At 34.0% G+C, this 69579-nt stretch overlaps 1 protein-coding gene across 5 annotated transcripts; it reads right to left on the bottom strand.

Annotated features, from left to right (window-relative positions):
- Positions 1–39986: 39986 nt before the first annotated feature.
- Positions 39987–68902, bottom strand: LOC149798983 (patatin-like phospholipase domain-containing protein 4). Of its 5 annotated transcripts, none has more exons than XM_089957901.1 (6): positions 68819–68890; positions 66488–66596; positions 65251–65479; positions 54866–55102; positions 49736–49801; positions 39987–48959 (listed from the first exon to the last, which is right to left on the bottom strand). In XM_089957901.1, the coding sequence occupies exons 3-6, from the start codon at positions 65413–65415 to the stop codon at positions 48669–48671; spliced, it is 759 nt and encodes a 252-aa protein (XP_089814027.1). In that variant the 5' UTR covers positions 65416–65479; positions 66488–66596; positions 68819–68890; the 3' UTR covers positions 39987–48668. The 5 variants fall into 5 exon arrangements, with proteins under 5 accessions (XP_089814027.1, XP_089814026.1, XP_089814025.1 ...); XM_089957900.1 differs by lacking the exon at positions 68819–68890 and adding an exon at positions 68550–68806; XM_089957899.1 differs by lacking the exon at positions 66488–66596 and having other exon boundaries at positions 68819–68902.
- Between the last annotated feature and the right edge of the window lie 677 nt (positions 68903–69579).

The following is a 69579-nucleotide window of genomic DNA, read 5'->3' as shown; positions in this document are numbered from 1 at the left end:
AAATATGAAGTCTTTCAATTGCAATTATCAAAAAGACGCTATGGAATTTAATGCTTATTTCATTTTGAGTGCAGTAAGGAGGATGTAATTGCACTTATATTCGAAATTACAATACAATTTCGAAATGTGTAATCAAGGTCGAGAACCTATGACATGGCTCATGTAATTCGGATTTGCAGAACTAAGAAAGTACATTTTGAGGAAATTCAGGATGTAAAACTGTAAGTATATTTTTTTGCCATTCTTATTACCAGCTAAATAAGAAAGCTTATTCTTTGTCACTTCCATGTTTTTTTTTTGTTTTTTTTTTTTTGTATGGACCCTTTCTGGCGTCTACTGTATAGCTAGCCTAAATCCGAAACATTGTATCAAACAAGTTAGCGCGGAATGTGCCAAAGCAGCTGGTATGTGGCAGTCCACGAAACATCTGCTTTACTTCATTCAGAAACAAATTTAATCAACCAAAACGTAAAGCGCCAACTATGCGAGTGTACATGATTTGTTTACAAATCAAAAGTGCCAGCGTCTGCGTCCATTGTTTGTTTACAAAGAAAGTAGTTCCTTTATGAGTGCAATATGAAGTTTCCCGCGAGTTCAGTATCGTAAAATATTAAAGATTCTGACAATGCAAAGTTAACGGAGAAGAAAATGAGCATATAATAATGGCCATTATTTACAAACGACGTTTGTTCTAAAATGCAAGGATGTTTCAGTTGGAGTATAACAGAATATAATTACTTTTTATCAATGATGCAACGTTGTGAAGCTGCTAACCAATCACCGCATTTCGGCGGGGGAGAGTTTCCAAATTAGCCGTTATGTATATAACGTCACTGCTATGTGAATGACGTCATTGAATCACCAATATGAAGACAAAACTTTGACTAGTTACCGAAATATCCTATTTGGCTTGCCAATTTAGGTTAGGTAAAAGTGAAACAGGACTCTATGAAAATCGTGGATTGCGCGTATTGATCAAACTTGAAGTGTTGGTCTACATTTATATGTCTTTTGATTTCAGAGGACACGATTTCAGTTCTTTTAAAGAAAAGAATGTGCGAAATGCAATTTTTTCATAGTAAAAGTCATACAGGTTATGTACGCGCATTCACTCGTCTTAAATTAAATAAAAATTGTTGTTTTGAAATATAATACTACTGTTGTTTAACCAAAGTCTGTACAATCCTGATTATTGAATGTACCTTAAATGTCGCCAAGTAACTTCCAGAAAAAAGTATCGATCGCCATGGACTTTTACAGTGGTGGCCAGGTACTAAACATGGTCAAGAAAAGAGAACGTACAATCCAATCGTCACAATATAGGCTATTATTATATGTTTCTTTTTGTATCCGTTAACTTTATAGTATGACAATTGGGCAGTATTCTCCGATGCTGAGCACCTTGCTATTGCACGCACGTGCACGAAAAGTGTGCTTAAAATAGTATAGTGTATTAGGAACTACTTTGTAAACAAACCATGTACACTCGTGTAGTAGACGATTTAGGTGTTGGTTGATTAGATTTATTTGTGAATGAACTAAACCAAACGGTTTCGTCCATTTGAATGTATAGATTATAAAGTTAACGATGTGGACGAGTTTACCGAGTCAGGAACGAAACTTTCAAACAAGCACACGAATGAATGTGATAGTCGCAATGTCAACAACAGACATGAGAGACGCAATAATTGGAAATACCGTTCTGATTATTGAAGCAGTTATTTAGGAGAAATATTCATATCTTTTCGTAAATAGAGTGGTTCAGTATATGACCAGTGTTCTTTAGTGTCTATAAAAACATAGCATAGAAAGTCAAATTGAAGCCAAGTACTATCGCATAACTTTCAGAGACGTATCATTTTACAAGTCCGCCAGAATACTAGACTCGAGAAATATGCAACTGAAGGTTTAGGTAGGACACTAAGAGCATCTAAGCCAATAAGCAAAGGCGAAGATAAAGTATTAATTTCACTGGCTAAATAGACTGTCACACAACAGTGCTTTGAATTTTTCCCCGTGTAATTATTTTGACACAATGTTATGATAGTGATAGAAGACGCACACTCTAGACTACATGTTGAAGCTGGGGTCCTTCCAACAGCGAGATGAAAGTGACTGGGCATAAACGTGTCTTATTTGACTGGTAATAAGAATAGTAATAAATATACTTACACTTATGCATCTTGATTTTCCTCAGTGTGTACTTTCTTAGTTCTGTAAATCCAAATGACATGTCTTGAAAAACCTGATCCACACTGAAACTGTACTGGAATTTGCGAGTACATTTCCAGCTGTAATCACATTCTCCTTATTGCACTGAATTGACCCAATAATCCAGTCCAACAGAATCAGAAAAGCAGAATTGAGTTGGATCAACATACAAACAAAAATCCATCGATTCCAGACCAAATGGAAAATTTTCTGCTGCAATATGCATTCATTTATAATCAGACTCTAAATTTCATTTTTAAAAGTAGACCAAATTAACAAATATTTTTCAAACTAACTTCGAGCGCGTGAGAGAGTTCAAAGGTCGTTGGTCGGTGCTATGTGCGCATTAATATTGTTATTATGTATTGATGAATATACGGTTCTCATAAAGTATAGTGTTCCAAATAATTTCCAGTCCTGAAAGTGCTGATATGCCAATATCCTGGAATGTGCCGATGTGCTAACTGTAATGATGTATGACAATGGTATCATCCAGATTGTCTTTAAATAAAATCACAATATTCACGAAATAGTGGTTTAGTCAAATAAATTCGATGAGCACTTTGTAATTCTTGTGAATAAATATATAAATAAACCCTTCTCAAATTATATCTAAATACAAGTAAAATACGGATTCCAGTAGACATATGTCAAAGTAGCAATGAGTAATTCTGATGCAAGCATGTTTATTTTCCATCCCACTTAACCATTTTCTAAAAATACGTTGTCACTGTCATCTTATGGAACGTCACCCCAAACTGTAAACAAAGTTCTGTCTCTTTACATAAACTTTAGCAAATCAACCTGACAAATATCAGGTGGAACATCTCCTCAACTTAAATATTAGTAAACATGTTTCCAAAAATTATCTTAAATTTAGTGTACACTCATGGACAAAACAATTATGTAATATGTTGTTCACAGAATGAAAATTATAATCTGCAATCATGCACAAAATGATTAAACACACAATAAAGATAAACATAACAATGGAATGAATATAATTGTGCATTTTTTATATTCTTAATGCTGTTCGTTTAGAAAATCACAGTAGGGGAGTACAATCTAATGGGGGCTGTGGGCCAATATTATAGGAGGTAAATGTTTGTATGTGTCATCCAAAAATCTTTAGTTTAGCGCGATTGTACAACACACAAAAACATAACGATAAGCGACATAGTCAGAGCGAAAGGGCTGAAGTCATTGACAACGCCAAATAAGCGACACAGTCAGTGCGAAAGAGCTGAAGTCATTGACAACGCCAAATCAGTGCGAAAGAGCTGAAGTCATTGACAACGCCAAATCAGTGCGAAAGAGCTGAAGTCATTGACAACGCCAAATAAGCGACATAGTCAGTGCGAAAGAGCCGAAGTCACTGCCAACACCAAATCCTGTGTTTGCAGAAGACGTTATGTCAGTGGTTCTTAACCCATGGATCCCGACCAATCTTATTCGCCATGCTGTTTTGGGTGGATCGCCTTAATACTTTTAAATTCCGACTCAGATGGTTCTATTGCATTTTATTGGTGGCGCGTCTGACACCATACACCTAATTTGGGTCGCCGCCCAAAAAGAAACCTCTGCTTATGTATTATGACATCCGTACATCAAATCTTTTATTAGAGGGTTACCTCCCCTAACTAGCTGGATAATGTCCATTCCATCACAAATTGACATTTTTAAGAAACTTGATGGAAAACTTTTTCTCCATTTAACCTTGCCTTCCAATTTAACCTTGCATCCGATTTTACCTTGCATTCGATTTAAATTTGCATACCAAAGTAACGGATAAAACATAACATTTCATGCCTACGCTATCAGGTCTAGGTCTGTCACATAACAGATGTGGCGTTTCAAAACAAGGGTGACCGCGGGGTCAGTCTGTTTGTGCAGACAGTGTCCTCGTTTACTGGGTCATCCGGGAACAATTTGAGTCACTCATTTTAATCAGATTGCAGTTTTAGTACAAGCATGCATAAACCGAATTGGATCAACTGTTAATGCGAGTGCGACCTGACTTCACACTATGAATTCTTGACATGTATAAAGATAACGTCATTAAACTCATTCCATATTTAAAGCATCTCCCTACAGAACGTACCTAGCTGTGGCAGATATTATTTGACCAACAATTCACGAGTGAATTATTTTCATTAATTTCAGTCATTATTTATCATTAATTCACTGAGGGAAATTACATGAACTAAGAGAGGAATTTTCCAGCAAACTGGCCTCAGGTATATCAAAAGTGAACAAATACTATCTATAAGCTCAAGCTTTCATTTTATTTGGATTCTCACAAAATTATCTTTCTCTATGACTAGTTTGCATTACGACAACGCGCTTTCAAGTGTGGAATAAAACTAAGAAAATATGCATGGGGACGTCAGACACGTACAGTCAAACATGTCCTAACGTCACATACATTAAGCAATCACCTGAGGTAAACAGCACTTTTTGATATCACTTAACGAAAGCTGTTAGACATCAATTTTTATTTAGAGGATATAAAACAAAATAAAGAAACCAAACAAAAACAGAAAGGTACTGAGTCATATTTTTAGATATGTGATATTGGTACATAAACTAATAAAGGATGTCCGATTTTGTCTGCATTCGTGATCCGTCTTCTGTACAACTTGAACAAAGCATTGGGGAAATTGGCGACCGTGCATTTATTTCATGCTGACTACCTTAAATATGCAAATAGATGTTTTGCAAATATGTTTTTATTGGTCATCTGTCTCAGAGTGAACCGAATTAAGTTATGGCCAAAACGTCATGGCAAGTACTATTTCTGAAACACTTAACATCTGAATAGCGAACAAGCTTTTACAAAACAAGCCTACACTAGGTACTAAACCCGATGTTTCACATGAATGGTTTATGCAGGCTTAGATTTCAACTGAACAAGTTCTTTGTATGATATTTAAACTTTCGACAAAACACTGGGTTGTTCTTTACCTTAATTAAGGGTATTTATACGGTTTGACTGGTTCAAAGGTGTCATGTAACGTGAGGATACTTTTGGAAATAGACCATTTAGAATATACTTCTTGAAGAATTACACAAAATATATTGAGAAAAAATATAACAACAAAAACAATCAAACACACACTCTGTATAAGCACAGAGTGCATACAACGGTAAAAGAAATCAAGTTAGTACCATCTTGTTTGACGGCAATTTGTACATTTGACGGTAAACTGTACACTTGACGGTAAACTGTACACTTGACGGTAAAATATCCTAATGACGGTAAAGAAAGGGTAGTATGTAACATTTTATTTACTTATGTCAAGTAAAATATTAAACTACGGGGATTTATTCACCCATTTACTTGACGCCATATTTAAATCTAGCATAATAATAAAAAAACACCTCACCCCCCCACCCCCTAACAAAACAACAACAAACCAACCACTTGAAGAGTGCAATTTAACGGACAATAACCATTCATGCTAGACCGTTCTGGTGGCCTAGTGGTTAGAGCGTCCGCCTCGGATGCGGTAGTTCGAGGGTTCGAACCCGGGCCCAGTCATACCAAAGACTTATGAAAATGGCACTAAGAGCTGCCTCGCCAGGCGCTCAGCATTAAGAGGTTATTGTTAAGACTGTTTGGCTTGCTGTCAGGGTAATGTCACTGGGCGAGACATGTCTGCGTAGGCCCGGCTCTAGGGCAAGGCGAACGAGGTAACCGCTTTGGGCCCCGCACTTTCAGGCAGTGCAATTTTTTTAGCTTGTAGCCCCGCGTTCGTCGCTTGCTGAGTTGGGTCCCACATGCTGCCTTGGGTCACGCACATCGTAGGGTCTGGCCTGTGTCTGTGGCATGATGCCCCAGTGTTAGACATCACTATAAACTGCCACACTGCAGACATCGTAGCGATGTGACTACAAATTTTTTAAAAACCTCATTAATAAATCCAAATAACACACACACACACACACACACACACACACACACACACACGTAATGCTTTCAAGTTAGGTCCGGTGAAGCCATTTTCCGCGAAGATAATTCAAACGAATGAATAGCCTTACCAACTGCCCATAATCAAAGTCGAGAACCTGGGTTATACTAATAAATTAAACAACCAGGAAATAACACATCATCTAAGAAAATGGTTGCACAATTTACGTCTTTCATCAATTAACCAATATAAAATCGGTTTTTGTTCATTAGGAAAGACGTTTTGCCTTGTTCAGCTACGAGGATGAATATATACTTTAACCATTACACAAATAACTTAGTTAGACACAATCTTCATCGCAAGGTTAAGTAGAGGCAATTTTCCAGACAAATACGTTAGATAGATGCTACCTTCCCGACAAATAATTTAGGTAGATGCTACTTTTCTGATAAGATAATTTAGGTAGTTTATTTTCCTAACAAATAATATACGTAGAGGCTAACTTCCTGAAAAGCGTAAAAAGATGTATGTTCGTGCTTTCTAGCACTTTTTTTGTTCTAAAAAGAAATTCTGTAGTTACAAACGTTAAGACTTTTGCATGTTCCTAAGAATAATTCCCGAGTAAACCAAATTTATTCACACACCTAAATCAGGGCTACAAAGTACATCTAACGGGAACTGCAAGCCATATAAATCTCATTTTATTCTCATTGATACAATTGTATGCAAATTATCATACTACATCACAAGAGAATGCCCGCCTTGATCAGGAAAAATGTTCTATCGCTGCCTACAACTCAGATTCTATAAAAATTAATAATAATAATAATAATAATAATAATAATAATAAATGCAGAAGAATAATGATGGTAATGATGATGAAGTTGATGATGTTAATAATGATAGACGAAGAAGGCTACTACAACGATAAAAATTACAACCGTGACGAGAACGATCGTAGAAACCTCAGTAATAATAATAATAATAATAATAATTTTATTATTATTATTATTAGTAGTAGTAGTAATAGTAGTAGTAGTAGTAGTAGTAGTAGAAGTGGTAGTAGTAGCAAAGAGGCACACATTTTCTGTTTTATCTCTATTGTCTAGTTTAAAGGCCACTGGCTTGTTTGAAAATGCAAAGATTAATATCATTTCCTAGTAATGGGTCATCTTTGAAGTTGTTATCGCCATAATCAATGTCGTTATTACTTTATATTTAATCATCTAAACAAGAAGGTATGCTTTATCTGGAAACTGTATCAATCTTGCAAGAAAGCAAACCAGTCCAACTTAACTGTTTAAAAAAGCAAGCCAAACCAACTTCAATGTTTACAAAAAGCAAACCAGTCCAACTTCAGTGTTTGAAAAAGTAAGCCAATTCAACTTCAATGTTTGCAAAAAGCAAACCAGTCCAACTTCATTGTTTGAAATAAAATTGTAACTTTTATCACATATTATTACTCATATTACTTTTATGAAAATACATTTTGTATCCGATTCATGTTCTTTTACAGTCACCAACAATTAACAGTAAGATATCGCCACTACACCTTATTTAACCATATATTTGGCGCATTTAGCTATAAACATAGGAAGACGCAGATCTGTTCTCGAATAATACATAGGGAGTTTAGATTCTACCTTGTTCACTCTGCTGATATTTTAAAATGAACAGTGTACACCCTGATCTGCCCGTGGATTGTTTAACGTTATATCTGGGTGATCATGATGTTCGCAGTAGGGAGCGCACTATTATAAGGTTGTTAAATATATTATTCACTAACAAAGGGACTTGTTGATTGTAGCTGGATGTGGAAATCCGAGCGAACGCTTTACAAGATGAGGTTATTAGAAACATTATTTGTGTAAATAAAATGTCTAAATGTACAACAGAAATAATGTTGAACTTTAATCGGTTTTTAATGTTACTGGCGACATGGCCCAGTGTTTAGTATTTCTTAATTACTCATACCGTTGAAGTTTGAGAACCCGACACACCTAGACAGAATTAAAGTCGCGCTTAAACAAATGGATATTTTTATAAACCGCTTATTACATCTTAATAGAAAAAGCAGCCCTTGTCTGCATTATTATCCTGTCTAATTTCACAGTTTTATGTCTGTTGGTCCGCTAGGCACACCTTGGAACGGAACAATTTTTGTATCATAATAAGAAATTAGCTATTTGTGAGGAATTTGTTCGATCGCCCCTAATATGCCGTCCTCTTGTTTTATCCGTCCTAATCGAGGCGCCGCAGTTTTAGGAGACACCCGCCCTAACACCTTGATAGACACCCTTGTCGTCATACGATTTTATTTCAGAAAGCAAACTAATAATTCACTTTACATTTACGTAAACTGTTTGTTTTCAAATCACTGATAATTGCACATTCAAGGAGATAGTAAACAAGAAGGTTCAAATGTTATTTGAGCTCTAGACTTAACGGGTTCGTTCTTAGCAAAAAGTCGCCAACCTGCATAAATCTTTATCATTCTTAGACATAAATTTATGACGGATATCGCCTCGATGAAATAGTCAGAGTACCCGGATGCACAAAACAATTTCTTTTTGGTGGTATATATGAGTATTCAGTGAAACACTATTCGATGAATTCACTATTCTAAATTTGTTTTATTTATTTTTTTTCAGTGCTGTAGTTGGTAGGGTGTCTATTAGAAATTATTTTCGAAAATAATGACGTCGTCGTTGAGTAGACGCAACCTAACCACCCACACATTGATAACTGATACACAGAGGAATTTATAGCAAACCGTTCAACTTTTTCAACTATTCATTCTCGCCAAGTTTCCCTCGGTACCCGTGGGTCAATATTCTACTTTATTCTAGGGTTTCTATGATCTTTTTATCTTATTCCATGGTTTGAATTCTCAATTTCGAACGTTAGATAGTACGTAACTTCCAGCTCTGCAAGACGGTTCAAAACTGGCTGCACAGAATATGTTAGTCATTATGAAAATATATATACATTGAAGAAGACACGAATAACACGCTACATTTAATTAGATACTGATTATGTTGACACAGTAAATGACCCAATTTCAAATGAAATGGCTTACAACGTGTTACATGTTAATGTTACATTTATAAAATTTAGTTTCTAAACAAAATGTTTATCAGTTATATGTATCACAATCAACTTTGCGTGAGTATTTACGAATAAGGCTATGAAAGTAAAGGTGTCAAATTAAATTTAATAAATGAATAACTTCACAGTTGATGTCACAAACAAAGACACAGCCTGCACAGAACGTTGAACTCCGGGTCAGCCTCATTCTGATTTGTTTTTGCAGTAATTTTAGGTTGCACACAACAGCTTTTGTAGTTATAATAATAATAATAATAATAATGAGGACTTTGTATAGCTCCTAATCTTTAGAAGCTCTAAGCGCTTTACAACATTAGACAACACCTATAACATAAAAAGACATACATAATGATATTATTACGAAAACCAAACACCATGAAATTAGAAAACATAAAAACATGCTGGAAATATTTAAGGTAGGAAACATTATTAGGTCTTTCAGTTTGTTCTTGCAGTCGAAATAAGTGAGTTTTAAGAGCACTATTGAATGAGATCACTGTGTCTTTGTGTCTACGTTCAATGGGCAATTCATTCCACGTTGCTGGACCCTGGTATGGAAAAGAACGTTGTCCATATGACTTCGTTTTCATAGTGGGAATACTGAATATACGACTGTCAGAAGAGGAGGGTAAGTATCTTGCTGGTGTGTACACATGGGTGAGGTCGGATAGGTATGTTGGACTGGAGTCCGTCAGTGAAACGTAGCACAGAGAACAAATTTTGTATTTGATTCTGGATCGAATGGATAGCCAGTGTAGGGCACAGATCAGCGGAGAGGTGTGCTCTGATCGCGGTACTCTAAGGATGATCCGAGCAGCCGTGTTTTGAACTTTTTGAAGTTTCTGGAGTAACTATTGAGATGAACCAGACAGAACTGAGTTACAATAGTCCAGTCTTGAAAGTACTAATGAACACACAAGTGTTTTAGTGGCATCAACTGAAAGATATTTGCGAATGGAGCTGATGCATCTCAGCTCAAGATATGCAGCCTTGCGTATGTTTATGACATGTTGGTGCAATGTGAGAAAACTGTCCAGAATAACACATATGTTTTGTACTGACTGTGTGGATTTAATGTTGGTGTTGCTGGTATTTATTGTTTGAGGTAAAGGATGTGAATGAGAAAGTCTTTGTGTTGTGATCAGAATGGCCTCAGTTTTATCATCATTCATCTGCAGCTTGTTACATGTCATCCATGATTTCACATCAGAAATGCATCTCTCTACACCTTGGATAGTAGCATCAACTTCAGCTGGGTGGCTAGATTTGTATATTTGGGTGTCGTCAGCATACAATTGGTGAGACACTGGATGATGATCTGTGACACTTGAGAGCGGCTGAGTGTATAGAATAAAGATAACAGGTCCAAGAACAGACCCCTGTGGAACACCACAACATAGATTAACTTGGTTGGAGTGTATTCCCTTTGCAGATACAATTTGTGTCCTGTTGCCCAATTAGGACTTGAACCACAGTAAGACTGTATCATGAATGCCAAATACATGCTGGAGACGGTGAAGTAATATATCATGGTCTATTGTGTCAAATATGCCCATATTGACATGTATACAATGAAAATGTTAACAATGTTAAAACTGCAGCTGCTCTAGATTGATATGTATGAAATTACTCATCAGTTTTTAAGTTATTCTCTTTCAGATTTATTCCGTTTGGCATCGAGGGTCAGTTGTTTCTATTCAAGCATTTCAGAAAGCAAATGCAAATGTACACGCCCAACTTTAAAGCCTGGTGAGTATTTTCTAACATAAACTCCCGATCTGGATCAACAGAAAATGTAGGAAGCAATGAACAATGGGAACTTAATATGTGTCATCTATCCCGATTTTGTACAATCTTACACAGTACAAAGGTACGTATGCACGTCCAAACTGAAGTGACTTTTTATTTCAGCCGCAGTGTGGTATTTACATTAGTTTGCATAATCCAGTTCTGCAAGAAACCCTCAATAAACTATATCACTTTAGAGAATATATTAACCTCACCAACTGTTTTCCACATTTATATATCTCTATCTTGATTTTCAACACTGCTAAATGTGTTCTAATTTGAGTTTCTTGCAAGATCAGATGGTGTAAAGCTTACAATTTATATATTTTCCGTTTACCTTTGTAAAGTTCTTGAGTAAAAAAGATGAAAGAAATTCATGCATTTCTGCAATTAAGTTGCAAATATAAACCTGCGGTGGCAGTTATATTCTGAGAGAATCGAGAGCGCCATCTGGGAAGTATAAGACTGGGATCACTCAACGACCTTCATAAATTTCATTTGAAATAAAAATTCATGTCATATCTTATTTATTACATATATGGAAAAAAACTTCTTCAATTAAACCGCAAAAGGGTGTACAGAAACGTCTCGGCGGGATATTCGGATGCCTGGGACATTATGCCCTTGTCCCATATGACGCAATCATGCCTTTTATAACATCGTGAAATATCGTTATCTCAGACTTTACGACATTTTTACCGTCCATCCGTCATATTGTATGGGATTCATTATATACTGAAATCTGGTTAAATGCTTTCTTCATTTCGTACCAAGCTACCATATACACACTAATAACGTATTTTGCCGTCATTTATGACATCATTGTATTTTACAACGTCCAGTAACTGGAACTTTGACTGGATCATCCCACACAATGTCCTTATTTGGGAAATCACAGGACAGCTATATCATAATGGAAACAAAAAGGTATATAATACTAAATGACACAACGTTTTGCGTCATGGGTCTGGCAAATGTTACTCATAACTCGTTTGCCTATCCCAAACACGTGTGTGAAAATTGTCAGTTAAATATCATAAATATCATAAATATCTGCATGACCATTTCTGCATATCAATGTCTCATTTTAGCGCATAACTACAGAGTTATATAGGTCAATATACTTATATTCCAATTTTTCTATATCTCGTACATTTAATAACACATTCTCACGTCAGATATAACATAATATCTCCACAACAGGCAAATGTGTAATGACATAGTCATCCGAATTTTTCAGAAACTATTTCTTATGTGGTTTCGCCCAATAAATTTAGGAGGTTTGTGAGTGTGGTGGGGGTTTATATGACGAATAGAGTCCTACGTTCTGTGCCCAATGCAAATTCAATTTATGAAACTCGTAAAATAATTTCAACCTTTTGCTCGCCAATCCTCACAAAGAGAGAAATGATTTTATTCTTTTTTATTAACACAGTTTGAAACGTACAGTTATATATGAGCCTTTACTTATCATGGCACATAACAACATGTTCAGAACTCATTGCTATCGAATATATTTATAAGTACATGTTAATAAATATATTCGAAGACTGCTAGATTTTGAGACAAAGAATGATTAAAGTGTCGGTTAACCTGTCTGACTGTCAGTGATGAGAATTTTGTTCCCATCTTAAGTACAAATATAGACATAAAATACTTTTTTTATTAACTCTGGTTGCAAGTGGACTGGGTTCACAAAGTATTTATTTTTTTATTAACTCTGGTTGCAAGTGGACTGGGTTCACAAAGTATTTATTTTTTTATTAACTCTGGTAGCAAGTGGACTGGGTTCACAAAGTATTTTTTTTAATTAACTCTGGTGGCAAGTGGACTGGGTTTAAACAAGAACCAATTCTAACATTCGGCTAATAAAAATCTCGCATTCCATTGGAAATATCTTAATTAAAATCGTTATAAAAAATATCTAAAATATCTATCGGTCAAGGGTATATCTATAAAATAATGAATTATCCTTATTTCCAATTCCTGGTGTAATGTTCAAATTCTGGTCTCCTTGTTAATAACGAGTCAATTTCAGTTAAATTTATAGCATACTTATAATTTGTGTAGACATTTTCCTATTTTGGACTAAAATACAGTCAAAAAAGAAAACATGACAGCAATGACAATTATTTATCGTCATAATCATTAATTTATGTAAATGTATGTAAACTATTCATCAGATAAGTATATACGTTGGTATAACGGCATTTCAATATACAATGTTTCTTGACATCTGTTAATTCAAATATACAGTACACGTTTTCTTTTTAGGGTAGGCATAGAATCATTTCCTTTCATTAGATTCTGATCATTTTTCAGCCATTAGTTTAATAATGTTCGTATTTCTCAAGATGATCACGAAGAAAGAAATTAACCAGTGGAAACAAATAAACATCTAAATGACATGAAAATTGTATAAATTTTGTATGACATATGAATTGAAGAAAAAAAAATGTAAACAAACATACTCGTCAGATCAATAATAATAATAATAATAATAATAGTAATAATAATAATAATAATAATAATAATAATAATAATAATAATAATAATAATAATAATAACAAAATAATAATAATAATAATAATAATAATAATAATAATAATAATAATAATAATGATAATAATATATAAATATCCAACAATTAATAATATTTAACCTTAACACTGGTTTCAAAATACCTCTAAAATAGAAAAAAGAAATAATAATAATAATAATAATAGGTGTAATAGGTGTAGTAGAAGCAGTAGTGGTAGTAGTAGCAGTAGTGGTAGTAGTAGGAATTAGTAATAGTAGCAGTAGTTGCAGTAGTATTGGCAATAGTAGTAGTTTTAGTAGTAGCAGTTGTAATACCAGCAGTGGTGATAATGAGCGTAGTAGCGGTAGTAGTAGTAGCAATAGTTGTAGCAGTAGTGGTAGCAACAGTAACAATAGTTGATTGTAGCAGTATCGGTAGTAGTAATAACAGTAGCAATAGTTGTAGCAGTAGCGGCAGTAATAGTAGCAGTAGTTGTAGCAGTAGCGGTGGTAATTGTAGCAATAGTTGTAGCAGTAGCGGTAGTAGTAGTAGTGGTAGTATTATTGGTAGTAGTAATAGCAGCAGTACTAATAGTGATCGTAGTAGTAGTAATAGTAGTAGTAGTGACAGTAGGTATAGTGAAAGTGGTGGTGCTAGTAGTAGTAGTACTAGTAGTAGTAGTTGTTGTGGTAGTAGTAGTAGTTGTTGTTATAATAATAGTAGTTGTAGTAGTAAAAGCAGTAATAGTAGTGGAAGTAGTAACAGTAATAGCGTTAGTGGTGGTGGTGGTAGTAGTACAATTAATAGTGTTGCTAGTAGAAATAATATTATCGTATTTTCTACTTGCAATTTTTCCTTTCGAAAGGATAGATAGCGATTCGAAACACCAGAGACCGAATTAAATAAGTGTTGATTCATAAGGCTGTGCACATACGGTACCTTGAAATTCCTTTGGCGGTAAATCCCCCTATTACCTTCTTGACGAGAGTGTGTGTTATACAATGACTATCTCAAATAGAAATAAAATATATGTTTATATTTCACAGACATCCAATACCTATAATTTAAGTATCGTCACAGATTGTACTACGTTCGGGGGGTAGGTTCTATTAAGAGATAATGTTCCCACACACTGAGTAATCACGCTTTAATCAACCGCACGAGAAATTCAACACTCTCTAATTTAATTTTTGAGAAACAATTGAACTTGCTTTATCTCCCAGAAACAATTACCGTTATCATTAGTCATGTGCTCTTCACTTCAAACGACTGGCAAAATATTCTCCTTGCAGAGAATGACTTTGCAAAACGACCGTTGACGAGAACGTAAAGATTATGCTGTCTATTCTCAGATTATCTGACCCATCTGTACACTTTTATCAGCACGCCAAGTTTACTATAAGAGGCATGAAGGAATGTAGAGAAACAAACATAGCTTTATTTTATATGCTTTTTCAATTATATTCCAGAATATCTTGGCCACAAACAAATTTCAAAGATTTGACTATAGTGCGGGAGCGTCTCTAAAATTGCTTGGTAATTGCGACCATGTAGCATTGTAAAGAAGACTTTCAACAAATGGACCTGGTTAACAAATCTGCACCTAGGTAGTTATATCTTACTGTATGTAGGCTTGTGTTACTAGGTAGGTGTATCGTACAGTTTGTGGGAAAATGTAAGTTACAAAAATGAAGAAAAACAACCTCAAAGAAAACAAACAAATCGACAGCGTGGCAATTGTCTGAGTTTTTCAAAAGGGATCGTAATTTTGTAAATTTAAGACATACATTTACAAAAAGGTACAGTGTTTCAATTCATTATTTCACGAGTAAGTATTATTATTATTCAAAATATTACGAGACAATTACAATAATTTGAACATTAATATTAATGTATTCTCACTAGTTCTTTGGCGATTCTACCTCTCGAAAACGTCGGCTCCATATTTAAGTTGTCGTCTTCTTAGAAACTTTGCTATTAGCCTGTACAAATTCCGTTAATGACTATTCTAATAACAACACGTTAATGACTATTCTAATAACAACAACATTCACACGTGGGAATTTGAGAGGGAATGAAGAGAGCCAGGCCCACTTTTTTAAGTGGAGATGAGAAGAAAAAACACGCATTAGATAAAAATAAGACTCGGGTGAATATTAGTGATCAGCCGGTGCGCTGGATGCTTTGAAGGGCGAACTTGGGCTAAAGACAATCCGAACACAATGTGGTGTTAACTTCTTAGATTTATAACGGTGACGTTATCAAAAATGTTGTGTTCCAGCTTTCGACTGTAATCGGTTCGGTTCACACACGTAACGGCGGCATTGTGGCTTTAAGTTCTGACAAGAGTTTAAACAAACCTCTAAAATTTCTTCATCAAATCGAGATTTCTGAATATCTTTTTTATTAACTGGTTGTAAAAAATTACGCCGTCACCAACCATTTAGCAGTCATCAAGAATTAATATATATTTACAATATTTCAAATTTGTTTAACCCATAAGGTGGCGCTCAACAGTTTCGTATTTTGCATATTGAGCTAGATTTTTAAAGAAAAATAATTCCCATGGTTTTAATCACTGGGTTTACTGGAAACTTAAAACTATCTTTGCATATCTTAGGTATTGTTAAAATTATTTTTAATTTCATTAATTTTGCTGCATGAAAATGGGCGTAATATGGGATATAAAGTATACAGCTTCTTCAGATCTATGCCTATCAAAATAGTGCTAGCTCCGCTTTTCACTTCCTGGACTTCATAGGCAAATTGTAAAAGAGACCGCTAACGTTTTAAAAAATTATATATATATATATATATATATATATATATATATATATATATATATATATATATATATATATATATATATATATATATATATATATATATAATCAATTAATTAACTAATTAATTAATTAACTGCACTTTTAGAGCTGGTTCTGTCGAGTCTGACAGAATTCGTTTCCCTTATTTTAATTACTTCTGAGACTAGTGTACTTAAAATTAATTTAGGCTGATTTATTTTAGCACATGAGATCAGTCATTTTGGTTAGCTGCATGCTTAGATCATGTATAATTTCCACAAGTGCAATATAAAAATCAATCAGCTACAATACATGAAAGTAACATAGAAGTGTGCCAAATTTTGGAGTTAATTTCACAATACATTGTATCATGCTCAGCGTGACACGTAGCCATTAAGATTGTCGTATGGACAAATTCGCAATAAATTTATGCCTGCGAAGGATGGGATACGCTATTTGGAACACCACTGGCTTTTAATTGGGACCCGCTGGGAAAACGGTCTGATATATATATATATATATATATATATATATATATATATATATATATATATATATATATATATATATATATATGTTAACGTAGGGTCAAATAGCTGACAATGACAGAGTTGAGAGAAACAAGAGCAAATATTCTGAGAAATCTTGGGCCATTTGAAATAGGTGTCATAGAATTATATGTTCCAGAATGGATATTTGTAAAGGCGGTATAGATAGAATTATTCTGACTTCGATGAGACTTTAAAACATTATTTTTGTGTCGGTTAGGGAAAGTAATCCTGATTGTCTAAGCTGAACGAGTGGTTGTATTTCCCCGCCGAAATTTCATGGGTTAAGTATCATACAACGAATTTTAGGCAGTCCATGTTTTTTTCTGCCGTAGCAAGAACTTCTTGACTTTGGAGGAGTAGGAAGTGTTCTCCCGTTATAAACTGTCCAAGGGACATGGGGTCTGGAAAACTGAGAGACCCGGAACCAGAGAATAGACAGGGAATTCTCTTATGATACGCGAGCGCGCGCGCGTGAGTGTATGTGCGCGTGTCAAAGAAATACGGCAACGCCGACCTATCACCAGCATTGATTTGGCAAAGAATAGAAGCAACCAGGTGATGCTGACATGCACGCAATTCGAGTTCAATCAGTCACTCGATTATATGATGAAATTTATTTTGTCGGTGTAACAGAACGGCTAATTGCATTTTGCATAAATTATGTAATTCTATTTCTAAGAGAAAGAGTATAATTTGAATGTCATATTCAATATCCTTTTGTTTATGCACTTGATTAAATTGTGATATTTTACATACTAGTGTGGTTCTATTCTATATCTCTACTTAAACCTGTTATTCCATCCATTAACTGCGTACGTTATGTTATTAATAATAATAACAACACTATGTTCGATTATCTCCTAGATAGTGATAACCAAAGCACAACAAGGAGTGGGGAGATCGCACATTCCACCTTTGACACTTGACACCTATCACAATCTCACAAATTCAAAATATCTGTAGATCGCTCCCCTAAGGAAATGTTGATGATTTCCTCCATTATTTTCTCGTTGAAGAATCTAAAGAATGAAAAGTGAACAATTTCAAAACTTATTTATTTCAACATTCTTAATGTTTGACAAAATACTGTTTGATGTATCTTAAGCAAGATGAAATAATAAAGAAAGAAGGAAAGATAACAACAGAGGGACAAAAATGTAGTGAAACCAGGTCGAGAACGCACTTGCAGTATATATACTAAACTGATTCAAACTATTCCTCAGATTAATGTTGTCGTTGTTATTAGCATCTTGCCAAAAGTGTGCATATAATGAAATATGGAGAAACTTAACCATAAAGGTAGATAAAATGGCGTAGTGTTTTAAAATTGTAATTATTGAAACCATGGATATAAAGTTCAAGAAGAAGATGATTGAGAAGACGAAGATGATAATGAGGAGGAAGAGGAGCTGCCTTGGTAGTTAATTTTACTCCCTCATACTCTTTTCTAATCTATGTATTTTTAAAAATCACTGGAGCGGTTTTCTAAAGGTCTTGCCTTTAAATGAGCAAAATCCCAAGAGTATTCTGTGCTAAGGGACGTAACTGCGATGAACTTATTCATGAATGGGTGCGTATAGGACACACGGTACTTCTTGTTGTTTAACGCCATGGGTTTAACGCCATTTTTCAGCACACGATAGGCTATGCATGGCGGCCAGTATTAATGGTGGAGGAAGAATCCGGGAAGAACCATCGACCCACGAGAAGCTACTGGCAAGCTTTCTCACATACCCACATTGGCTGAATCCTAGACTCGAACACACGCAGACAGGGGTGAGATGGCAGTGATCCGTAACGGAGAGCGCTTTAGACCACTCGGCCACTCGGCCACTCGGGGCCCCCCACACGGTACTAATGGTATGGAAAAATGGGAACCAGCCTGGAAATGGGTCAACTGAAAATAGAGTATATATGGGTTAGGCTGATTGGTTACTAATGTAAGGTATGTTGTAGGAGAAAGAATCTTTTGAGAGCTTATCCTAGTTGTAAGTGAAAAAAATAGAGACATTGTTTTATTGATGGAATTTCAGTCCTTTAACAGTCTTGAGTTTGGAACACTCATTACTAAAATTAGCAGAGTCTGGTGCTAATTTAAGTAATGACTGTTCCAAACTCAAGACTGTTAAAGGACTGAAATTCCACCAATAAAACAATGTCTCTATGGTTTTTTTTACATACAACTAGGACAAGCTCTCAAAAGTTTCTTTTTCCTAAAACATAACTTACATTATTAACCAAAATCCTGGTCAGCCAAACCCACATATACTATATTTTATGTTGACCCATTTCCAGGCTGGTTCCCATTTTTCCATATCATTAGTACCTTGAGTCCTGAAAAGCTCATTTTGGTGGCATTATGTAACCAATGAATAAAATGGGTGACATTATGACTGTGTATAATGTTTATGACAGCATCCATGCATATGATATGAACAAATTGCTTATTTTAGATAACGTGACGTTCAAATACTTATGTTAATTAAAAACAAGAGTATAGCACTTCAATTCAAAGAACATAAACTTTGTATAGGAACCATAATTTCCCTTCATAACATTTGAGAAGAATGGTACATTTCGATTAATTTCTGCTGGGTACCGGACAAACTTTTACTAAAGCTGGAGTCTCAAACTCAAATTATCACGAGGGTCACATGAAAACTAGTTCACTGGCCCGAGCGTCGTATCACTGAAACCTTTTCATACAGCGAAAGCGGTTCATATACAAGGAAGCCAGTTGAAATTTATGAAACAAGAAGTAAACAATGTAACACTTTTAATTTTTATGCAAAATAACTAGCTAGCTGTGAAGAAAAAAAATTGCATTATTAATTATTTTACAAATTTCTTGTGTCGTTGCGGGCCGCAGGAAATAACTTCACGGGCCGTGCGCTTGATACTCCTGTACTAAAGGTTCTTTATTCGTGTCATGTACCAAAATTAAACCTTTCATTTGGTATATGGCCAGTTTCGTACTGTCCAACAATGAACACTTAGATTTGTATCAAATAACATTGTAGCTTTATAAATATTATTAGGATTTGAGATACAGCACAGACAATAACCGATATGCTATAAATAGGTTTAAGCACTGATACAGTTTTCAAAGTCCTTCTATATACAACAATTAATTTTATAAACACATTTCTCATAAAACACGTTTTGTATATTGTCTTTTCTAAAAGACTAAATTTTGTCATTTGCATATAATTTCTGCATTTGTTAAAATTCACTAATTACATCCTCTAATTTTCAATTTTACACAAGTTTTCTTAATTTTCTTTGTTCATATTCTAAAATTTATTGATTGCCGAAAACTTACCTGGATTAGTTTTCAGTTTATATGCGAAAAATCTGTAACTTGATAAATACGAAAACCCCTAAAAGATATATATATATATATATATATATATATATATATATATATATATATATATATATATATATATATATATATATATATATATAATCACTTCAATAACTTTGATTTCCAGTATGAAATACGGTATCATTTATTTATGAAAAATGATTCTAATACAATGGAGCAATAAAACTATTTTGGGCACAGACAAACTTCTCGATGGACAAAATACTGAAAGCACAATGTAAGATAGGACATAATACCCTCACCCAGTGTATATTTAGCCCTTTTTAAGCCACTGGAACCTTTAAAGTTTTGTGGCGACTTTAGTAGATAAAATACGCATATATTGATGCCAGATGTTAACAGACCAAGAAGATTAAGATGCCTAATGATCGTTTTGATCTAAACATTAATTGCACGTGCATGTGCGATGTCATCCCATCTCATAAGTACTGAGTTTACTGTATTTGACCATTATTGTTACATGTTGGGGAAGTTCTTAAAAGCTAAGCCATAATTTTATTGGATAATCTTGAAGTTCTATAATTAAATTAAATATGAGGAAGATTGATGATGGCCAATTTCTTCTGTTCTACCCCTGTCCCGTTTCAAAATAGGACTTGTGATAGTTTATAAAGTTTAATAACTTCGACCTGAGGAGGGGATTATATCCTATTTTTGATTTTGCTGGAGGAGTTTGGCCTAGTGAGATTTTACCGTTTGAGGATTTTGTCCTGAGGGGATTTTATCCTACAACCCAAATATTTCATGAATAACTCTTTGCACACACACACACGCGCGCGCGCGCGCACACACACACACACAGAACGAAACGGTGAGTTTATTGTGTTTCTTTAACGAAAGAAAGAAAACTGAAGAACGGGTGGAAGGATATTTTTAAATAAAATTGAAAGGAGTGAAAATTTAATCAGTGTAGTTGCAGATTCTGACCAAAGCCTGCTAAATCTCATCTTGTATTGAAACAAGTCTGCTTCGTTGAGCAAAGACGCTAACACAAGAAGGACGAAATTACGCATAGACGGACATACGAACAGGCCGAAGGAGACCAAAAAAGCCAACATGATTTAACGTTATGCACATTAAAGTGACGATACTCCTACATTGCGGTATGGGTGGTACAACTAAAAAGAATGTATTGATGTAGAGATAGACAAAGAAATGAGAAAATATGCTTCCTTTCATTGACTGTGCCCACATACAAAATATGACATTATATTAAGCTCCATCATTTGGTTATGGGTGGTACACCTAATAATGACCCTTAACTGCCGACAGGGGTAGTGGCCTGGTGGTGGGAATATGATAAATTAACTCAATAATATTTCAGATCGGCGGGGCGCCTATGTCTCGCCACCATAATCGAGCCCGACCAATCAAACATTTTGCAATGTACCAAATGACGACCAGAAATGATCAGAGGTCAGGGTCGGTTAGTACGCGTATCGTATAGATAAATATACTCAAATTGTATGCAATATAAAATATTACTGACGTTTATCAATATTTATAGCTTAATACTGGAAAAATATCGAGGAAGGGGACATGCAATTAGATGTATCGAATGTTGTTTAAATTTATAATGATGGATCCAATTATATTTGGATGTGTTTTTTTGTGTGTGTTAAGCGTCAATAAGCGAATGAAATCAGCAGATTTTAGGTCCCATATAAACACAAAAATCTAATTTGATATCTTAGTCTCTATGGCACCTCTACATCAGTAAAAACTACATAATTAATTAAAACCCAATTGTTTGTACAGTTGACCTGGTGCAATGTTTTGGCGAGTAAACATTCGTATATATCAAGAAAACAAGTAACCCTGAGGTGGTTAAAAAAAACCCGAATCAATTTACTGAGGAAAGAAAACATTACCACTGTATATTACAATATACATTTACACCAGAACATAGTTTTTGGCTTTTCCTTTGCATTTTCGTTTCGGATAAAACGTTAAGTTAGTTGTTTACTTATAAATTTAATATGAAAGCTAGGGTATTTTTATACTTTATTGCTTACTCATCACAACAATACAATTAAAGCTACTAGTTTTCGTTTAGTGTAGATACAATGATACGAGATACAAGTTATATTGCGTGTAATACGGTTATAAAGGTATTCAGGTGAACTGGGAATTGAAAATTATGTATATCGTCTTTATGAAATTTTGATCGCTAGTCACTTGAACTGAAAATTATATTATTTAATTATTTAAGAATATTTACTTAAAATAGATCATGCAGACATAATGCCTATTTTTTATGTCCTTTATACACACGAAAATGAGAAGAAAATAAAAGCAAACGTTCCTTTCCAGAGCATTCTTGTTCTAAAAATGAATATAAAATAAATATAACAAGAAGATCGAATGTTGTTGTGTTTTAGACATCCTATATTCAAAATAAACTGAAATGCTCCATATCTAGACACTGTGCACTCAGTAATACTTTGGAATCTCAAAGTACTTGAAACGTAAATAAGCATGAGAAGTCTGTAAATTCCTCCATTATCTTTCGTTAGTGTGACAAATCAAATCCTAGTATTAACCCTTATTTATCGTACCATCTGTTAGTAATAACCCGTAATTATCGTACCATCTTTGTTAATAAAAACCTTTATTTATCATACCGTCATTCTCAGTAATAACTTTTATTATTCGTACCATCTTTATTAATAATAACCCTTATTTATCATACAGTCATTGTCAGTAATAACCCTTATTTATCATACAGTCATTGTCAGTAATAACCCTTATTTATCGTACCATCTTTATTAGTAATAACCCTTATCATACAGTCATTGTCAGTAATAACCCTTATTTATCGTACCATCTTTATTAGTAATAACCATTATTTATCATAGTCATTGTCAGTAATAACCCTTATTTATCGTACCATCTTTTTAGTAATAACCCTTATTTATCCTACATTCATTGTCAGTAATAACACTTATTTATCGTACCATCTTTTTAGTAATAACCCTTATTTATCATACAGTCATTGTCAGTTATAACCCGTATTTATCGTACCGTCTTTGTTAGTAATAACCCTAATTTATCATACAGTCATTGTCAGTAATAACCCTTATTTATCGTACCATCTATGATGCTAAGCAGACCTTTAAGAACTACGGCTCTTGCTATTTCGATAACGATTCGATTACTGAAACGTCGCTGTGCTGAGAAAAAAAAAGGTAGATTTGTCGATTTTCCCATTTTACCAAGACGGTAACAGAAGAGTGGTATACCAACAAGGACGCACTATTTTATATTCGAGAGAAGACGGTATCAACTACGCTGCATTCAGGGGACTTTTACTCCATGATTAGATTAAAGCCACGAGTGGTAAGCCACAACACGGAAACACTGCGTTGCCGGGGCTCTATCACGCAAACTTTAAAGAGCAGCCATGCGATCTCCGGAATAATGTGCAGTCATGCACTCCATCACGTGAAATCAAAGCTAACATTTCGCATAGTCAAATTACTTGGCAAGCAGTTAAGTGCATAACCTGAAAACATTTCGCTTTCTCGAAACTAGAATGCGCGTATTCGAAAATCAAATAAGCGATCTCGACAAACCAAATTGTACTGTTTCCTGAATCACATTATTATGTAGTTAAGACGGCCAATCATACAAGAAAATTGCATTAAACCAATAAAAGAAGAAAAAAAAGATGCCTCTCTCACGATGACGTATTCATGCTTCGAGAACGTGCATTTCTTGTTGGCACGAACGCGTGATCATGTAATTAAAACTTTTGTTCCAGAACTTCAGATACGTACATTTGAGCTTCGAGAACGCGAAATTTCACTTTATCACATAGTCGGTAGGCTTTGCCTGTAGTGTGTGCAGTTTCACATTTTTTATATTACAACATGTGAAGATATCACTTTATGTGATTCTGATTGGTCCAAATAAGCCGATGAAATTATTGTGCAGTATTCTCTTTACTGATAGGCTGCGATCGTTGGAAACTTCTTAGCCCGACTTCTTGAATTTTTTGTTTTCAATAAACATTTTGTGCCACCATTTTTCGACTCGACTCGCGAAAGGGAATTGGTGCAAAATGGTCTCGTCTGTTTAAATATGTCTAATTTACCCCCCACAGGGGTTTGTTATATCATGTATAATTTATCATAACATGAAAACTGGCTAAAATCACGAGAGGAAAAACAATAACAACAACAAGCAAAACTACAGGTATTGCTTGTGTGGGGTGGGGGTTTAATGAGGCGGTATATCTGTAGTGTGTGTGATTTGGATTTTTAACGTAGCTTTAACAATTTTTTAGTCATATCGCTACGATGTCTGCAGTGTGGCAGTTTATAGTGATGTCTAGCACTGGGGCATCATGCCGCAGACATGTAGCATGATGTCCCACCCAGTCACATTATCTTGAAACCAGGCCGACCAATCCTACATTAACCTCTTAACGCTGAGCGCCAAGCGAGGCAGCTGTTAGTAAGGTTTTTGTAAGTGTTTCGTATGACTCGACAGGGGATCAAACCCACGACCTCCCGCATCCAAGGCGGACGCTCTAACCACTTGGCCACCGGAGCGGTCAGGTATAACTGTAGTATGGAATCCACGCTATATACAAGAGTGATTTAAATGTTAACTTAGAGAAGTAAAAAAAAAAAAATCACCTCTGTTCACAGAAGAACGTGGACATAAACAACCGGTCTCCAAACTGACAGAAATGTATCCAACCACTGCATACTTACTCGGTAAACCGACTCAAAATGAATTTTGTTTACGTACTCAGTCGCCTGCTGTTCCACATCAAATACTGCAAATATCTGGTCACAAATACATTACAGTAAATATGGGAATTTAAGCATCGATAAAACATTCTTTCACATGAATATTGCAACAATGTCATGTTTAGTTGTGCAAGTGACATGTTAGGTAATGTAAACATGGACAGTCTACTGCAGTCTATAATGGGGTACTGCATCAAACAATGTGACATCACGCGTACGGGACGTTCTGTGTTGCAAAATGATTTTGTCGTGCAAAACGTTATCTTTATTAGGAAGGACGCTTGTTCTTTGTAAGAAAAGTATACTCTACTTTTAAACGTTAATACTAGTTCAACTTTGGGACTTTTTTACGCACAACAAATGAAAGGTACAGCGTCAGTCAAAATGAACGAAATTATTCGTTCTTCTTTTCATCTGAATAATTTCCACTGAAATAAATACTATGTGATAAAAAGAATCAAATGGGCAATGATTTATTATTAAATTTATAAAACTCGTTGAATAATGTCCAGCTTTCGATTTCATGCAGGTATATTTCGACGAACGGTCGTTTTAGTTTGCTAGGCCGGCTAGTAAGTGGCTACCCTATGCCGACACCAAATGGTGTCGGCGAATTCCAACTTTTCGATAATGAATTGACTCTTACCCTACACCGTAGCATAAATTTCCAAATATAAAAAAAGGGGGTGGGGGGGGCGAGGGTTAGAGGAAACTCGGACTACTGCACGTAGTGGAAAGCTAGATTACTGAAGTTACAGTGATCATGCGATTGTTTTTGACTGTCTCTCTGTCGAGTTCACATAACTGAGCCCCGAGATTACTAAGTATTATGGTCTAGGTGGCTTGCCAAAGCGTGTACCGTCATCGTTCGAATATCATTTTTATGAGAATACAAAAGTCGCAATATTTTGTACCCCGTAAATCATAAATTTGTATTTACTCCGTGATAAGGCTATCACAAATATACACCTCTAGGAATGCAGGAAATCGTAAAACGGAGGTTAAGCATCTACCTCCGAATCCAGCATCTAAAACAGTTACGAGTTCGAGTCTAAACCGAGCCAATGTTCATTGTATTCCGGGCAGTAAACTGAATTTATTTGACAACCTGCATGGGGTAAATACCAACTCGCAATGTTTGCATTAAGCCCAGACAGTAACAGTAAAATGACATTCAGTGGATGACGGTAGGCGCCGTATCGCATTCGCATTTGACCTATTTAATGATTTCTATCAGTGTTAACTGCATAATAATAGTTTTGGCATTGAAATCATGGAAAGATCTTCCTACCCGTAGCTTGTTATGTGAAAATTAAATTCAGCTTTCAAACACTGCTAAATTTTTATTAGATAAGTGGACTTTAATACAGCAAGAAATCCACGCCAAAAAACCCAGCTGAAGTATTCGACAGTAAGGAAAAGTTTGCATACATCTATAAGAACAAGATGCATGCTGTTGTCCAAGAAAAAAAGTCACAATGTACATACCGGATCTTGATTAAATATAATAACTGATATGAAAATGTTAACAGGCATTTGATAATTAGGTTATTCATTTGAATCAAAATAGTGATAATAGACTGAGATTACGGCCCCTATTTCATATAGGATATTCTGCTCGTTCAACATTTCTGCAATAATAAAGAGCTAAGGGTAATAACTTGAGCAAATCTGAAAGAAAATACATAAATAATAATAATAATGATAATAATAATAATAATAATATTCTGCAAAAAGTAGTAATTCTACTGAAAAGTAAACTGGAGATGGCCGTAAAAGAAATTGATATCAGTATAGCCCATCAACTTGGCTAATTTGACAATAATTCCAGTAAAGCAGTGTTTTGCAAACATATTTCAAGGATGAAGAAATCTATGTTCAGAGGAAAAGAAAAATGTTCAAGGGATCATGAATAGTCACAAAGGAAGATCTCACAAAGCAAAAGTGATTTCTTTTGATAAATTAAAGAAATTGGGTTGTATTGAAGAAGCATGGATATTTACTTGTAACTTGAAAAAAACCCACCTCATTATTGGTCAAAAATGCAGAGTTTGTCTAAACTTTTGATCTTAATCAAATACGTTTGTCGGTTTTGGAGTGGTCAGTGTTTAAGACCATTTGATTTGAGCTGTAATGGCATTTATGGTATTCTTTTTTCCCCCAACTATACTATATATAAATGATACTATATATAAATGCTTTATTTTGTAATTCGTTTGTTTTGTTGTTTAGAATTAAGTACAATAAAAGGGGAATAACCTCTAGATGCTGCTGTGATAAGGGACTTAACTATTTTATAATTATCATCAAACTGAATCCTAAACTAATGGTAGAAATACCTATTTTTTCTTCTCAAAAATCCCTTAGAAATACACTGTTGTTATTGTTGGCTTAACACCACTTTTCAGAACTGCCACATAATATTTTGTCTCACTGGTTTACTCTTATCATTAGTTTGTTCCAATTTGTTTTGTGCAATGGTCTCTGCACACTAAAAATAAAATTGAATATAGCTTCCTTACATCTAAGTCAATTATTATTGCAATTCTGAATTGTAAGGGGTCGGGGGTGTCTGTGATTTGGATTTTTAACGTAGCTTTAAAAATTTTCAGTCATATCGCTATGATGTCTGCAGTATGACAGTGTATAGTGATGTCTAGCACTGGGGCATCATGCCGCAGACCCAGTCACTTTATCCTGACACCAGGCCGACCAGTCCTAACACTAACCTCTTAATGCTAAGCACCAAGTAAGGCTGCTGCTAGTACCATTTTAAAAATCTTTGGTAAGACATGAAATGGGTTCGAACCAGCGTCCTCCCGCATAGGACGTTCTAACCACTAGAACACTGGAGCGGTCAAAGTCAGGGGTTGGGGAATTTCATGTTGAATTTTGTAAAGAATACAAAATATTCAGTAAACTTTCTTAAAGATACACACTTCATTGAAAATTGGGAACATTTCATATGGATTACCTAGGGACAGGAATGTTTGAAGTTCATACTCTACTAATTCAAGAGATGTCGCCATATTACTGAACAATAACTTCACCTGGCACAGAAAGAAAAAAAATATACAGGCAATAAACTTAGCATGAACGTAACCATTGGAAACCACAGATTTACACTGATAAATATTTATGGACCAAAAAAACACAGTCCAGATTTTTACAATAAGATAAAAAACATACAGTGTATTTTTAAAATGATTATAACACTCTTTTGATGGACCCAAATATATATACTTTTAAGTCTAAAAATGTAAATTATCACATAGTATGTTATGTGCAGTTTTATATTTTTGATATTGCAACGTGTTACATATCATTTTATGTGATTCTGATTGGTCCAAATAAGCCCATGAACTTATTGTGCAGTATTCTCTTTCTTGATTGGCTGCGATCGTGGGAAGATATTTTTAACCCTGCCTTCTGGAATGTTTTGTTTTCAGCGAACATTTTGGCAGCCACTTTTTTTACTCAAGTCACAAAAGGGAATTGGGGGAAAATAGGTCTCATCCGTCTGAGTATGGCCAATTCACCCCACAGAGGCATGTTATGTCATGTATAACATACTATCATATGAAAAGTGGTGTAAAAACAGGGGCATGTTATGTCATGTATAACATACCATCATATGAAAAGTGGTGTAAAAACAGGGGCATGTTATGTCGTGTATAACATACTATCATATGAAAAGTGGTGTAAAAACAGGGACATGTTATGTCATGTATAACATACCATCATATGAAAAGTGGTGTAAAAACAGGGGCATGTTATGTCATGTATAACATACTATCATATGAAAAGTGGTGTAAAAACAGGGGCATGTTATGTCATGTATAACATACTATCATATGAAAAGTGGTGTAAAAACAGGGGCATGTTATGTCATGTATAACATACCATCATATGAAAAGTGGTGTAAAAACAGGGGCATGTTATGTCATGTATAACATACTATCATATGAAAAGTGGTGTAAAAAAAACAGGGGCATGTTATGTCATGTATAACATACCATCATATGAAAAGTGGTGTAAAAAAACAGGGGCATGTTATGTCATGTATAACATACCATCATATGAAAAGTGGTGTAAAAAACAGGGGCATGTTATGTCATGTATAACATACCATCATATGAAAAATGGTGTAAAAACAGGGGCATGTTATGTCATGTATAACATACTATCATATGAAAAGTGGTGTAAAAACATGGGCATGTTATGTCATGTATAACATACCATCATATGAAAAGTGGTGTAAAAACAGGGGCATGTTATGTCATGTATAACATACCATCATATGAAAAGTGGTGAAAAAACCAGGTGCATGTTATGTTGTGTAAAACATACCATCATATGAAAAGTGGTGTAAAAAACGGGCATGTTATGTTGTGTAAAATATACCATCATATGAAAAGTGGTGTAAAAAGAGGGGCATGTTATGCTGTGCAAAACATACCATCATAAGCATATAAGAAAAAACTCAACATCTAAAGGAAGAGCAACTAATTGCAGAAATAAGCTATTCAGAAGACAGAAACAGTGTCAGTGAAGTACTGAAACTACAGGGAAAAACCAGAGTTAGAAGATACAATAGAACATGTCTTGAAAACCACCCTTCCCGCCAAAAAACACTGGTTTCTGAAGACAGGTGGTCTCTCATAACAGGTCATAAAATTATAAAATCACTTAATCTGTGAATGGAGATCCTGGTTCTCAAAACAGATGGTCTCTCATAGCAGTGGTCTCCCAAGACAGGTTTTACAGCATTAGGAAGAAAAAAAAATTGGAAGATGTGAGGATTGTCTAGAAATATGGACTAAAAGAGGGAAAGTGATGAAATATTTTTGTAATTTTGAAAATAGAAATTATGTAAGTAAAATGATGCCACCTCTTGCTAAAATCAATGGTTCTTTAACACACAGCAAAAGTTTTGAATAAAGCAAAGCTATTTTTTTAAAAATCAATATAAAAGGCATAAAGTTGATCCTATTGACCTTGAAATGAAACTGAATTACCCAGAAACCCTAACCTGAATGATTTACAGAAATATTCCTCAAATGCTACTGAATTACCCATATAACCCTAACCTGAAAGATTTACAGAAATATTCCTTAAATGCTACTGAATTATCCAGATAACCCTAACCTGAAAGATTTACAGAAATATTTCCTAAATGCTATTGAATTACACAGATAACCCTAACATGAATGATTTACAGAAATATTCCTTAAATGCTACTGAATTACCCAGATAATTTAAAGGGACATGTTATGTTGTGAATGCTTCATGAATGATTTACAGAAATATTCCTTACATGCTACTGAATTACACAGATAACCCTAACCTGAATGATTTACAGAAAGTCCTTAAATGCTACTGAATTATCCAGATAACCTTAACCTGAATGATTTACAGAAAGTCCTTAAATGCTACTGAATTATCCAGAAAACCCTAACCTGAAGGATTTACAGAAATATTTCTTAAATGCTGCTGAATTACCCAGATAACCCTAACCCGAATGATTTACAGAAATATTCCTCAAATGCTACCGAATTACCCAGATAACCCTAACCTGAATGATTTACAGAAATATTCCTCAAATGCTACTGAATTACCCAGATAACCCTAACCTGAATGATTTACAGAAATATTCCTCAAATGCTACTGAATTACCCAGATAACCCTAACCTGAATGATTTACAGAAATATTCCTTAAATGCTACTGAATTACCCAGATAACCCTAACCTGAGTGATTTACAGAAAGTCCTTAAATGCTACTGAATTATCCAGATAACCTTAACCTGAATGATTTACAGAAAGTCCTTAAATGCTACTGAATTACCCAGAAAATCCTAACCTGAATGATTTACAGAAATATTTCTTAAATGCTGCTGAATTACCCAGATAACCCTAACCTGAATGATTTACAGAAATATTCCTCAAATGCTGCTGAATTACCCAGATAACCCTAACCTGAATATTTACAGAAATATTCCTTAAATGCTACTGAATTACACAGATAACTCTAACCTGAATGATTCACAGAAAGGCCTTAAATGCTACTGAATTACCCAGAAAACCCTAACCTGAATGATTTACAGAAATATTTCTTAAATGCTGCTGAATTACATAGATAACCCTAACCTGAATGATTTACATATTCCTCAAATGCTACTGAATTATCCAGAAAACCATAACCTGAATGATTTACAGAAAGTCCTTAAATGCTACTGAATTACCCAGATAATTTAAAGGGGCATGTTATGTTGTGAATGCTTCATGAATGATTTATAGAAATATACCTTAAATGCTACTGAATTACCCAATTAACCCTAACCTGAATGATTTACAGAAATATTCCTTAAATGCTACTGAATTACCCAGATAACCCTAACCTGAATGATTTACAGAAATATTCCTTAAATGTACTGAATTACACAGATAACTCTAACCTGAATGATTCACAGAAAGTCCTTAAATGCTACTGAATTACCCAGATAACCCTAACCTGAATGATTTACAGAACGTCCTTAAACGCTATTGAATTACCCAGATAACCCTAACCTGAATGATTTACAGAAATATTCCTTAAATGCTGCTGAATTACCCAGATAACCCTAACCTGAATGATTTACAGAAAGTCCTTAAATGCTACTGAATTATCCAGATAACCTTAACCTGAATGATTTACAGAAAGTCCTTAAATGCTACTGAATTACCCAGATAATTTAAAGGGACATGTTATGTTGTGAATGCTTCATGAATGATTTACAGAAATATTCCTTAAATGCTACTGAATTACCCAAATAACACTAACCTGAATGATTTACAGAAAGTCCTTAAATGCTACTGAATTACCCAGAAAACCCTAACCTGAATAATTTACAGAAATATTTCTTAAATGCTGTTGAATTACCCAGATAACCCTAACCTGAATGATTTACAGAAAGTCCTTAAATGCTACTGAATTATCCAGATAACCTTAACCTGAATGATTTACAGAAAGTCCTTAAATGCTACTGAATTACCCAGAAAACCCTAACCTGAAGGATTTACAGAAATATTTCTTAAATGTTGCTGAATTACCCAGATAACCCTAACCTGAATGATTTACAGAAAGATTCCTCAAATGCTGCTGAATTACCCAGATAACCCTAACCTGAATGATTTACAGAAATATTCCTTAAATGCTACTGAATTACCCAGATAACCCTAACCTGAATGATTTACAGAAATATTCCTTAAATGCTACTGAATTACACAGATAACTCTAACCTGAATGATTCACAGAAAGTCCTTAAATGCTACTGAATTACCCAGATAATTTAAAGGGGCATGTTATGTTGTGAATGCTTCATGAATGATTTATAGAAATATTCCTTAAATGCTACTGAATTACCCAAATAACCCTAACCTGAATGTTTTACAGAAATATTCCTTAAATGCTACTGAATTACCCAGATAACCCTAACCTGAATGATTTACAGAAATATTTCTTAAATGCTGCTGAATTACCCAGATAACCCTAACCTGAATGATTTACAGAAATATTCCTCAAATGCTACTGAATTACCCAGATAACCCTAACCTGAATGATTTACAGAAATATTCCTTAAATGCTACCGAATTACACAGATAACTCTAACCTGAATGATTCACAGAAAGTCCTTAAATGCTACTGAATTACCCAGATAATTTAAAGGGGCATGTTATGTTGTGAATGCTTCATGAATGATTTATAGAAATATTCCTTAAATGCTACTGAATTACCCAAATAACCCTAACCTGAATGTTTTACAGAAATATTCCTTAAATGCTACTGAGTTACGCAGATAACTCTAACCTGAATGATTTACAGAAAGTCCTTAAATGCTACTGAATTACCCAGAAAACCCTAACCTGAATGATTTACAGAAATATTTCTTAAATGCTGCTGAATTACCCAGATAACCCTAACCTGAATGATTTACAGAAATATTCCTCAAATGCTGCTGAATTACCCAGATAACCCTAACCTGAATGATTTACAGAAATATTCCTCAAATGCTACTGAATTACCCAGATAACCCTAACCTGAATGATTTACAGAAATATTCCTTAAATGCTACTGAATTACACAAATAACTCTAACCTGAATGATTCACAGAAAGTCCTTAAATGCTACTGAATTACCCAGATAATTTAAAGGGGCATGTTATGTTGTGAATGCTTCATGAATGATTTATAGAAATATTCCTTAAATGCTACTGAATTACCCAAATAACCCTAACCTGAATGTTTTACAGAAATATTCCTTAAATGCTACTGAATTACCCAGATAACCCTAACCTGAATGATTTACAGAAATATTCCTTAAATGCTACTGAATTACCCAGATAACTCTAACCTGAATGATTTACAGAAAGTCCTTAAATGCTACTGAATTACCCAGAAAACCCTAACCTGAATGATTTACAGAAATATTTCTTAAATCCTGCTGAATTACCCAGATAACCCTAGCCTGAATGATTTACAGAAATATTCCTCAAATGCTGCTGAATTACCCAGATAACCCTAACCTGAATGATTTACAGAAATATTCCTCAAATGCTACTGAATTACCCTGATAACCCTAACCTGAATGATTTACAGAAATATTTCTTAAATGCTGCTGAATTACCCAGATAACCCTAACCTGAATGATTTACAGAAATATTCCTTAAATGCTGCTGAATTACCCAGATAACCTTAACCTGAATGATTTACAGAAATATTCCTCAAATGCTACTGAATTACCCAGATAACCCTAACCTGAATGATTTACAGAAATATTCCTTAAATGCTGCTGAATTACCCAGATAACCCTAACCTGAATGATTTACAGAAAGTCCTTAAATGCTACTTAATTACCCAGATAATTTAAAGGGGCATGTGATGTTGTGAATGCTTCATGAATGATTTACAGAAATATTCCTTAAATGCTACTGAATTACCCAGATAACTCTAACCTGAATGATTTACAGAAAGTCCTTAAATGCTACTGAATTATCCAGATAACCTTAACCTGAACGATTTACAGAAAGTCCTTAAATGCTACTGAATTACCCAGAAAACCCTAACCTGAATGATTTACAGAAATATTTCTTAAATCCTGCTGAATTACCCAGATAACCCTAGCCTGAATGATTTACAGAAATATTCCTCAAATGCTGCTGAATTACCCAGATAACCCTAACCTGAATGATTTACAGAAATATTCCTCAAATGCTACTGAATTACCCAGATAACCCTAACCTGAATGATTTACAGAAATATTTCTTAAATGCTGCTGAATTACCCAGATAACCCTAACCTGAATGATTTACAGAAATATTCCTTAAATGCTGCTGAATTACTCAGATAACCCTAACCTGAATGATTTACAGAAATATTCCTCAAATGCTACTGAATTACCCAGATAACCCTAACCTGAATGATTTACAGAAATATTCCTCAAATGCTACTGAATTACCCAGATAACCCTAACCTGAATGATTTACAGAAATATTCCTTAAATGCTACTGAATTACCCAGATAACCCTAACCTGAGTGATTTACAGAAAGTCCTTAAATGCTACTGAATTATCCAGATAACCTTAACCTGAATGATTTACAGAAAGTCCTTAAATGCTACTGAATTACCCAGAAAACCCTAACCTGAATGATTTACAGAAATATTTCTTAAATGCTGCTGAATTACCCAGATAACCCTAACCTGAATGATTTACAGAAGTATTCCTCAAATGCTGCTGAATTACCCAGATAACCCTAACCTGAATATTTACAGAAATATTCCTTAAATGCTACTGAATTACACAGATAACTCTAACCTGAATGATTCACAGAAAGGCCTTAAATGCTACTGAATTACCCAGAAAACCCTAACCTGAATGATTTACAGAAATATTTCTTAAATGCTGCTGAATTACATAGATAACCCTAACCTGAATGATTTACATATTCCTCAAATGCTACTGAATTATCCAGAAAACCATAACCTGAATGATTTACAGAAAGTCCTTAAATGCTACTGAATTACCCAGATAATTTAAAGGGGCATGTTATGTTGTGAATGCTTCATGAATGATTTATAGAAATATACCTTAAATGCTACTGAATTACCCAATTAACCCTAACCTGAATGATTTACAGAAATATTCCTTAAATGCTACTGAATTACCCAGATAACCCTAACCTGAATGATTTACAGAAATATTCCTTAAATGTACTGAATTACCCAGATAACTCTAACCTGAATGATTCACAGAAAGTCCTTAAATGCTACTGAATTACCCAGATAACCCTAACCTGAATGATTTACAGAACGTCCTTAAACGCTACTGAATTACCCAGATAACCCTAACCTGAATGATTTACAGAAATATTCCTTAAATGCTGCTGAATTACCCAGATAACCCTAACCTGAATGATTTACAGAAAGTCCTTAAATGCTACTGAATTATCCAGATAACCTTAACCTGAATGATTTACAGAAAGTCCTTAAATGCTACTGAATTACCCAGATAATTTAAAGGGACATGTTATGTTGTGAATGCTTCATGAATGATTTACAGAAATATTCCTTAAATGCTACTGAATTACCCAGAAAACCCTAACCTGAATAATTTACAGAAATATTTCTTAAATGCTGCTGAATTACCCAGATAACCCTAACCTGAATGATTTACAAAAAGTCCTTAAATGCTACTGAATTATCCAGATAACCTTAACCTGAATGATTTACAGAAAGTCCTTAAATGCTACTGAATTACCCAGAAAACCCTAACCTGAAGGATTTACAGAAATATTTCTTAAATGTTGCTGAATTACCCAGATAACCCTAACCTGAATGATTTACAGAAAGATTCCACAAATGCTGCTGAATTACCCAGATAACCCTAACCTGAATGATTTACAGAAATATTCCTTAAATGCTACTGAATTACCCAGATAACCCTAACCTGAATGATTTACAGAAATATTCCTTAAATGCTACTGAATTACACAGATAACTCTAACCTGAATGATTTACAGAAAGTCCTTAAATGCTACTTAATTACCCAGATAATTTAAAGGGGCATGTTATGTTGTGAATGCTTCATGAATGATTTATAGAAATATTCCTTAAATGCTACTGAATTACCCAAATAACCCTAACCTGAATGTTTTACAGAAATATTCCTTAAATGCTACTGAATTACCCAGATAACCCTAACCTGAATGATTTACAGAAATATTCCTTAAATGCTACTGAATTACCCAGATAACTCTAACCTGAATGATTTACAGAAAGTCCTTAAATGCTACTGAATTACCCAGAAAACCCTAACCTGAATGATTTACAGAAATATTTCTTAAATGCTGCTGAATTACCCAGATAACCCTAACCTGAATGATTTACAGAAATATTCCTCAAATGCTACTGAATTACCCAGATAACCCTAACCTGAATGATTTACAGAAATATTTCTTAAATGCTGCTGAATTACCCAGATAACCCTAACCTGAATGATTTACAGAAATATTCCTTAAATGCTGTTGAATTACCCAGATAACCCTAACCTGAATGATTTACAGAAATATTCCTCAAATGCTACTGAATTACCCAGATAACCCTAACCTGAATGATTTACAGAAATATTCCTTAAACGCTGCTGAATTACCCAGATAACCCTAACCTGAATGATTTACAGAAAGTCCTTAAATGCTACTTAATTACCCAGATAATTTAAAGGGGCATGTGATGTTGTGAATGCTTCATGAATGATTTACAGAAATATTCCTTAAATGCTACTGAATTACCCAAATAACCCTAACCTGAATGTTTTACAGAAATATTCCTTAAATGCTGTTGAATTACCCAGATAACCCTAACCTGAATGATTTACAGAAATATTCCTCAAATGCTACTGAATTACCCAGATAACCCTAACCTGAATGATTTACAGAAATATTCCTCAAATGCTACTGAATTACCTAGATAACCCTAACCTGAATGATTTACAGAAATATTCCTCAAATGCTACTGAATTATCCAGAAAACCCTAACCTGAATGATTTACAGGTATATTCCTCAAATGCTGCTAAATTACCCAGATACCCCTAACCTGAATGATTTACAGAAATATTCCTTAAATGGCCCCATATCACATACAGAATCTGCACATGTTCAACAAAAAATGCCTAATTGAAAAATCCCAGGATATGACGTATTCATGATAGAATTTTACCAATTCTTGTTTAATGATATCAGACAGTTTCTAGTAAGGGTCATTAAGTTTGGATATTGGTGAATTGTCTTCCACACAGAAAGAAGTAGTCATTATATGTACAGCAAATGGTGATAAACCTAAGCAGTACATTTTGGATTGGAGACCCATTTCACTTTAAAATGTATAATACAAAGTGGATTCTACATGTATTGCATGTAGGATTAAAACAGTGCTTCCCACAATTATATATAATGATTAAACAGGGTCTCTAAAAGGATGATTTGTTTGAGAGAACATTAGAAAACTTGCATGATTTAATGTTTTACACTGAAAAGTACAATATATTCCTGGACTGCTTCCTTTAATTGATTTACTGTAGATTTTTGGACACCATAATTTTTTGGAAAAATAATATTTAAATGCCTTATAACTTTTGGACACTGGTTGACCATAAACATTTTTCTGGAACATATGCTTTCAGACAGTCTAGGAAGATCCATAAAAACTATTGTTGGTAATAACAATATTAAGCTTCACGATGATAGCTATCTAGTATATAAACTTAAATAGCTTTTGACAGTATGTATCCTTTTTATACTCTATCATGTAATTTTTCCATGGATAGTTGGTTATCAAAACATACCATATTGGATAATTTATAATCATTTCTTTTTTTAAAATGCTTGATTCATTTAACAAAAATATGATTGGTTGTCAGTGTAGACATCATAACACATGAAATCACTTCAAGCAGGTGTGATGATGAAAGCTTCATTTAGAAACCATAATCATAAACCATTAAACAATGCGTAATAGAGTTAGTAAATTCATTGACATCATGCAGCAAAACAAACCCATTATTTCTCAAGGGCATTATGTACCATGGATTAGGCACAGTAATTGTTATACAGGTAATATATCTAATTGCTGATGAAAAACATTGATTGTGGAAGCTAAATTTCAGTACATAGAGCAGCAACTGTCTTTCATTTCTGAACACACCTGTCAGAGAAATTCCACAAGTTATATCATTAACAATAATCACCTAATCAACAAGCCAATTGCACCCCTCATCAAAGCAAGCTGGCTACAATCTTCAATAAAAACAATGCATCATTCATCATAGGAAGCCACCTACAATCTTCAGTAAAAAAACAATGCACCCTTCATCAAAGCAAGCTGGCTGCAATCTTCAATACAACATAAACCCTTCATCAAAGGAAGCCAGCTACAATCTTCAACAAAAACAATGCACCCTTCATCAAAGCAAGCCGGCTGCAATCTTCAATACAACATAAACCCTTCATCAAAGGAAGCCAGCTACAATCTTCAATAAAAACAATGCACCCTTCATCAAAGCAAGCAGGCTGCAATCTTCAATACAACATAAACCCTTCATCAAAGGAAGCCAGCTACACTCTTCAATAAAAACAATGCACCCTTCAACAAAGCAAGCTGGCTGCAATCTTCAATACAACATAAACCCTTCATCAAAGGAAGCCAGCTACAATCTTCAATAAAAACAATGCACCCTTCATCAAAGCAAGCAGGCTGCAATCTTCAATACAGCTACAATCTTCAATAAAAACAAAGCACCCTTCATCAAAGCAAGCAGGCTACAATCTTCAACAAAAACACTGCACCCTTCATCAATGCAAGCTGGTTACAATCTTCAATAAAAACAATGTACCCTTCATCAAAGCAGCTGGCTGCAATCTTCAATACAAACAATGTACTCTTCACCAAAGGAAACTGGTTACAATCTTCAATAAAAACAATGCACCCTTCAACAAAGCAAGCCAGCTGCAATCATCAATAAAAACAATGCATCCTTCATATAAGCAAGCTGGCTACAATCTTAAATTAAAACAATGAACACTTCATCAATGCAAGCTGTCTGCAATCTTCAATACAACATAAACCCTTCATCAAAGGAAGCCAGCTACAATCTTCAATAAAAACAAAGCACTATTCATCAAAGCAAGCAGGCTACAATCTTCAATAAAAACAATGCACCCTTCAACAAAGCAAGCTGGCTGCAATCTTCAAAGAAAACAATACACCCTTCATCAATGCAAGCTGGTTACAATCTTCAATAAAAACAATGTACCCTTCATCAAGCAGCTGGCTGCAATCTTCAATACAAACAATGCACTCTTCACCAAAGGAAACTGGCTACTATCTTCAATAAAAACAAAGCACCCTTCAACAAAGCAAGCCAGCTGCTATCATCAATAAAAACAATGCACCCTTCATCAAAGCAAGCCGGCTACAATCTTCAATAAAAACAATGCACCCTTCAACAAAGCAAGCCAGCTGCAATCATCAATAAAAACAATGAACCCTTCATCAAAGCAAGCTGGCTGCAATCTTCAATAAAAACAATGCACTCTTCACCAAAAGAAGCCAGCTACAATCTTCAATAAAAACAATGCACCCTTCAACAAAGCAAGCTGGCTATAATCTTCAATAAAAACAACACACCCTTCATCAAAGAAAGTCAGCACCAAATTTGAATAAAAGCAATGGAATCTGACAGATTGTTGCAGTTTCCAATGTGATTGGAACACATTTATTGTGAAGTGCAGGAAAAAGTAACTTTATGCTTACGATGGCTACCAATGGCAGCATAAAACACAAGTTAAATTAACAATCATTTGAAAATAGATATATAGCCATGAAGATAATTGAAGGTGGGACATATCACAAACAATGTTTCAAAAAGTTTTTATTTTGTTCACAAGTTTTTATTTAGCCTCATCTCACGGTAGCCTCAGCAAGATGCTAGTTTTCTCATGCACAATGAAAACTAAGCTAATTTAAGTGCATGTACACATAACATGTAAACAACAACTATACATTCTGTTGCTACTGGTGACAATGAATATCATACTGAATTATTTACTGACACATATCTAACAGTGGAAATTTAGATCAAACAAGGACTACCATTACTAAAGCCATGTGACTAATACATGAATTTTCCAACATGTGGCCATTACTAAAATTCATGGATTTTCCATATACATGTACAGAACTTAACACATTATGGACTGTAGGACATAAACGTAAGTTATCAATATACAAGTAATACAAGTATATATCAGACAAGTTTTAAACTTCTGTCTTTATTTTTAAACAATTTCGTGTAGTGCTAGAATAAATACTTGTTTTATTTCATGGAAGCACATTATCATATGAACTAATGGTAACCTTGTTAAGGCGGTGGGGGGGGGGAATTTATCTTCTCCTGTTAGTTTTTCGACACCAAATTAAAGAATTTAATATGTTTTCAGATGACAAAAATGTAGTATTGCCATCCCAAAACATATTGTCAATATGGTAATTTTGGAAAGTACTAGAGCTCTTAATTATCTATCTAAAATCTATGAAATTAAGAACCTGATAATTCAGTGGGATAAGAGGTTCTTCACTCCATTAGGAAGGATAACTGACTAAAAGTTTAGCTATCTCTAAAATTAATCATCTTCTATTATCATTACCAAATCCATCCAAACAACTGAAGCATATTTAGAGCTACATCCTATACAAACTAGCTTTCATTAAAAACTGTTACAACTTAATATTATGCTTTCTGAAAGGCATCAGAATTGTGAATGATTTTACTAATGCGGTTTGTTTTTAGACAAATTTCAACAGTTTTAAAATAAATTTTTGATAAGCATTAATTTCATAGATTTTCAAGGCATACTTGCAGCTAAACTTTGTATCAATTATGACTCTAATCTGCCACAGCCTTGTATAAAATTGCTAAACTTTGTATCAATTATGACTCTAATCTGCCACAGCCTTGAATAAAATTGCTAAACTTTGTATCAATTATGACTCTAATCAACCACAGCCTTGTATAAAATTGCTAAACTTTGTATCAATTATGACTCTAATCTGCCACAGCCTTATACAAAATTGCTAAACTTTGTATCAATTATGACTAATCTGCCACAGCCACAGCCTTGTATAAAATTGCTAAACTTTGTATCAATTATGACTCTAATCTGCCACAGCCTTATATAAAATTGCTAAACTTTGCATCAATTATGACTCTAATCTGCTACAGCCTTGTATAAAATTGCTAAACTTTGTATCAATTATGACTAATCTGCCACAGCCACAGCCTTGTATAAAACTGCTAAACTTTGTATCAATTATGACTCTAATCTGCCACAGCCTTGTATAAAATTGCTAAACTTTGTATCAATTATGACTCTAATCTGCCACAGTCTTGTATAAAATTGCTAAACTTTGTATCAATTATGACTAATCTGCCACAGCCACAGCCTTGTATAAAACTGCTAAACTTTGTATTAATTATGACTAATCTGCCACAGCCTTGTATAAAATTGCTAAACTTTGTATCAGTTATGACTCTAATCTGCCACAGCCTTGTATAAAATTGCTAAACTTTGTATCAATTATGACTCTAATCTGCCACAGCCTTGTATAAAATTGCTAAACTTTGTATAAATTATGGCTCTAATCTGCCACACCCTTGTATAAAATTGCTAAACTTTGTATCAATTATGACTCTAATCTGCCACAGCCTTATATAAAATTGCTAAACTTTGCATCAATTATGACTCTAATCTGCTACAGCCTTGTATAAAATTGCTAAACTTTGTATCAATTATGACTAATCTGCCACAGCCACAGCCTTGTATAAAACTGCTAAACTTTGTATCAATTATGACTCTAATTTGCCACAGCCTTGTATAAAATTGCTAAACTTTGTATCAATTATGACTCTAATCTGCCACAGTCTTGTATAAAATTGCTAAACTTTGTATCAATTATGACTAATCTGCCACAGCCACAGCCTTGTATAAAACTGCTAAACTTTGTATTAATTATGACTAATCTGCCACAGCCTTGTATAAAATTGCTAAACTTTGTATCAGTTATGACTCTAATCTGCCACAGCCTTGTATAAAATTGCTAAACTTTGTATCAATTATGACTCTAATCTGCCACAGCCTTGTATAAAATTGCTAAACTTTGTATAAATTATGGCTCTAATCTGCCACACCCTTGTATAAAATTGCTAAACTTTGTATCAATTATGACTCTAATCTGCCACAGCCTTGTATAAAATTGCTAAACTTTGTATCAATTATGACTCTAATCAGCCACAGCCTTGAATAAAATTGCTAAACTTTGTATCAATTATGACTCTAATCAGCCACAGCCTTGTATAAAATTGCTAAACTTTGTATCAATTATGACTCTAATCAGCCACAGCCTTGTATAAAATTGTTCTGCATATCACTGTCAAAGTATAAAAGGATCAATATGCATGTAATTGTTTGTACACGAAAAAATAATTTTTAATTTCAGTGTATGAAAAATTATTTGTAAAATAAATAATTATCATTTTGCCCTTCTGACCGTGTATGAAAAATAAATATCTGAACAAATTCTATGAAATACAAGATACTAACAACCTAACAGTAGAAATGTACAAAGTAAACATATATTTTCTGTCTCATTCCACTCTCAACTCAAGAATCTAATTACAACTAAAATAAAAGTACTCAAAAAGATTTTTATTGTTATTAGTTAACGAGAGAGAGAGAGAGAATGAGAGAGGATTATGTCTCACTGTGAAAGTTTGTCTGCATTTAGAGCAAATGTAGCTGTCATGTTGTGTAATGTTGGCAAAATGATAGTCCTACATGTAAGATGTATCACATGTTGTTATGTTTTAGTGCACACAAAAGTCAAAACATAAATATCAGTGTAAAGGTCTTACATGTAGGACTAGCAAAATGACTGAGATGGTTTGAACATGTATTAGTTAAGGGTATTATTTATTGGAAAATTGTACGCAACGATATGAGTCCACATTGTCAAGAAATTAAGTACAACTTGTATTTTTACAGCAGCAATAATCTCATTATCAAATTGCAATAAAAAGATAATTTATAAGAACTTGAAATCACATTTTAGTTAATGTGTGTGATCGCGCCCACGTGTGTGTTTGCGCAAGAGAGAGATGAAAAAAAGTTGTCCTTGTACAAGACCATATTTATTCAGGGCAGATTTTGTTTGTAGCTTTTGCAAAGAGAAAAAAGACTGTATTTTGAGTTACCTGATGATTGTGATAATCCTCATGTATCACAACCCTACTATATTCCATTATCAATTAACACTGCTAAATCAACAATTCATTCTCGTTTTAATTATGATGTACATTGTCACAACAACCACATGGCTATGGAGTGTTATTTACATGGTAATTAAACACGTTTACCACTTTGGTTATTCCAGTTCAAACCAGATTGAGGGCAAGAATCGACAGAATAGGTCAAATCAGCAAGGGTGCCAGTAGGGAAATGAGGCTCTTTTTAGGGAAATGAAAATCTGTCAATGTGCTATTAAAACCGTTGTCCATACAGAATGTGTTATAAGGAAAAGCAATCATATGCATTTTATGTTATTCAAGCTCGCCAATAAAGATAACGTAGGGGTATATCATAGAAAAGATATACAATAAAATGTTAATTATATCCAGGTCAAAACAGAACAAACACTTAAAAGATAGTATATGTACAGTGGAACCCCGCTATAATGCGATAATTGGGGTCCAAAAAATTTGGATCGCGTTAATATCGGGGTTGTGTTAATGCGGGGTTTTACAGTATTTTACTTTCTTCAGAGAACAACTCATTGGCACATACACGTGTATTCATGTATAATGTGTATGACGAATAGGGTATCAACACTGTCTACCATCATGCCACTGTGGCATGCAGTTCATCTATAATGCATGTAATTCCATTGAAAAATTGCACACATATTTACAATATTTAATAAAAAAATTCTCAGAAAATTGTGTCTGAATTCAACGTCTAATATACAGCATGAACAGAGTATCAACACCGTTTACTTGCCGTCTGATATTGTACCATCGCGGCTTGCAATTAATCCATAATATATGTAATTCCATTGCCAAAATTGCATACATATTTAAACTATTCAATAATCTTGTCACACATCTTTATGTATCTGAATTCAATAGGAAAAATTAACAGCAAAATTAGGTTAAGAAAGACGAAGCACGTGTACGGTTCATTATGTTCCAGGGACTATGAATGATATCTGTACAAATTTCATACTGCTAAAATTTTCTCATATGCGTTTCCATGTACATTTATCCATCACAAATTTCCAATAATTAACGCTTGTACGCCTATTCGTTTGAATGACTACAGCAAGAATAATTAACAATCAAGACATGCTTTCAGCGTGCATATAACTTTTGCTTCAGATTTTGTGAATATCGAAAAAACGTGTGAAAACTACTATACTAATCACTGTGCAGAGAACGACTTGCATTTGTGAACTTGCTTTTCCATAACGATAAAATAATTTTTATAAAAAATAGGAAATTAATAACGAGTTCATAAACAAACACCATACCCATGTAAAACCCGAGAACTAAGTGCAGTAGTCCTGTGATGGTCACGAGTCATGTTTATAATTCTTTTTAAAACCGAATGCATGTACAATTTCATACCCTTTCAATTTCCAGCTAATAAAGACGACATCATTTACTGGTCAACTGATTGCGTCTAATAACACTGCCAAGCCCAGCAAACATCTTGGTGGCTTTCATTTTTTTAATGTTTATTAAATTGTGAGAATCTTTTATCAACCACTGCATTGTTTGCTGCTTGGTTGTGTATGCAGTTAAAGAAGAAACACATGTCGGCTATTGTGGGCAATGACTGTATACAGAATTAATTGAAGACAATCACAAAGGTGACTTACTGGTTTTACTCATGGATCAGTAATAAGTAACATTTCAGATAATGTTTGCTTTGGCATAACACTTCAAAAACCTGGTGAAATTGTTAAATTTCAGAAGCCAAGCCACGATCGTATTTGATTCGAATTTGTACGCGAACTCTTCCCCAAAATGATAATAAACATTTTACACACACTTTCTCATACTTTAAAAAAGGTATTTTTCTGGGTACAAGACAAATACACGTACATGTATTTAAAATTTCAGGAACCATGCCAAGATCGCATTATATTTTGAATTCAAACAAGATCTCTTCCCAAAAATGATAACAAATTTTTTTGCGCAAAGTGCAGAGCACAAATTGCATTGGTGAACTGGCTTTTCCATAACGGTAAAAAAAATTAATAAAAAATAGGAAATTAATAATGAGTTCATAAGAAAACCCCAAACACATGTAAAACCTGAGAACTAAGTGCAGTAGGCCTGCAATGGTCAGGGGTCACTTTTATTTAAAAAAATTGCAGTTGAACGCATGTACAATTTCATACCTTTTCAATTTCCAGCTAATAAATAATAAACTGACTGCGTCTAACAACACCAACAAGCCCAGCAAACATCTTGGCGGCTTTTGTTTTTTGATGTCTATTAAATTGTGAGAATCTTTTATCAACCACCGCATTGTCTGCTGCTTGGTTGTGTATGTAGTTAAAGAAACACATGTTAGCTATTGTTTGAGCAACGATTGTATACAGAATTAATTGAAGACAATCACAAAGACGACTTACTGACTTTACTCATGGACCAGTAATAAGTAACATTTCCAATAATGTTTATTTTGGTGTAACACTTTAAGAACCTGGTGATATTGTTAAATTTCAGAAGCTACGCCACAATCGTATTATATTAAAATTCATACACAAACTCTTCCCCAAAATGATATTAAAAGTTTTGCATACTATTTCTCGTACTTAAAAAAAAAAATGTTCTTTCCCGGTACTAGAAAAATACACATACATGTATTTAAAATTTCAGGAACCATGCCACGATCATATTAAATTCGAATTCATACGCAATCTCTTCCCCGTAATGATAATACATTTTTATTCACTATTTCATGTACTTTGAAGGAATTTTTTATTAAAACGTTATAGCGGGGTTGCATTGTGTGTGTATGTATATATATATATATATATATATATATATATATATATATATATATATACACACAAATTGATTTAACGGAGTCTTTGACTTTCAAATTTACAAAAGAAAATGACAAGGCTTTTATATGTTACGTCTGCATGACTATAATGAAACAATAAGACTAGTTGACCAACAGTCTGTGGTCTTGACTTTAGCACATACTGAGATGTAATTTTTTTGTATGAGAAAACATCAAAGGGCTTCTGAACTCATTTTAAAATGCACATGGTGTTTTGTTATGGTGATGGACTTTATAAGGAGAACTAATTAACGATAATATTTAAAGGTATGGTCTGTGAAGTCCTTTATCCATTTGTTAATAAACACCAGCAGATACTGTAATGACATTAGCTTATGCATCAATCCTTGGATTTTCTCACCAACAATTAATTATTCATTTTTGTAAAAACAAAATGGCAAAATGGTATTATCGATCTCTTTTTGCAAATGTAAATCTTCTTAGCAGAAATTTTATGTCCGATAATTTAATGGATTTTCGAAAAATACAGTGATATGTCCAAAAATTACGATACATTTAAATAATTATGATTCTGATAACTGAATTATGTACGAAAAATTAAAGGGTATGAAAATGTACATTAAATAAATATGGTATATATATATATATATATATATATATATATATATATATATATATATATGAAAAGAATCAAAATGTCCAAATCTTAGATAGCTGTAACTGAAAATATTACATAGAAGTTTGCCAATGAATGCATTTCTCAACATTATTCCAAAGAGCTCTGTTCTTTTTTGCATGTTACACACAAAGACAATTTCTCGTATCTTTTGGTATAGTGACATTACTTAGATTTTTATAAAGGATACCTAATAATGGATAAAAAATTAAATGGTGTCTAACAAATAATTTGGAATTCACAAACTTAAATATTATATATCTTTGGAACCAAATACAAATATCTGGCTGATGATATAATTAATCTAATAATTCTACATACAAGACAATGTATTTATAAATGCAGATTTAATAGACAGGTCAAGTTAGTCTCATTTCAAAAGATTTTCCTTTAATATAGACAAATATAATGCTTACAGAAATTGTACATGGGAAAAGTTAGAAAAAATGATGACAACTGAACAAATTGTTAATAGACTCATAAACTATGTTCTTGGAAATGTGTGTAGTGGTATACATACGTACATCTGTGTGCATATGGGTCTGATGTGTAAATATGAATGTGTGTAATAGTATACATGTGTATGTCTGTGTGCATATGGGTTTGATGTGTAAATATGAATGTGTGTAATAGTATACATATGTATGTCTGTGTGCATATGGGTTTGATGTGTAAATATGAATGTGTGTAATAGTATACATATGCATGTCTGTGTGCATATGGGTTTGATGTGTAAATATGAATGTGTGTAATAGTATACATATGCATGTCTGTGTGCATATGGGTTTGATGTGTAAATATGAATGTGTGTAATAGTATACATATGTATGTCTGTGTGCATATGGGTTTGATGTGTAAATATGAATGTGTGTAATAGTATACATATGTATGTCTGTGTGCATATGGGTTTGATGTGTAAATATGAATGTGCAAATTTTTATTTATGTGTATCAGACTGTTTTTATTAATGAGTATGACAGTGAATGCATACTCGAAAACTTGGTTTGTAGAAATACTAATATTTTCCATATATATCAATATCTTTAAAATATAAATGTAGGCAATATTTCTTTTATTCTTATTTTCTTTTTTTTCTGAGCTTATTTCCTTTCATCTCAAAGTGACAATAAATACATGTATAGAACTATGGTAAACACAATTTTTGGCCTTAAAGTTGAAATATAGTGGCAATATATATCTATGTATCATCCATCTCTATGTCAATAAAATGTTTTTTAAAATATAATAAAATAATAATAAAGTTAATAATGATAATGAAATCTGTTACATGGAATTTGTTTATGTATGTGTCATTTAGATATTTAACATAGCTTTATCAATTTTTCAGACATATCGCTATGATGTCTGCAACGTGGCAGTTTATAGTTATGTCTAGCACTGGGGCATCATGCCCCAGACATGCAGCATCATGTCTCACCCAGTCATATTATCCTGACACCAGGTCGACCAGTCCTAACACTACCCTCTTAATGCTGAGTGGCTAGCGAGGTAGTTGCTAGTACCATTTTTATAAGTCTTTTGTATGACTCAACCGTGGTTCAAACCCCTCCGCATCTGAGACGGATGCTCTAACCACTGAGGCCACCAGAGAAGTCAATTTGTTTCTGAATCAATGCTGAATCATGAACCTCTATTAAGAGATCACCTGTGTACAATGATCAATTTTGTCTTTAATGAAGGGTGACTGCAATAAACATGTTTGATAATATATAAATTATCACAGGTGATTAGTTTGTATCCAATCATTTCAACCACAACAAATATCTGGATGTTTTCTTAGAAACTGATTTGCATCATCATAACCTCTCTTATAGTAGGCCTTCATCTCTTCTTGGGAATGTGGAAGAAAAGCCCGAAAAAGACGATGCATATTATGTAAATTAATATGATACTGTGTCTCTTGAATTGTCATAAACCATCCGAAACCTTTGTTATCCACTGGACAAATGTCTTTCCCCCCACTGAATGGGTTTATTGCAATGGTCCTTCCATCTGGGAAGATGTATAGGTTGTTAGTGAATCCCCCATCTAAGTATTTCTGAAAAAAAAATGAATTAACATTAAATCAAATGGATTTCCAACAGTTATGTTTTTATCCAAGTTTAAATCATGTAAAGAACTAAAAAGTATGCTTCATAAATGCTAATACAGCAGTTAGAGCTGTTGCATTTAAGTTTAAGTGTGGAAGGAAGAATCCTTTAAGTTTCAGGGATTAATGGTTGGGTGTAAACCAAAGTTTTTCAGTGTAAGTTTAATTATTTTCTATTGGCCTGCTGGTGATACCCCTAACAGAGCTGAAAGAGTGGTACTCCACCAACCCTGTTCACACCTAGAATCTGAATGTAATTGGAAAAATCTGTATATCTGGACAAAAATGTTGAACTATTAAAGTTGTATTGACACATTAAATAACAGTATTTTATTTTTTAAAAAGCATTTTCTGATATGGTAGTGAAGAATAAAATTGGTCAGGTTACAATGACTGTGTGACTCTAGATTTATCTGTTTATTCTGTCACCAGAGTACCAAAATCACATTATCATAGAGGCATTCTTTCCTAGAACTTTGTTCTTTCATAATTTTCACACACCATATTTTTTTAAATCTACTCTTTGAAAACACATGCTGCATGAGTGTGTAATTGCTTACCATTAAAAATAACCGTACATATTAAAATAAAAAAAGTTGTGCCAGAAATATTGTTTGATTTGCTGTATATTGTTTCCAATGCATCTGATTTCATGTCTAACTCTTAGAGGAAAAACTGTTTTCGGGACCCATTGTTATTCCAATCGGTGCATTTGGATATCAAACCTTTCCATTGATGACAGGTATCTTCAGCCCACTCTGACCTGGGATAAAGCAACTGGCCAGCAGACACTGAAATATACAACAGGCAATGAAGATACCAATTGCACTTTTGTTGCTATAGCAATTTGGGATTGTTTGCATCATTAGCTATGTAAAAATATAAATTTATAAAAAGGTGAATTGCTCATACATTCCAAAAGCAATCACCCATGACTCATTTTCTTATGCGTGAAGTTCAAATTACTGATTGACACTACAAAAACCTAACTGAATGATACATTAAGCACCCACTACAAATACCTAACTGAATGATACATAAGGCACCCAGTACAAATACTTAATTGAATGATACAATAGGCACCAACTATAAATATATCATTGAATGATACATTAGGCACCTACTACAAATACCTAATTGAATAATAAATTAAGCACACATTACAAATACCTAACTGAATGATACTTTAAGCACCCACTACAAATACCTAATTGAATGATACATTATGTACCAACTACAAATATCTAATTGAATGATACAATAGGCATGCACTATGAATACCTAATTGAATGACACAATAGGCACATACAACAAATACTTAATTAAACAATACATTAAGCACCCACTACAAATACCTAATTGAATGATACATTAAGCACCCACTACAAATACCTAATTGAACAACACATTAAGCACCACTACAAATACCCAATAGACTGATACAATAGGCATGCATTATGAATACCTAATTGAATGATACAATAGGCATGCACTACAAATATCTAATTTAATGATATATTAAGCACCCACAACAAATACCTAATTGAATGATACACTAAGTACCAACTACAAATACCTTATTGAATGATACATTAAGCACCCACTGCAAATACCTAATCGAATGATACACTAAGTACCAATTACAAATACCTAATTGAATGATACACTAAGCACCTACTACAAATACCTAATTGAATAATAAATTAAGCACACATTACAAATACTTAATTGAATGATACATTAAGCACCCACTACAAATACATAATTGAATGATACATTATGCACCAACTACAAATACCTAACTGAATGATACATTAAGCACCCACTACAAATACCTAACTGAATGATACACTAAGTACCAACTACATATACCTAAGTGAATGATACATTAAGCACCCACTACAAATACCTAATCGAATGATACACTAAGTACCAACTACAATACCTAATTGAATGATACATTAAGCACCCACTACAAATACCTAATCGAATGATACAATAGGCACCAACTACAAATACCTAATTGAACAATACATTAAGCACGTATTACAAATACTTAACTCAATGATACAATAAATACCCACTAAAAATATTTCATTTAATGATATACATACCCACTACAAATCATTATCTGAATGATACAATAAACACCCATAGTACTCCAAATACTTAGTGGCATATCATACATCATTTAATTAACAAATTTTATAACTTAAGAGGATGCACAAAAGATCAGTTTATTCTTGAAATTTCCATTAGATACACATAGACTGGTGTGCATTCCTAAAAATTCCATTAGATAAACATAGATTGGAGTGCATTCTTAAAAATTCCATTTGATACACATAGACTGGTGTGCATTCTTACAATTTCCATTACAAAACTCTTAGACTGGTGTGCATTCTTGAAATTTCCATTAGATACTCATAGACTGGTGTGAATTATTAAAATTTCTATCAGATACACATAGACTGGTGTGCATTTTCTTGTACTTCTCTAAGTTGCATATCAATCCACCAAGTAAGGGTCTTTACATAGAAAAGTATAGGGACTGTGACTAATTCTTCATAAAATAACAGTTGAATATACATGTGACAGAACAGAGATGTCAGTTTTGGACAGATAAGGAATTCTGCACAATTTGTTCAGGAATTCTGATTTTAGATCAAGAGGATGTTCAGTGACTTGATTCTTCAGCATAAAGAGACACAAAAATGTTAACTTCTGAATAAATTTTCTTTTTCTTAACTAAAATATGCACATCAGCTCTGTCCTTTCTGTGTAACTTGTTACCTTTCATACTGCCCTTATATGTAACACAACCATTTTCAGCCTTTCTTACTATATCACTGCCTGGGTTCTATTTGTGGCAGTCATTGTTGATCTCAACACTTAAAAGGTGATGCATTATTACTAGATCCAGATTTCCTCTGGAGTCAACTTGAATTTCCTCAATGGAATGTGACAATATTATTACAACAGTACTGATTCCACCAAGAAGTTTAATATCTTTCCTCCTGTGGGTAGATTCGGGCTGCTAACTTGCCTGCCAAAACTGCTCAGGATTGGTACTATTGGGGTCCCATTTGGGAGTTCTTAAACTCACCTTTACAGGAATGGCAAAATGTATTCATGTCACAATGAACTGGATTCCCACCACTAAAATTCCTGTTTCCATCCATTTTTGAATTCTATATGAGGTTTCAGTTATTTAGATTTTTTTGTTTTAGCATTGGGAGATAAAGCACCCTTAGTTATATTGATAAACTTTAAATACTGAAACCAAACCAACCTGTCTTATGCCACTAAAACCCAACAGTGACAAATAATCTGACCACACTCCATTCATATCTTTAATCCTTTCTGATAATCCATCCTGACAACTTTAAACACCTAAGCCAAACTGACCCACCAAAAGAAACAAATTAATATTAATTGTTCTGTGCTGCCTGAGCTCTTTAGTAATCATGCCACATATATGCCAAGTCTCCCAGATTGTCTGCTAGTCTTTTGATTTTAGACTCCATCTTTTGATCTCCCAGTCTGCTGACATAAACTCCCCGAAGTCACAAATCTGCCAAGTATCGGCATTTCCTGTTAAAGCAACATCTGCCAAGCATAGGTATTTCCAACTGAAACAACATTCAGTAGACTTTTACAACTACTGTAATCCATCAATCAAGTGGTTATCAACCTAATAACCAAGTGGTTATCAACCTAATAACCAATCAAACTGAAGCTCATAATGCATGCTGATCTATTTATTGTACATATGTAAGCTGTTATACTTCAAATATTTCATTATTGAGTACTGTGTCCTGTATAACAGATTGCAAGCAACCTGACAAGTATAAAACAGTTCTTGATCTAGTTGGAAATATAATAATTTTTGTACCATGTTGAAACATATGCTAATGGATTCAAAGGAAAATACACCATCAAAAAAATGTTTGCAAGTTCAACAGTGCTTTAGGTCTGTGCAGTTAGAAGATGGACTCATCTTATAAGCAAGTAAATAAGGCATGTAACTACTCATCATTAGTGTAAATCTCACAGATTAAGGTTACTGAAATTACAGGTGACTGCTTAAAAAAATTAAATAACAGCTGCAATCATGTGCAAATGGCTTAGCCAAGCTGTCAGGCAATCACATACAATCAATTAACCACTGAATCATATCGCCCAAACATTGCAGGAAAAGAAATTATCTAATGTATTCATATTCATATGAAATCAAGCTAACACAATTCTAGTGGCTTGAAAATTATACAAACACCACTTAGTGACCACAACACAGACACTTATACCAAACCGTAAATGTTCTTTATCTTTCCTTACATCGCATTGGATAATGTTTTTTCCCATTATATTCAGGCACATAATGATCTATGCTGAAATGATTAACATGTATGCTTCTTTATGAATATTTTAAATGGGTCTATTATGGATTCAGTTTTAAGGATCCTGTGTTATTGGATAGTGAGTATATGCATCAATACTATTTATGCCATAGATGTATGTAGCAATGCATGGTTCTCTTCTTATTATCAAATATTTATTATGCAATAACTGTGTTTTGACTATTTCACATTTAATATGCTTTGATTTAATAAGACAGTATCTGTGTTAGTGAATCATGTATCCAACCCCACTCTCAAATTTATGGAGCAATGGGAAAGACATATATTATTTTCTTTAGTTAACTTGTTCATGCTATGCAACATTGACCATTGTTTTACAGCAGGGTTTCACTGCTGAAAAGGTTAGAACGGTCACAATGTGCTTATTTTCCAAAATATGCTTAAATCCCCATATTAGCTCATTATCCAGGTGTTATAGGTGGCCTTTTGGTATTATTTATAAATAAAAACTAAAAATAGTAAAACATAAATTCACTAGCACAGCAAAAGTCTGCTTACAGTACTGTTTGAAAATCAACTGAGCCAAGCATTACATTAATTGAAGCATACATACAAAACCCAAACTGAAGTGGATAAAACAATTTAAATAGATTTTTGGTATTAATTATTTGCCACATATATGTAAATTCCAATAAATATTACATTTTTCAAGATAAATATGTAAATTCTAATGAATACTAAAATTTTACAAACATATAATTCCAATAAATATTACACTTTTACATAAACATGGAAAAATATGGTATATAGTGTCAATCTCACCAGTTTTCATCCATTAGTCAAAGGGAGACAATTCCTACAAAACTGTCGGCCAAAAATCTTGCATGCACTGAGACTGCAAGTCCTATTGACATGTTTATCTGATTGGTTTGAAATTCAAAATACAATCATTGGAAATAAATTTCCTCCCAGATTCTTTTAATCAGTCCCTAAAAGTGGGATCGGCCTGCAAAAAAAACAGGGAGGATGAGAAATTTACAAAATATTTTCCAGATTAATGATCTGAAATTTCATAAAATGTTCTTACTATTATAACAGGATGTAAAAGGTTCAATGACACATCAGCACAAACATGGCTATATACTGCCAAATAAGTTTAGGTATCCCCAAATAAGGCATAAAAAAACAGTGATAAAAACAACAAAAAAAGAGTAATATCATTCAAATACAGAAATAACATTTATATTTTGTACTACTTTTTAAAAAGCCAGGACCTTCTCTGTGGTAATATCTTCACTGGATGCATTTCAATGCAAAAGGCTTCCTCCATTAGGTGCCTCTCATGACATGTGGTAGTATGCATTGTAAGATACATGTACTGGAATTCAAAACAAATAACCTCAGTGAAATGTTTCATGCTGAGTAACATGTTTTGAAACTATCCAGATTTTAAGATGGCAGAAATTTACATTTATATTTTTGATTAAAACTTACAGCAATCAGTTCATCTTTGGACTTAAATTCTGACACCAAATGATGACTGAACTTCCTTTTCTGTACATGAGTCAGACTGATGTATATACGATGTGATGCCTTTTGGTGACAGTCTTCAGGCAAAATGTTTCTCATATAATCATGAATGCTGTCCAAAACATCATATCCAGGTGTGAAGACTGAAAGCGGTTTAGCCCTGACTTCTTTTGCAAGGTTAAATGTAAATTGTGTACAATCCTGGAGAAGAAAGAAAATACACAAATACAGTACTATAATACAGTCCATGGAGTCATACACTATCTTATAGTCCACCTTACCATTAAGTACATGACCATACCCAACTTCTAAAAGGAACTGTGTTATATCGAAGGGCCTTACAGTGAGGGAATGCTGTATTTGCAATCATCATATTTTATGGTAATCAGTTATAAAAAATTTTAAAAAGCAGCTCAATTATAAGATTTTCACATACTTTCTTCTGAAATTTACATATTGTCATATATAATATACTTTTCTTAGGAATTTACATTTACAGTCAAATGCAACACACATTTCTTATGGAATTTACATTTACATTCAAATGCAACACACATTTCTTATGGAATTTACATTTACATTCAAATGCAACACACATTTCTTATGGAATTTACATTTACATTCAAATGCAACACACATTTCTTATGGAATTTACATTTACATTCAAATGCAACACACATTTCTTATGGAATTTACATTTACATTCAAATGCAACACACATTTCTTATGGAATTTACATTTACATTCAAATGCAACACACATTTCTTATGGAATTTACATTTACATTCAAATGCAACACACATTTCTTATGGAATTTACATTTACCATTCAAATACAACACACATTTCTTAGAAATGTATATATACATGTAGTCATATAAAATATACTTTTCTTTATGGAAATTTTGCAAACATTTAGGACTTGCTAAAATTGTGTTATTTAAAGAGTGTATTTCCTGTAATGTAAACTCATTAGTTAAAGTGTATGTAATGGAGGAAACTATTCATTTTAAACATACATTGATTGATTGATTGACTGATTTTATTTTAAACAGCGCATCAATACTGTTTTAGGCTATTTAGTGCCATACAAAATGTTAGATGTATAATCTTTTAAAAATTATAAAAAGTCTCATATCGACCAGCAATATAAAAAAAACAAATAGTTGAAACTGAAACGGTAAGATGGTAACGGTGCAAAATAAAGCTTCCCGATCAACAGGGGATGTAACTGTTGTATGTTAATGAAAAATGATGAAAAGGTATATATATTGCATAAAACTGCACAAGGTGATAGCATAAAAGTTAGAGTTTATTGTAAATATTTACTGCTTTCAGGAACTCTATAATACGAGTGATGTTTATAGTATCAAAAAGTTCCTTCATGTCATGCACAATGTAATAACGATCACGTGTAAGTTGCAGGTCAAAACACTCTATCATAAAGTGCTTAACAGTGAATGGTTCATTGCAAGAAATGCACTCTGGTGGGTCATCACCTTTTAGTATGTGGGAGTGGGTGATATAAGTATGACCAATTCGGATTCTTGCAATGACTACCTCCTCCCTACGTATGGTTCTGTAGGAAGGAGTCCATTCTCCTAGAGTTCGCTTGATTGCATGAAGTTTGTTATTCAATGCATCGTTCCATGATGCCTGCCACCTCTGACGTAAGGACTTTCTGACACTAGGTTTAAAATCAGTATATGGCATTTTAAAATCAGATGGTTCTTGATTAAGGGCCATTTTAGCAGCGTGATCTGCTTTTTTGTTACCTTTAATACCAATATGGCTAGGTAACCAACAGTATATTATATTGTGGGAGACACTCATCTTGATATTTTTGACGAGTATGTTTTTCAATAATGGATTCTCCAGTTTTCTATTGTGTAGTGACTGAAGGACTGATAGTGAGTCAGAGAAGATGATGCTGTTTAAAATACGTTTGTTTTCTATATGTTGCAGAGCAAGGTCTATTGCTCTGGTTTCGGCTGAAAAAATTGATGTTCCACTCGGTAAGCGAACTTGCATTGTGTGATTTCCACAAACGAAGGCTGCAGCAGCCTTTTCCTCATCCTTTGATCCGTCGGTATAAATTCTTGTGTAGTTTTTAAATTCGGTGAGGAGTTCTTGATAACAGTTGTGGAAGACGGAAGGGTTTGTCTCAGATTTTTTCTCCATCGTGTAGCATAAAAAGTACTTTTGGTTGCTTAAGTATCCAGGGTGGTGTTTTGGAGATGGAAGTTTTCTGAATTTTAGAAAGATCAATTTTTGTACTGTCAAGGCTGGATGATATTCTAATGCCAAAGGAAGGTATGGTGTTTGGTTTATTTTCGTATAATTTTTTGTATTTGGGTTGAAAAACAGCCGAAAAAGCAGGATTCAGAGGGTTTGATTTTAATTTGAGACCATACTGTGCGGAAAGCATTTCTCTACGATGCGATAACAGTGGTTTGTTCGCTTCAGCTAGCAGGCTTTCACATGGGGATGTTTTAAATGCTCCCAGAGCCAGTCTTATTCCCTGATGATGAATTGGATCAAGCATTTTAAGATATGATTTTCTGGCTGAACCATACACAATGCAACCATAGTCTAGTTTGGAGCAAATAAACGTTCTAGTGCTTTTAAGCATTTAGCTTTCAAGTTCTTTAGGTGTGGAATAAAGTCAGTTTTCTGTCAAAGATTATACCTAAAAAATTTGTTTCTTCAACAAATGGAATAGGTGTTCTGTCCAGCGTGAGTTTAGGTTCATTGTGGTGATGTCGTAACTGACAGAAATGCATGCATACCGTTTTTGATTTCGAGAATTTGAAGCCGTTCGTACTTGCCCAATTTTGTATCTCGTTTATATTTTACTGTAGTTGTCTTTCAATTTTATGCATGTGCTTTGATCGATAACATATGAGAAAATCATCAACATATAGCGAGCAATCCACACCAGGAGTCAAACACTTGGTGATGCTATTAATTTTGATATTGAAAAGTGTCACTGATAAAATACTGCCCTGGGGCACACCCATCTCTTGCTCGTGCAGATCTGAGAGAGTAGAGCCCACTCGTACCTTGAATTCTCTGTCTGAGAGATAGTTGGATATGAAAAAGGGCAGACAGCCTTTTAGACCTAGATCGTGCAGGTCATTTAGTATCCCATACTTCTATGTCGTGTCATAGACCTTTTCTAAATTAAAGAAAACTGCTACCAAGTGTTCCTTCTTGATAAATGCATCGTAAATGAATGTTTCTAGTCTAACCAGATGATCGTTAGTGCTCCGGCTATATCAAAAGCCACTTTGGAAAGGAGATATTAAATTGTTAGTTTCCAAGTACCAGACATGCGAGAATTGATCATTCGTTCCATTGTTTTGCACACACAGTTTGTGAGTGCAATTGATCGATAGCTGTTAGGATCTGTGATATCTTTACCGGGTTTGGGAACTGGTATTACTGTTGCCTCTTTCCAAATTTTTGGTACCTTACCAGTAATCCATAAATCATTGAAAATTTCCAGAAGGGTTGTTAATGAAGGTTCTGGGAGGTGTTTCAAAAACTGGTAATGTATTTTTTCAGGCCCAGTGGATGTATCGTGGGCCTTATTCAGAGATTCCATCAGCTCAAACAGTGTAAACGGTTTATTACAACTTTCTGAGTTATTCGACGTGAATTTCAACCGTGTCTTTTCTTTGTGAGTTTTTAATCTTCTGAAGGCTTCTGAATAATTAGAGGAGGAATTTTGTGAGAAGCTATCAGCAAGTATATTAACTATGTCATGTTTGGAATTGATATTCTTGTTGTTTAGTTTGAGATGTCGAAAGGAATTGTATTTTCCCTTTCCATTTATTTTGTGGATCGTGTCCCAAACTTTCTTTAAAGAGGAATGAGAATTTAGAGTTGAAACATATTTTTTCCATGATGCTCTTTTACTTTCTTTAATCGTGCGGTGGACTTTGGCCCGAACAATACGGTACTTAGTTAAATTTTCGGGCGTTGGACGATTATTAAAATTTTCAGTGCTTCTCGGTGTTGTCTAATGGCCTCTTTACATTCTTTTGTGAACCACGGTTTTGAGGATCTTTTACTGTTTGGTGAGGACATGGGAATGGATTCTTCTGCAATGTCAATTAAAACAGAAGTAAAATATTCAAAAGGGTGACTGTTGTTTAAAACAGTATCCCTGTTAAGTCTAGTTGTACAAAGTGTTTCAAATTTGGCCCAGTCGGCCTTCTTTAAATTTCAATGTGGAATTGCTTCATCAATTGTAACGTCAGTGTTGTTAAGAGAGATTGGAAAGTGATCACTGCTGTGAAGGTCATCAGCGACCTTCCATTCATAGTCCAAAAGCAGTGATGGGGAACAAATTGTCAAATCGATACATGTGTATGTACCCGTTCCTGGGTGTAAATATGTCGGTGATTTGGTGTTATATAGACACAAATCGTGTCTGGAAATGAAGTCTTCTATTTTGTGGCCTCTGTCACTTATGTGATCTGATCCCCATAAAATGTTATGGGCATTAAAATCCTTGAGTAAAACAATGGGTTAGGGGAGTTGTTGAACAAGAGTGTCTAAGTCAGTTGGTACTACGTTGGTGTTTGGTGGTAAGTAAATAGAACAAAAGGTAATCACTTGATGTAGAGTGACGCTTACAGCAATGGCTTGTAGATCTGTGTTTAAAGGGATGACGCTATGAGGGGCTCTGTTGTTCACAGTAACAGAGACTCCTCCTGAGGCCCTGTCAACATTTTGAGAGTAGTTGTTAAACAGGGAGTAGTTTTTAAGTGTGATGTTATCCGTATCTTTCAAAAATGTTTCCTGAAGACATAGTACTGCAGGATCATGTTCATTTAAAAGCAGAAGAATATCATGGTAGTTGGCTTTAAGTCCTCGACAATTCCATTGTATGATGGTTTTCTTCATTACATGTTTATATTGATGATTCTGGAGCTAGGTTAGACCTTTCGCGAAGGCAATCTGTTTGGTTATCTGGAGGAAGTACGGGGGTGTATTTTTTGTTGTTAGGTCTGGAGCCACCTTGAGGACATGGAGCAGTTTCTTCTGCATCCATATCCTCAAAGTCGCCAAACCCACTGTGCAGCTTTATGGGGTCATCAGACCCCTTTTGCTGCCTATTTGTTTGCAACTTTTTTTTACTGTTTGGTGATCTTGGTGGTGGAGTGTTGCTGAATGTTGTTTGAGTCGATATTGAGTTTTTCTGGGGTTTGTAATGTGGAATGTTTGAGTCGGAAGGGGATTCAGGTGGGTTTGTTTGGGTTTGGGCATCTTTTTTCGTTGCTTTTTGGTTGCGCTTCACTACAGTTGAGAAGGATGGGCCGGAGAGTAATGTTCTAGTTTGTACAAGCTTCTTGGCCTCTGCATAGAGGATGTTGGACATGTATTTAACCCTCTGGATTTCCTTCTCCTGTTTCCATGTGTCGCATTCCTTTGAATTAGCATGGTGTTCCTTTCTGCAGTTGATGCAATGCGGAGTGGCTTTGCACTCGGATTCCCAATGAGAGGGGTCGCTGCATCGGCTGCATATTTGGCTTGTAGAGCATCGGTCTTCATGATGGCCGTATTTTTGACATTTGCAGCATCGAAGGGGATTTGGTATGTACATCTCAACCTTAACTTGTAGGAATCCAACTCTGACCACTTTAGGTACTGTTGGCTTGTTGAAGGTGTATAATAGTGTTGGTGTCCTGCAGATTGTTGTTTCATATGATATGAATTCTGCGGACTGCAGTGACACCTTCAGTTTTCATTCCCTCGACGATTTCTTTGTCGCTGACTCCAGCTAGGTCATGGCAACGAATGACGCCTTTTGATGTATTAAGTGTAGAGTGGGCGAAACAGGTTACTGGAATATCGTGAAAGGTTTTTAATTTGTTGGATATTTTCAGTATGTCCTTTGTGCACGCACTCTACAAGTAGGCCGCCTGATTTTATTTTTTTCACACTTTTTGGCTTGCCGACTAATCCAAGTATAGTCTTTTTGACTATAATTGGTGATAGAGCAGCAAGTGGTTTCGATTTGTTTTTGATTGGATGACCTTGAAGCGAGGAAAGGATTCCACACTACATGGTTCATCATCCGACTCTGATCCAGTTTTGGTACGTTTATTTTGATTTTTTTTGGAATTATCCATGATGGCTTGATTAAAATTCAGAACCCCTGCTCCCCGCCCACCATGGAGCCCAACAAGGGGACACTTTTCAACTGCCAGGGATACACAGATGCCATACTCAGCTGATAAAATTACCTTTGACCCGTGAAGTCACCAGTTTCTAGGGTTGGTAAAATTACCTCCCAATTGACCCGTTAAGCCACCGCCTTCTAGGAAGACTTCTAAGACTTGGGAAAGGGAAAGATAAAGGAATAGACTATAAGGGCAACGGTGGTATCAAGTGAGATACAAGGAGAAAGATAAAGAAGGTGAGAGAGTAAATAAAGACTTCCTAGGGCTCGGCGTGACCAGCCAATTTTTCGGAACTGGGCCCATCCCGACCACCCGTCTAAGAGAAGTAGAAGCCAAAGTAATTTATTGCATGGAAAGCCTCTGCTCAACTACCAGGATCCTTTCCTCCCCCGACACAGGACACAACCCAAGGCAAACAGGTTGCCTCTACTTAGTCGCCTTTTACGACACGTAGCAAGGCACGTCGGGCCAATTCTACAACCCCGGACCAAAGGGGGATTTAAACATACAAATTCTGAAGATGAAGACATGTTTTATATATACACACTCATCCATACTAGTCAAGGCTTCACAAATATTATAAAAGTCATCTTGCCCTGGGCAAGCTAACTGAAAAAAATAACATGCTTTGGGAGATTTGAGCTGGCCCCAAAATATAATTAAAAAATACTACAGCTAAAGCAAATGAAACAGTAAAATAAACTTTAGTATAGTTTGATGAAAATTGAATTTTCTTTTGTCTTTTACTTTTCTTTAGGTTTGGACGTTAAAACAATGTCAATAATTAAAGTCACCAAAAAGGATATATGTAAATAGAACATGTACATGTGTATATATATATATATATATATATATATATATATATATATAGTTAGAATTCTGATATAGCCAGAACAGTAAAGACAAACACATGTATAAAAATAGATAAATCGATAGATATTGATTTTGAAAATGGCTTTTTTTTTTAAAAGACAGAGTGATGTTCAGGTATATTAAACAATCAAGAACAGAACATAGGTATCATGCTATAATGTTATCTATATTTGATTTAATTTATATTTGATTTGATTTAATTGTTTTGTTTGTTAGTTTAATTTTTTTTAAAATTCCATTACATGCTATTGTAATGTAATTTTATTTACTGGATTTGATATTTTCCAGAAATTCAGTTCAGTTTTTTTAAAACCTAATATTAACACTTCGTATCTAAAAGCAGATCTAATTCCTGACCTTATTTCATCAAATGGAAGTAAACAACTTTTTAAATTTTTTTTAATCCTTTCTTAGTGTGGGATTTATAGAGTGAAATCGAGGCTGTACTGGGAGTACATGACTTTAGACTTGTAAACAGCCTTTACGTTGTTATTTTGAAATTCTGGTTTTACCAGGATTGTGCAGAAGCCAGATTTAACAGTGATGTTTTGAGAAATAATTTCAGTTGGGCTTTTAAAGACTTGGATGTAAGGTGTTTGCTTTGTTGTGATCAGTTTGAGTTGAAATTAAATTTAATGGAATTAGTAATTCTTTTTCCTGGCAATATTAAAGTGCTTATACAGAATTCTTGGACAAAGACATTTATTGATATTTTATTTTTACTTCAACACCAGAATATTATTTTCTGTCATTCAACAAAGAACTTTTGACACTTCATTACTATACTGACTTGGCATACATCATCACCTTCCATTTTGGATTTTAGTCGGGACTCAAACTCAAATTCATTAGAACATTTTATTACTAGGACTTCTACTTTTTAATTCTTGGATTATTCTTGGATCATTTTTTGATTTGATTCTTAAAACCGCAAGTTCTTTCCCTCTTTTTTACCTTGTTTTTCTAGGGAAATAAATTATTTGTTAAATTTACAAAGCTTGATGTCTTCACTTTTTTCTTGTTACTGTTTTTGAGAGCCTAAACATGTAATAATAACCTATCATAACATTCTTTCTTATCTGCATTCAATTGATAATACACATTTTAGTATCAAATCCGGTAAGATAGTCAAAAATAGATCCTGAATGAAATATTATGGTATCAATGAAATCCATCTTTACATTTTTCTGGGGAGTGTTGTGTCCACTCACATGTCAGTTTGTGCTTCCATGTCAACCAACTTTTCACCCTAAAATCAGTCACATGCATCAAAACAATCTCTGAAAAGCTAACTTTTGCGAATGATTTGAGAACACTTATTTTGATCCATTTAATTATTTTACAAACAATGAATTTGTCTCCTGTAATAATCATGAAAATAACATATAATAAACAATGCTTGTGGGTGCTAGATTTTCAAGTGCCTTTTATTTCTAACACATGTGTCAATGAAATCTCTCAGATTATATTATAAAACCATTATCAGGAAGCCATGTCATGCATCAAAACAATCTCTGATACATTACAAACAACACTGTTTGTTCAATCTTGGTACATTGTTAGGTCATAAACTGCGTATGGCTCTGTTAGGACTTGAAAGTTGACAAATACCATACACATACAAATATTACTATTAAAATAATCTGATAAATAAAATATTAATATATATTTCCCATTTGTCAAAACTTCCATTAAATAGTATGTTCACATTATCATGAGAAAATTTGAGACTGACTTTGACAATGACTAAATGGAGATGACAGACTGTTAAGACTGTCTGCATATGTTGTGAAATAAAACATCAGCAGTTACTATCTGAGGAATGTTGTACACATAAACATCAAATAAAGATGCTGATATATCCACAGTGGCAAGAAGAACATAAAGCATTACAAACTAAAAATGACCTATTATTTTTTTGTGCCCGTGGGCATGCACCTTGCAAAGATAAGCTTGCCTGAGCAGAATTTGTAAAGGAGTTGAGCAAGGAGATTTGTAAAGCTTTGCTAGTATACATATCAAAGTAGACACTGTTTGCTGGCACTTATATTAGTGAATTACACTAACTGGCTTAAATTGAAAAAGTAAAAGATATGAATGGAGAATTTTGCCACAGTGAAATTTTTGGAGTAAGTAGATAAATTATTAAGGCGTACTAACTTGTTTTTTGACAAAATTCCATGTTTTACAAGTGATTTGGCAAGAAGATGATGATGTTATTCAACATTTTAATTTTTTTTAACACAAATACCATTTTCCATTTAATATGTTATATAGCTAATATACAGGTTTTATTTAAGAAATCACTGATTTTTATTTATTAGTGATTTCTATATGATATTAAGATGCTTCATTCATATTCCTAATACATGTATGTATTCATCAGTATGACTTACATGATAACCAGATACTTCATGCATATTCCTAATATGTATTCATCAGTATGACTTACACGATAACCAGATACTTCATGCATATTCCTAATATGTATTCATCAGTATGACTTACACGATAACCAGATATTTCATTCATATTCCTAATATGTATTCATCAGTATGACTTACACGATAACCAGATACTTCATGCATATTCCTAATATGTATTCATCAGTATGACTTACACGATAACCTGATAATTCATGCATATTCCTAATATGTATTCATCAGTATGACTTACACGATAACCTGATAATTCATGCATATTCCTAATATGTATTCATCAGTATGACTTACACGATAACCAGATACTTCATGCATATTCCTAATATGTATTCATCAGTATGACTTACACGATAACCAGATATTTCATTCATATTCCTAATACGTATTCATCAGTATGACTTACACGATAACCAGATACTTCATGCATATTCCTAATATGTATTCATCAGTATGACTTACATGATACTTCATGCATATTCCTGATATGTATTCATCAGTATGACTTACACGATAACCAGATATTTCATTCATATTCCTAATATGTATTCATTAGTATGATTTACATGATAACCAGATACTTCATTCATATTCTTCATATGTATTCATCAGTATGACTTACATGATAACAAGGTAATTCATTCATATTCCTCATATGTATTCATTAGTATGATTTACATGATAACCAGATACTTCATGCATATTTCTGATATATATATATATATTTTCTGATATTATAAGAAGATAAAACAAATGTATTAAACTTTAAACATAAATTGTGATTACAGAAGGTCATATAAGATACCATTTTTTCAAGTCTACAGCAAGAGAGAGATGATATTTACTTCAGCTGCATCAGGTGCACAGGTAAAGAGAGCTGCAATTAATGAACCAGCTGATGCTCCCGCCATCTTGTCAACCTGTGACATGACACCATGTTTAATAAGAGATTTGGCTGCACCCAGGTGGTAGATTCCAAGAAAACCACATCCAGCAAAGGAAAGATGCATTCTGACAAATTCAGCCTTAAGGATGTACAAGGAGAAGTGCCAAAGATATCAGATGGGCTGAAATCTATACAGACCAAGATAAAAAGTCTAATCTATCAGAAGAAAACCATCACATTTAAATTAAATGGATAAACCAAACTGATGGGTGAAGATTTTGTTTACTATACATTCACTTCCATATAAAGGAAACCTGTCTGGTGGCCTAGTGGTTAGAGTGCTGCTTCAGATGTGGGAGGTTGTGGGTTCGAACCCCAGCAGTCTTACTAAAGACTTGTAAAAGTGGTACTAACAGTTGCCTAGCTAGGCACTCAGCATTATGGGGTTGGTGTTAAGACTGGTCAGCCTGGTGTCAGGATAATGTGATGGGTGGGACATAATGATACATTTCTGCAGAATGATGCCCCAGTGCTAGACATCACTATAAAATGCCACGCTGCAGACTTCGTAGCGATATGACTGAAAAATTGTTAAAGCTGAGCACCAAGCAAGGCAGCTGTTAGTACCAATTTTATACGTCTTTGGTATGACTTGGCCAATGATCGAACCCATGACCTCCTACATCCCAGGTGGATGCTCTAACCACTAAGCCACCGGAGTGGTTCACTAACATGAGAGAGTGTGTGTGTGTGATTTAAATTTTCAATGTAGCTTAAACAATTTTTCAGTCATATCGCTATGATGTCTGCAGTGTGACTGTTTATAGTGATGTCTAGCACTGGAACATCATGCCGCAGACATGTATTGTGATGTTCCACCCAGTCACATTAACCTGACACCAGGCGGACCAGTCCTAACAATAACCTCTTAATAAAAAGCGCGAAGTGAGGCAGCTGTTAGTACCATTTTTATAAGTCTTTGATATGACTCGGCCAGGGATTTTACCCATGACCTCCCGCATCTGAGACAAACGCTCTAACCACTAGGCTACCAGAGCGGTGAGAGAGATTATTACAAAATATCGTAAATTTGACAGATATTTGAAAATTAAAGACATATTATTCTTTTGGGTTTTCTTTTCTGTTGCTGTTGTTTAAAGAGTTATTCTTTAAATTTCTAGTATCTCTTCACTTACCTGTATTAAACAGAGTCAGTTGAGTCGGAGGAAACAAACGATAACACCATTAAAAAATTAACAATAAATTGAGGAGGTGGTGTTGTTAGTTTCCCCTTAAATTAAGTGCCTGTGAATAAACCAGAAAAATCTTTTAAATTTTTGCAGGACTTTCAATTTAAATTTGTCAGCAAAAACTAATTATATATATATATATATATATATATATATATATATATATATATATATATATATATATATATATATATATATAAGACTATACATGTGTTCTAGGTAGCTGATGGTGTTTTGGGACAGGCTTGGCTGTTTTGGGGTAGCCTTGGGGTCTATAGCAGAGATCGACTGACACTGACAATTGCTAAAAATAGCATGCCTATTTATAGCTCGTAGACTCAGCTGCAGAATGTAGGACAAATAAACCTACAATATAAATGATGGAACACACTGAAAAGATTGTATCTATCCCTGAAAAGGAAAACATTTCGGTGCTTCAAGACATTGTTGCTTTGGACTTTGTAACAGTGACAGTAGATATTCAGATCGTGAACATATGATGTATTTTGGATTCCATTTCCAAAACCAAAACAAAAAATCGAGAAATGTGGGCGTTAGGTGCGTGCTTGTGGAAAGGGAACTTTTACTACTGACAAAATCACAAGATGGATATATATCTGCAGTAAACATTTCGTAGGTGGGAACAGACCGATGATGGATCATCCCGACCCTATCCCAGCAACACTTACACCAAATCAGGTTCATCATTTACATCTATTTAGAAACTAGAAGATGTCTGATTAACATCAGGGTGGGGGATAATTTTAATCAATAGATGTGCTATTAATGCAAGCGTTTTAGTTCTGTGATACAGAGGCATATCCAAGAATGAAACAGAGGGGGTCTAGATAAATAAATAAAATAAATAAGAAAACACACTTAAAATTTATTGAACTGAGTAACTTTATTGCATAGTTTAGAATAGACCAGTTTTATATATATATATATATATATATATATAGTCCTGCCTCCTCACTCATTTGTATACTTCAGAATTATATAAAGGCCTACTCAGTGCGGGGGGGGGGGGGGGGGGGGGGTTACTTAGGGTCTTGCCATCAACTCAGATATCAGAAGAAAAAAATATTTTAACAAAAAAAATTTCAAATGTTATCCTTGCAGGTGTCTAAAAAATGGTAGATTACTACAGGCTTGATATACAAAACTGTACAAAGATGTTTACATACAAAAAAATAAACTAGTAGTGGGACCCAAGGGGCATAATTTATGTATTACCAAAATTTGCAGTTTATATATTACATAGTAAGACAATGTTACTGTTCAAATGGCAGCTTATTTAATATGTAGGAACCTTTATTCATATATATCTTTTTAAGTGTAAAAATAAAAACAAACTTACAATTCTCAAACATTCAAAATTCAACAGTGATATGTAACATATTTACTTATGCCTTCTGATTCGTTTTGTAGATACCAGAAGATGCCATTATGTATAGAACAATCCCTGTTTGTGATGCTGGGACACAAACTACCTAATATGGCAGTGACGTGGTTGCCAATAAAAATATAAAGGAAACAATGATTCCAAAATGGTGGAAACTTCCTTAAAAAAGACAAAAGTTGCAACACCAATAGATTTTATTTTGCTATTCTATCTAAAAGTAAAATGATTCATGAATATTTCAGGATGGCATGTTATTTACTAAATGATAAACATTTCTACATTGTCATCAGTTTTAAAACTTCTTGTGTGTACAAGTGTATTATCACTACAAAATATACAACTTTATTATTTTGAAATGATGCATGTAGATTAACTCTTCAAAATGTTCTAAAAATATGAATTAATACTGTCTTCAGTATAGACTAAATAAAAACAGAGAATTATGTCAATTACTTCATTATATTGATATTTTTTCTGTCATATATATATATATATATATATATATATATATATATATATATATATATATGTACACTATGGATATACATTTTCCATTATTGAAGGCTGTAAGATAAAAGCAGCAATAAAAATGCAGTTCCATACCATTGTTGTGTATTTCCTTACACATACTATGTTATCAGCCGCTGTCATTGTTTGTCCTACATTTTCACTTTTGTGTATCACGTCATACGCATAATATTTTTACATGACGCGTCGCTGATCTCTGCAAAGACTGAAAACGATTTATTTAAGCCTTCCAAGCAACGTCTGGAAAACTTAATATGTATACTTCTTTGCGATAGCCGTTTTGTATATCAGATGAAAGATATGAATGTATAAAATCTAATAGTATGCGAGAAATGTTTATATACTTTGAATATCTCCACGATCAATAGTTAAATTTGTCGGTCACTAAATGTGCATTAGCGAAATCTTCGGCATAGGTTCGGATTTTTAATAAAAATGTTCTTTTAATTCCGCACTAACCATCATTCAGTTTTCTAATTGGATAAAAATTGTTATGAATATTCATAGCTGTTGATCCAGTCGCATTATTTTCATAACAAACCACACGTAAAGAAATAAGTTAATAGCATGGAAAAAGTGTAGTGAACATGTACAACTGGATGTTTTCCATGTACTGGGGCAGCTAGTACATGTATATGGCAGGAGCGAAGAATGATTACAAATTACTTCCCCATGCATATTTAATAGGATTTACCTCCCTTGGATTATGAGACAGTTCTGTTTCATTCGTCAAATTTTCATTCTCTCAGAAAAAAAAATTTAAAAAAATACCCGTCCCGTCCCGCAAAAAAATAACAAACACTCTCCCAAAAGACAACAACAAAAACAAAACACCCCAGAGGTAATTACATTATATTTTGGTTCTTACAAACGATTGTGTTAAAATAAATCTGACAAAATATAAACCAGGGTCACGAGATAAAGGGAATGTTGTTCCGAGTTGGGACCTAACCCATAAGACAGACAATCCCAATTCCACACGTTGGTCACTCCAACATGCACAGCAGAAACTAGACCTTGTAATTAATTATGTCTGATAGTAATGCCAAATTAAAAATAGGAACAGCTTTTTAGTAGTTAATCATATGTCAAAAAAAAACAAAAC

This window comes from Sinohyriopsis cumingii, chromosome 5, assembly GCF_028554795.1.
Source record: "Sinohyriopsis cumingii isolate HCF-2022 chromosome 5, ASM2855479v2, whole genome shotgun sequence".
NCBI classification, from domain to species: domain Eukaryota; kingdom Metazoa; phylum Mollusca; class Bivalvia; order Unionida; family Unionidae; genus Sinohyriopsis; species Sinohyriopsis cumingii.
Note: the sequence above shows the minus strand (reverse complement) of the source record. Positions and strands in the feature narration are given on the sequence as shown.

Bases quoted from the DNA above. Each gene is read 5' to 3' on its own strand.
- LOC149798983 (XM_089957899.1), bottom strand. From the start codon at position 65,415: ATGCATCTTTCCTTTGCTGGATGTGGTTTTCTTGGAATCTACCACCTG. The intron at 55,103-65,250 runs GTAAATATCATC...TTTCTTCTCCAG, and splicing joins GTGCACCTGATGCAGCTGAA to GATTGTACACAATTTACATT. The intron at 49,802-54,865 runs GTAAGTTTTAAT...TGTATATTTCAG, and splicing joins CCAAAGATGAACTGATTGCT to TGTCTGCTGGCCAGTTGCTT.